At 44.2% G+C, this 57,152-nt stretch overlaps 1 protein-coding gene across 1 annotated transcript; it reads left to right on the forward strand.

Annotated features, from left to right (window-relative positions):
- Positions 1-481: 481 nt before the first annotated feature.
- Positions 482-31,018, forward strand: LOC149429182 (phospholipase A2 inhibitor gamma subunit B-like). The gene is made up of 6 exons (XM_089666632.1): positions 482-621; positions 7,061-7,180; positions 9,619-9,654; positions 14,687-14,827; positions 21,647-21,793; positions 29,893-31,018. Exons 1-6 carry the CDS (start codon positions 543-545, stop codon positions 30,057-30,059), a joined length of 690 nt encoding a protein of 229 aa, XP_089522758.1. The 5' UTR covers positions 482-542; the 3' UTR covers positions 30,060-31,018.
- The last annotated feature ends 26,134 nt before the right edge of the window (positions 31,019-57,152 follow it).

Below are 57,152 nucleotides of genomic sequence, written 5' to 3' on the forward strand. Positions count from 1 at the left end.
TATCAGTGGGAAAAATGGTGCTCTATTGTTGGTATTTAGGGAAGGAATAATGCTCCATCACTGGTGTCAGTGGATGGAATGTTGCCTCAAGGGCCGGATAAAGGCCAGCAAAGGGCCACATCCACAATTTGGAAACCACTGTTATAAAGCATTGTGCAAACTGTTGGTGATATATAAATCCTGTATAATAATAATAAAGTGGCTACAATTCCCAGTGAAGGGAGGGAGCTGGTTGCCTCCTCTGGACCAAAACTGGTGGAGTTTGTGATACAATCACTTTATGGATGTGAATCTTTTTTTCAGCCTATTTAATTTAGGAACAAAGTCACAGTAATAGCTCATCGTAGGGGGATTTTCCATAGCTGAGTGATGGGTGAACACGTTTGTACAAGAAATGTCACCAAACACCTCACACCCCACAATGACTGAACTGGTTTAACTATTATTAGGCTGTCAAATCACACCCTCGGAGTGCCGTGATTCCACTGACACTGCAGTCAGGAATGAATTCAGTAGATCGTTAAACTCTGCCACTCTCATCCATGGAGCCAGCACGGAGTGCTTGGGCCACCACGCCAGCCTCCTGTCTGGTCTACGTCTTGGCCTTCTTCATCGCTGGAGGTGAGTGTCCCCCTTCTCCATCTCTCCGTAGAGTCCAGAAATTCCCACCTTTAGGTCTGATCTTCACTGATCAATGATGGAGACCAGAGGCGTCTTTCCAGAAAAGTGTAGGTTTTATGGCCAACAAATTGCAGCTCAGATTTTTGTAATATTATCAGGTTTGGTTGTATGGTGTGTTTTTTGGAAGCATGACTGCATGAAATTTTGATACTATTTGGTGGTCTTCACTCAGCTGCTAATTATGTTTCGATATGATGGCTATAGGATGCTTCTATTACATTGGCATAACTTCGTTGCCGTTAGAGTTGACCTACAGAGTTATGGATATATTTCATTATGCATGGGTTTGAACATTATAATTAGGTGGCATCCTATTTTTATGAAGTAATCAATGCTTTAATGCTTTGTGTATAATAAAATTTGAGAAGATTATTTTATATATACAATGTTGCACTGATATGGATGGTAGGTGCCCTAAAAACCCCAATATTTTTGGCAATTAATTGTAGATGGGGTAACAAAAAATATGTGATACGCTGATACTGAAAGCAGGATTTTATTTTTCTACAGAAATTCCCTGCAAACTTTTTAATGGACTATCCGAACATTATTGGGTGGTTGGCAAATGATTCCGCAGAGGGGTCGATTTAGACATCAAGTATTCAATGATCATGGGCAAACCTCAGAAATCTGTCCTGCCAAGGATTTGGAGTGGAGGTTGTATTTCACTCTGCTGATTGATACCAGGGGCGGACTGACAACTCATGGGGCCCCCGGGCAATAGGGGATCATGGGGCCCCTGTGTCCTTGCCCAAACTCAAAAAAGCCTATGAAAAAGGTACCAGGGGCATCTCATGGGGCCCCCTACTGACCCCGGGCCCTCGGGCAGTGCCCGAGTTTCCAAATGGTCAGTCTGCCCCTGATTGATACTTTAATGAATCTCTTTATCTAGTTTATCCGAGGTGCACAAGTATCTCAATTCTGCTCATCACTAATGTCAAGCAATCTAGGTGTTGAGGATTTGTTCCCCCAGCCTCTGTGAAGAAACTTCGTTGTATTTCACTCTGCTGATTGATACCAGGGGCAGACTGACAACTCATGGGGCCCCCGGGCAATAGGGGATCATGGGGCCCCTGTGTCCTTGCCCAAACTCAAAAAAGCCTATGAAAAAGGTACCAGGGGCATCTCATGGGGCCCCCTACTGACCCCGGGCCCTCGGGCAGTGCCCGAGTTTCCAAATGGTCAGTCTGCCCCTGATTGATACTTTAATGAATCTCTTTATCTAGTTTATCCGAGGTGCACAAGTATCTCAATTCTGCTCATCACTAATGTCAAGCAATCTAGGTGTTGAGGATTTGTTCCCCCAGCCTCTGTGAAGAAACTTCCAGAATTTAGGGTGGGAAATTCTAATGCCTAGTCTGAATATTTGGCATGCGCTGGCCAATCCCTAGGGAGATGTGCCCAGTAGGTGGTGAGAGAGGTGGTAAATTGTTTGCAGTTCTGGTCAGACTGTCTTTCCCTGAGAGGAAACTGATTTTGGAGCTTGAAGGGGCTGTTTGCCCCTGGAGCACTACTGGATTGGCTGCTGGACCTACGGACGGAGCCTATGGACTTGTCCTACTCCGGAATCTGTGAATAAAGTCCCTGTGCTCCAGTTTATTCATGGTCCTCAACCATGGATGTGTGGACTGTTCCAGGTGTCTACTTGTGCTACAAATTAACCTTTTGGTCCCTAGCTGTAACGACTTGGACTGTTCCAGTCTGCTTATGTGTGCTACCAATTTACCTTGTGGCCCCCAGCTGCAAGGACTTAGACTGTTTCAATCTGTCATTGTCTGTGCTGAACTTTGTCTCATGGTCCCCAGCTGTGAAAGACTGTGTTGCAGATGCTTAGAGAGAGAAGTGTCCTCTGAAGAACTGTGCTCAAGCGTTTTAGGGTATCCCATTCCCCATTGTTCTCCTCCTGTTACAAGATTCTTAAACAATAAATACCTAAAAGACATCCTGACACTGTTTATTGAGCAGGAGTGAAGGGACTGTTGCTGTGTGCCTGGCTGCCTCTGCATTGCTTTGAGAAAGAACCTGTTAAATCTACAGCAGCCCCTTCTGGGGTAGAGCTACACCCACGGTCCTAGGCACCTTTCCAGAAGGGAAAAAACACCACCCACTATCAATAGGGTACCTCTCTCTTGGGATAGAACTCCTGACCCCGATGGAGAGAGCTTCTCTACACTAAGGACAGACAGCCTGTCCTCTTGGAACAGGACACTTCCCCCCTAGGGAAAAAGCATCGTCCCACCACTAACAGATCACCTACCAACTAGAAACAGAATCCCTAGGGACAGGTCACCTGCCATCTAGGGACAGAGCATCTCCCCACTAGAGACAAAGAGCCTCCTAAAGAGCCTCTCTAATGGGGACAGAAAGCCTTCCCACTAGGGACAGAGGATCTCCCCACTAGAGACACAGAGCCTCCTAAAGAGCTTCTCTAACGCATTTGCACATCAGTACTGACCAGTATTCCGGTGTTTTTCTTTCAGGTTTTCTCCATCGCTGAGCTAATGTGACCCCAGCATTGATGGAGAGGGGCGGGGGAGGGTCAAAATAGGATGCTGTGCAGGCAGCTGACATCCTCCTTATAAACTGATGATGTCATTGATTGTCAGGACGCCAGCGGCTAGAAGGTTGCAATGGCGCACAATGAAGACCTGTGGCTTTGTGTAACTAAAAGGCCGGCTTGTTCCACCCGCTGGCTTGTATACAAGTTTTGGACAATGTTTAGCCATTTTGCCAAGGCACCCCTGAAGAGACCTCAAGGCACCCCAAGGTGCCTGGGCACCCTGGTTGAGAAAGACTGCTGTAGGGACAGAGAGCCTCCCCACCAGGGACAGAGAGTCTCCCCACTAGGGACAGAGAGTCTCCCCAATAGGGACAGAGCATCTACTCTCTAGAAACTGAGAGCCCCCTACTAAGGACAGAGCATCTACCCTTTAAAGACTAAGAGCCCCCCACTAGGGACAGAGAACCATCCTGTCAGGGACAGAGAGTCTCCCCACTAGGGACAGAGCATCTACCCTCTAGAGACTGAGAGCCCTCTTCTAGGGACAGAGCATCTACCCTCTAGAAACTGAGAGCCCCCTACTAGGGACAGAGAGCCTCCCCACCAGGGACAGAGAGTCTCCCCACTAGGGACAGAGCATCTACCCTCTAGAGACTGAGAGCCCCCTACTAGGGACAGAGCATCTACCCTCTAGAGACTGAGAGCCCCCTACTAGGGACAGAGAGCCTCCCCACCAGAGACAGAGATTTTTCCCACTAGGGACAAAGCATCTACCCTCTAGAGACTGAGAGGCCCCACTAGGGACAGAGAGTCTCCCTGCCAGGGACAGAGAGTCTCCCCACTAGGGACAGAGCATCTACCCTCTAGAGACTGAGAGCCCCCTACTAGGGACAGAGAGTCTCTCCACTAGGGACAGAGCATCTACCCTCCAGAGACTGAGAACCCCCCACTAGGGATAGAGAGACTCTCCACTATTGACAGAGGATCTCCCCTTTAGAGACTGAGAGCCCCCCACTAGGGACAGAGAGCCTCCCCACCAGAGATAGAGAGTTTTCCCACTAGGGACAAAGCATCTACCCTCTAGAGACTGAGAGGCCCCACTAGGGACAGAGTATCTCTCCCCCTAGAGACAAAGAGCTCCTAAGGAGCCTCTCTAATAGGGACAGAATACCTCCACACTAGGAACAGAGAGCCTCCACACTGTGCACCTTCCCATTAGAGACTCCTACCTTTACTGCCATTTGGCAATTCTTTTCTATCAATGGGAAAGAGTGCCCACAGTCCTGTTTATAAAAGAGAGGGAGACAACCTCCCTGTACATTCACCTGGCATTTAGCGAACTCAATTAAATAATATACACTTTATTAGGTGCACCTGTTCAATCACTTGGTAACACAAATTGCTAATCAGCCAATCACATGACAGCAGCTCAATGCATTTAGGCATCTAGACATGGTGAAGATGACTTACTGAAGTTCAAACTGATCATCTGAATGGGAAAGAAAGAGGATTTAAGTGACTTTGAATGTGGCATGGTTGTTGATGCCAGATGGGCTGGTCTTAGTATTTCAAAAACTGTTGATCTACTGGGATTTTCCCGCACAACCATCTCTAGGGTTTACAGAGAATGGTCCAAAAAAGAGAAAATATCCAGTGAGCAGCAGGTGTGTGGACAAAAATGCCGTGATGATGTCAGAGGTCAGAGGAGAATGGGCAGACTAGTTCAGCTGCGACATTCAGATTATAGGGTCAGAACTTGGCATAAACAACATGAAAGCATGGATCCATCCTACATTGTATAAATGGTTCAGGATGGTGGTGTCATGGTGTGGTGGATCCATCCTGCCTTGTATCAATGGTTCAGGATGGTGTTGTCATGGTGTGGAAGATCCATCTGCTTTGTATCAATGGTTCAGGCTGGTGGTGTCATGGTGTGGTGGATCCATCCTGCCTTGTATCAACGGTTCAGGCTGGTGGTGGTGGTATCATGGTGTGGTGGATCCATCTTGCCTTGTATCAACGGTTCAGGCTGGTGGTGGTGGTGGTGTTATGGTGTGGTGGATCCATCCTGCCATGTATTAACGGTTCAGGTTGGTGGTGTCATGGTGTGGTGGATCCATCCTGCCTTGTATCAATGGGTCAGGCTGGTGGTGTCACAGTGTGGTGGATCCATCCTGCCTTGTATCAATGGTTCAATATGGTGGTGTCATGGTGTGGTGGATCCATCCTGCCTTGTATCAATGGTTTGGGCTGGAGGTGGTGATCTACACTGTAAGCAAGTGATCTACACTCTTGACTGCGGTCTGTACATTCTGAAGCCTCATGTTTTACATGCTTGGTTGGGTTAAGTGGTCAGAAAGTAGGTCTCACTTACCAAGTAAGGCTGCAGGGAAGACACTTTTCATAAGCAGTCTGTGGCCTGTATAACTGTTATTTAATTGTAGTTACCCCCTAAGGAGTGGCTGTGGGACTGATGGTGGTGTTATTAATCTCGATGGTGAAGTTGGGGGGAGGGGGCACGGGCTGGGGGGAATAGTATGAGCTCAGTTTTGGAAAGGTTGAGTTTGAGGAAGTGGAGTGACATCCAATACGATATGTCACTTAGTAGGCTTGTGATGCGATTGGAGACTGAGGGGGTGTGGTGAGGGGTAGAGAGATAGATTTGTTTGTCGTCGGCATAGAGATGGTAGTTGAAGCCGTGGGAGTTTATCAATTGGCCAAGGGAGGAGGTGTAGATGGAGAAGAGGAGGGGTCCGAGGACAGAACCTTGAGGGACCCCAAGAGAGAGGGGGAGAGAGGGGGAGGTGGCAGCATTATAGGAAACACTGAAGAAGCGCTGCGATAGATAGGAGGAGAGCCAGGAGAGGGCGGAGTCTCTGAGGCCAAGAGAGTGGAGTTTTTTGAGGAGGAGGGGATGGTCAACCGTGCCTTGAAGAGTATCCCAAAGCAAGGGATTCCAGAACAGTCCTTAGCACTGTCCCAGGGAGAACTTGCTGGGTATTGCACCTGGAAGCTCTCTTCCATGTACCCCCCTGGGGGGGTGTAGAGGTGCTCACTCTGTCCCTTGTATCCTGCGGTTTTGCATAGGACTGCTTGTTCAGAACTTTTATCTGTCCTAGTCTTCCATGCTGAACAGGGTACCCTCTGGATAGGACTTGGGTGGTGCGATTCCCTCTGTATAAACCTCTCCTTCCTTCTGCCTCAGCTCTAGCCTGGAGGCAGAGCCCCCCTTTCCCCGAGTCCCCTCCCAGTCCTCACCATCCTCAACACCCCATCTTCCGCCCAATCACCCAACTCCCCTGCTGGCAAGGCTGTCTAATATTTATGGGCCTAGCTGCCATTCTGCCAGGCCCCCCTGCCTGGGATTGGTCAGACTCCCATGAACATGCAGATCTTGGTCTCCACCCCTTTGCCCACTGGCTTCTAGAATCTTCTGGAAGACTACAGAACCAGGGGGGAGGTAACAGAGTCCTGACCTGTAGAGCCCTCCAGCCTGGCCTAAAGTAACACAATCAGACACACTCACTTCACTACTGTGAGCCAAGCTAAATTTAACTCACTAGCACCCCTAGAGGGCGCTACATATTTATTTGCCTGTTCTTTTGTAAGCTCACATGATCTGGGCCCTCCTAATCGTCTTACATTTAATTGTATTGGAACTGTACTGTCTGCCTTTATTTTGTAAAGCGCTGCACAGACTGTTGGCGTTACATAAATCCTGTATAATAAAAATAATAAAATTAATAATAATAATAATAAAATAAATAAATAATAATAATTAAAAATAATAATAATAATGAAAATAATAATAATAAAAAGTTTTCTTTATCAATGTAAGTTTTTATGGATGATATTGATCTGGGGGTTTCCATTTTTCAGGTAATGCATTGAAGTGCTTTGAATGTAAAGATCTCTCTGGAAAGCCCTGCGTGGGGGAATCTGTGCTCTGTCTGAATGGATCCAATGTGTGTATCTCCAGCCTGGTCCAGTACCGGATAGGTGAGTCCTGACCATCTTGCCTGTGACAGTTTCATGTTCTTTGTTCTAACTTGCTGTCCATGATGAAATAGCTGGCATGGTAACGCACGTGGTCAGAATAGCACCAGTTGCACAGCTCCCGATGTACACGCAGGACGATGTCTTTTGGCAAAATGACTTACGAATGTTGATGTCTCTAAACTTTTTGTTACCACCTCGAATATATCTTAAATTGTTTTCATTGCTAAGTATTGTGAGACTGCTTGCTACAGTATTAGAGGAACTTGGGTGTCACCCAAACTTGCAGGTTGAGGGGCTCTGGGATGTGTATCTCTTTAGAAGTTGGACTTTTCTCAAACATTGGTAAATCCTGGTATGGGTTTTGGAGCCCGGAGGCTTTGTAGAGTACTGGCTAGGGTAGGATGAAGCTTCCAACCCTGGGTCCAAGTTTTAATGGCAACCAGCGTCCTGATTGTGCAGGTGTGCACAACCGTTTTATTGTAGGGGCTGACTATGATTTAGGGCCCCACCCAGGAGACAGGCGGCTCAGAGGTCAGGGTATGGGAAAGTGCACAAGGAGCTGAGAGGGAGACACAAGAGGAGTCTGGGTTTTATGAGAAGGTCTGGAGGTCTAGACAAGGGACCTAAAGTGTGAGGTCAGAGCAGCAATGCTGCAAGAGTAAGCCAGAAATATTGGCATTGTGGTATAGCATTAGAGAAGGAACGCTGAAACCTTCTGCCGGGGCGACACTTTTCTATTTTGCAACTTAATCTTTTCTCAATAAAATGGGCAAAAAAAGCCTTTTTGGCAACTGTACTGTATTCTTAAGCACTACACCTGAGCCAAACCCCACAGTCAGCCCATCAGACATTTTCAGGCCCCTTAAACAGCTTCAGGCCTGGGCCCCCTGGGCCTGACTACCAACATTCCCCAGGCCTCCCCCACTGGCCATCCCACCAAATTCACCCACTGGCCATCCCACTTCAGTACTTCAGTGCACTCACTTTTATTTTAACATTCTTATGACTTATTATATCCTCCATCCCATGTCCTCCTCCATTTCCATCTCCTCCTCCTCCAGTCCCATCTCCTCCATCCCATATCCTCCTCTACCAGTCTCGACTCCCCTATCCTATGTCCTCCTCCTCGTCCATCTCATGTCCTCCTCCTCCTGCTGTCCCATCTCCTACATCCTATCTCCTCCTCCTCCATCCCTTGTTCTCCTACAGTCCCATCTCCTCCTCCACCTCCAGTTCCATCTCATCCATCCTATGTCCTCCTCCTCCTCTAGTCGCATGTCCTCCATCCCTTGTCCTCCCTCTCCGATCCAATCCCCTCCATCACATGTCCCCCTCCTCCAGTTTCATCTCCACCAAACCATGTCCTGCTCCTCCTCCAGTCCAATCTCCTCCATACCATCTTCTTCTCATATCATGTCCTCCATCCCATGTCCTCCTCTTCCAGTCTCGTCTCCCCCATCCTATGTCCTCCTTCTCCTTCATCTCATGTCCTCCTCCTCCTCCTGCAGTCCCATCTCCTATATCCTATCTCCTCCTCCTCCATACCTTGTCCTCCTCCTACAGTTCCATCTCCTCCATACTATGTCTTCCTCCTCCAGTTCCATCTCCTCCATCCCTTGTCCTCCCTCTCCGGTCCAATGGTCCAATCCCCTCCATCCCATGTCCTCCTCCTCCAGTTCCATCTCCACCAAACCATGTCCTGTACCTCCTCCAGTCCAATCTCCTCCATAACATCTTCTTCTCATATCATGTCCTCCATCCCATGGACTCCTCTTCCAGTCTCGTCTCTCCCATCCTATGTCCTCCTCCTCCTCCTCCATCCATTGTCCTCCTCCTACAGTCCCATCTCCTCCTCCACCTCCAGTTCCATCTCCTCCATCCTAGGTCCTCCTCCTCCAGTCCCATCTCCTCCATCCCTTGTCCTCCCTCTCCGGTCCAATCCCCTCCATCCAATGTCTTCCTCCACCTCCACCATCCAGTCCCATCTCCACCAAACCATGTCCTGCTCCTCCTCCAGTCCAATCTCCTCCATACCATCTTCTTCTCATATTATGTCCTCCATCCCATGTCCACCATCCCATGTCCTCCTCTGCCTCCATCCCATGTCCTCCTCCTCCTCCAGTCATATCCCCCCCCCATCCCATGTCCTCCTCTTCCAGTCTCATCCCCCTTCATTAGTAGGCATGTAACAGGACCACAGACTTGCTGTACTCCAGAGATAGGTGGATGAGGGAGGGTTAGAATATTTGTCTGCATTCCTGGAGGAAACCCACACAAATACAGAACAAACATACAAACTCCATGCAAACAAAGCCCTGGTAAAAATCAGAACTCAGCTCTGCAAGGCTACAGAGGCACAATATTAGTAACAGAGAAACTCTACTCTGGAGCAACGTGCTGGAAATATTTATTTTATTTTATTTTATTACCTTCAACAGATCCCTCATATCCTGGAAGTCAGAATCTTGGTGGGGGTAAGTGAACAGTAAAATCACTAAATTTTTACATGTCATATAGGATCTTTGTGTTGAATGAGGACTGCAGTCAGGTCATGTATATGGAATGTGATAAAGAGCAGCAATCCAATATCTGTATGTATGAAACATCCCACATGGAAGAAAAATATATTTGAAATATATTTTAAAACTATTCTTCCCAAATATATTACCATATATTTGAAATACTACAATTTTAGCCATATTCAATATATTTCAATATATATATATATATACACACACACACTGCATGTTGAAATGCGTTTTTATTACAAAATATATGAAAACATTTTTAAAAATACATTTCAAATATACTGTATGTCTTTAGAAATACAAATCTGCATTGTTGGAAGGCATTTACAAATATTTGTAAAAATATATGTTAAAATTACTTTTTTATATGTTAAACATAAATCTGAAGAATATATTTGAAAAAATATATATTTTTAAAAATATATTTTTTTAAAAATATATTCTTCAGATTTTTTTTAACATATAAAAAAAGTCATTTTAACATATATATTTGTAAATGCCTTCCAAAAATGTAGATTTGCATTTTTAAAGACATACAGTATATTTGAAATGTAGTTTTAAAAATATTTTTATTTTATTTTGTAATAATAACACATTTCAACATGCAGTGTATATATATATATATATATAAATATATTTTTAAATATATTGAATTATTAAATTATTTCATATGAAAATAAAGACATACAGTATATTTGAAATGTATTTTTAAAGAATAGTTTTTAGATATTCTGTAATAAAAATGCATTTCAACATGCAGTATATATATATATATATATATATATATATATATATTTGTAAATATATTGAATATGAGAATAAAGACATACAGTATATTTGAAATGTATTTTTGAAAAATATTTTTGATATATTTTGTAATAAAACACATTTCAACATGCAGTGTGTATATATATATATATATATATACATATATATATATATTTGTAAATATATTGAATTATTGAATATGAGAATAAAGACATACAGTATATTTGAAATGTACTTTTAAAAATATTTTTTATATATTTTGTAATAAAAACACATTTCAACATGCAGTATATATATATATATATATATATAGAGAGAGAGAGGGAGAGAGAGAGAGAGCGAGAGAGAGAGAGAGAGAGAGAAATATATATTGAAATATATTTTTAAATATATTGAATTATTGAATATGAGAATAAAGACATACAGTATATTTGAAATGTATTTTTAAAAATATTTTTCATATATTTTGTAATAAAAACACATTTCAACATGCAGTGTATATATATATATTGCATATATTGAAATATATTTTTAAATATATTGAATTAAATATATTTTTCTTCCATGTGGGATATTAATACATTTGGGGCTGAGGTGAGGTATGGCTGTACTTTTTGAGTTCATGAAGCTAATTTTCAAACATAACTCTTGTGTATATGTTTTATTTTCCTGCGCAGTGTCGCCATTGCACTGTTCACATTCATCCTGTCTGCAGTGCGCACTGTAACTGTAGATAAGGACTAAGATCACAGAAGGCATTTTGTACTGTCAGTCATATTATTGTGTTGAGTAGGGAGCCATCTTTTAGTTGTTCGCTGAAATTGCAGCCTATTTTTATTCTTTTTAAACAAGAACAGCAAGTGCATTGTATTTGTTAATAAAGTTTATCCTCACATTACCGCAGAGCCGTTTTTAGCTTCCAGCAGAACCCCAGTGAAGGTCTCCTCCTTTTCCCTTTGATACATATTTGATACATACTGTATGAGTCTATTTATGGTTTGTTAAAGCTAAGATATATCTGGATTGCAAGGTTATATATGATGAGTTCTGTCTGCAATAAATGTGTTTATTGTTAGCATATGAAAGAGACATCAATGAAAGCATATTGTAACCTCAGTTTATGTGATTGCTTTGCAATTTTACAGGACTATTCACAGAGGTAAATTCAGTTTTGGAATGAAACACATCGCTGCTTCTGTCAGCTGGTAGGACAGCGTACATGTTCTTCTTTTATGTGTTTTTCTCCGCTTCCTTATTGCTAGGATCCATAAATGATGATCTCTGTGCTGCAATACATTCACTTAATCACTGGAGATCACAAACTGCTGCATGTAGACTGCGCCCACTCAGGTTTAGCTACTCTGTAGAGAGCATACCTCCATCATGGACCAAAGTTGAGAACAAGAATGGCATGAGAGATCCCTATAGGTATGCATTCTGTATGATGGGCAGAGACTATGCAGGGGACACCTCCTTAAAGTGAGTGCAGTGCAGCAAGTAAATCATCCCGGCACTGAACGTTAGAAGGGCTCTCCTCTCCTGGCCTGATGCATCTTCTACTTTGATTGGCCGTACCTCCCCAGCTAAGTGTCCTAGTTGTTATGTAGTGGTCACTTCAGGCCAGGGGCGGACTGACAACTCATGGGGCCCCCGGGCAATAGGGGATCATGGGGTCCCTGTGTCCTTGCCCAAACTCAAAAAAGCGTATGAAAAAGGTACCAGGGGCATCTCATGGGGCCCCCTACTGACCCCGGGCCCTTGGGCAGTGCCCGAGTTTCCAAATGGTCAGTTCACCCCTGCTTCAGGCTACCCTGCCTCCTCTGCCCCTCATTGGTTTCATTGCTGTGGAACTCTAATTGAACGCCACAAGCCCAGAGCTTTGGCCTTGTGATGGCACTATACTTTCTAACTCCCTACTAGTCATAGCTCACTTGTCCTTGCCCGTCAACCGGTCTTGGATTTCCCTGTTGCTTAGATCTGCCTTGAACTTGGATTGCCACCAGCCTTGACCTCGGACTGTTTACTGGATTAGAATTGCCCAATACCTGCCCTGAACTGTTTTCTGGATTATGCTACCAGCTACTACCTTTCCAGACCACCATAAGTGTCAGGGCTCTGTCCACAGAGGAGGTACTTGGGGACCTGGCATTCCTGCCAGTGCCTTGCATGGCCGCAGAAAAGCACGCTGGTGAAAATCTATGCGCACGGACGTGAGCCGGAACATGCATGCGCACTCGCACATAGTTATGCAAGCATTAGCCAAGTTTGGCGCCAGATGGCCTTTATAAGGAAGCCCATCACTCCCTCAAATTGCTGGTTGATCTCTGGCTCCCCAGTTCCTTTGTCCATGCTACTGTGATCTGCTGTTACCGATTTGGCTTGTTCTTGGACCTGTCTTCTCTGCCTGACTCCTGATCTGACCCAGCTAATGGATATTCGTACCTGCTCTCCTGATCTGACCCAGCTAATAGATATTTGCACCTACTCTCCTGATCTGACCCGGCTTGGCTAATAGATATTCTCACCTGCTCTCCTGATCTGACCCGGCTTGGCTAATAGATATTCGCACCTGCTCTCCTGATCTGACCTGGCTTGGCTAATAAATATCCATAGCTGCTCTCCCCCGACTAATAGATATTTGCACCTGCTCTCCTGATCTGACCCAGCTTGGCTAATAGATATTCTCACCTGCTCTCCTGTGTATGACCCCGGCTATCCTATTGACTATGTCTGCTCCAATCTCCACCCGGCATCTGACCTTGGCTTTGAACCGACTACTCTGTGGTTCTCTGCTACCCTGAAGGCCTGCATACCTCTCACGGGTGCCACCTGTCTGCAGACACCATTCCACTGCATCAGCTGTGCTCCTGGGTATACCTCTGACAAGCACTTCTACAGGTGACCTGTGCTACTTTGGGCCGACTCCTTCTGTCCCATATCCAGGGGAGTCTGGAACTTAGCCTCAAGGGAAGCCCTCTCTCCATTGGCCTCTAACACCAGGTATGTGATAATAAGCCTCTTCCCCTTTGACCATGACCCTCGCTTGACAAGCCAACCTTTCCTTTTATCTTCACTTAGTCCCGATGCCATCTGGCCAGGAACTATTGCATTGTGTTTTAAGACTTAGGGGCAGCCAAGTACTTGTAGGCCTGCCAGTTATGTTATCACGTACCTGGTTATGGAGGCCAATTGAGAGAGGGCTTCCCTTGCGGCTATGTTCCGGACTCCCCTGAGAGTGGAACAGCGGGAGTCAGGCCCAAAGTTGCACAGGTCGCCTGTAGGAGTGCAGGTTGGTGGTCCACTCAGAAGCACAGCTGGTGCACATAGATAGGTCTGCAGACAGGAGGCACCTGTGATTGGTATGCAAGCCTTTCCAGGATTTAGATGTTTACTGGGTAGTTAATTCAAGCCAAGGTCAGGTACCAGGTGGGAATCAGAGAAGACATAGTCAGATGGGATAGCCGAGGTCATACACAGAGAAGCGAGAGAGAGAATAAGCCAAGCCAAGGTCAGATCAGGGGTTAAGCAGAGTAGACAGGTCCAGGAGCAAGCCGAGTCGGTAACAGGAAATCACAGGTCACAATCACAGGAAACAGGAACAAGGCAAAGGGAGCCAGAGATCATCCAGCAACTTGAGGAAGTGATGAGCCTCCTTATAAAGGCCATCTGGCACCAAACTGAGGCTGATGTGTGCTTCTGCGGCCATGCAGAGTACTGGCAGAAATGCCAGATCTTCCAGAACTTCTGTCGTGGACAGGACCCTGACATATGGTTCCTGAATCAGGCACTGGGCTGAAAAGTACACAAAAGGCTTTCAATCAAACATGTATGTGGAGTAGACCTCTTCTATAAAGTGCAGACTGCAGACAGGATGAAAGTAAGCAGAACAATGTTTCCACAGTCTAGGTGTGATATACACAAAGAAAGTCAGAAGGAAGGAAGATGTTATAAAACAAAGTAGTCCCTGTACGATATAAAGGGGGTAATATGTTTTAAAGGTTCAAGTATTCTTTAAAAAAAAAAAAAAACTTGAAAATGAATCGCATTAAGCTTTGCTGTATTTTGTTAGACTTTGCTGTCAAATTTCTTCTCAATTTTGTAAGTTAAAAAAAAACTTAATTTGGTAGATTTGTGTCGAGGAAAACAGCAGTCAGTAAATATTCCTTGTTGTGTTCCTTCAACTCAACTGCCTATATTTCTACATTTTCAGTGCCTACCTGGATGTTTCTGAGGGCCTGCGGGAGCTCAGATCAATGTTCAAATGTCATTACACTGAGGACCCCATACACCAAAATGGTGACCAGCAACCAGTGCTGCATGAGTGACAACTGCTTACCTTCAAACCCCTCAGGTGAGGTCAGCCAATGACCAGCATTAGTACACAAAACTTGTTAACTGCACTTCCACTATCAGTCTATCAAAGCCCATTGTATGCACACTTCCACTCTTGCAGTTCTAGTACATCCCCAGGATCCCACAAAACAATGCATGAACCTCTTTATTGTGTAGAGCAGGGGTGTCAAATTGGCGGCCCTCCAGCTGCTGAGAAACTACAAGTCCCATCATGCCTTTGGGAGTCATGCTTGTAATTGTCAATCTTGCAGGGCCTCATGGGCCTCGTAGTTTGGCAACAGCTGGAGGGCCGCCAGTTTGGAACCTGTGGTGTAGAGCTACCCCTGTGAGGGTAGCTGTGTTGTGGAAACTCCTAAGCTCCGCACAGCCAGGCAACCAGCATTTTCCACACTCTTATCCAAAGTCAATGAACAGCCAGCGAGCTTGGTTTTGTTATTTTATTGGGGGAAAATAACTTGGATAGGGATTATGGGATGTTCAGGTTGGCTTGAATCAAGGAAGGGGGGACAACTTCCTTCCTATGTACAGAAACAGATCCTGGACTGTTCTTTTCCTTGAAAGCCATCAGTCTTCGTGGATCAGTAGCAGCACAGTGGCTAAATGGTTAGCACTTCCACTTGGTAGTACTAGGGTCATTGGTTTGAATCCCAGCCCTGGCACCACCTGCCTGGAGTTTGCATGTTCTCCCTATGCCTGCATGAGTTTCTGCCCAGATTCCAAAGACATGCTGGTAGGTTACTTGGCTCTTAGCTAAATTGGCCCTAGTATGTATGAATGTGAGTTAAGGACCGTAGATTGTACACCCCTTGAGGGTTAGGGACTGATGTGACTGTATAATATATATGTAAAGCACTTCATAAAATTGATGCCACTATATAAGTACCTGAAATAAATAAATAAGTAGCAACAGCCCTTTACAATTGAAGATGTTGCAGCCCCTCAAACTCAGCTTAGTTTCTTGTAACTACATGCAGAGATGTCTCCTCTCCCCCTATAGAGCTGCTTCCAGGTCCAAAGCCTGAAGATACCACCAGCCCTTCTAGCTGTTCTGAAGATCTCCCAGGACAAGGACGAAGGTTTGAGCCCAACACTGTCTTTTGAAAGCTTGCTACAGTACATGTGGCAGCCTTCCCCCTTGGGGATCCCAGGGTGTGCTGTCCTCTATGCTCCCACTGCTCCAGGTCTTGATCCCAACGTTTGGTTGAGGTTATTGCTGCCAAAGGAGGGTCAACCAGTTATTAAGTCCAAAGGTTCACATACTTTTTCCTCCCTGCACTGTGAATGTTTACATATTATGTGCAATTAAACAATGGCAACATCTAATGTTTGTGTAGTATTATGTTCAGCAGACTGTGTTCTTCTATTGTTGTGACTTAGATGACGTTCAGAGCACATTTTATGCCCAATTCATGCAAAACTCCACGTAATCCCAAGGGGTTCACATACTTTTTCTTGCAACTGTATGCTCAGACACTGGTAGCTGATCTTAGCAGTCATTTGAACAAGATATCCTAAAGGTCTGACTAAACTGGAACTGCTTTGTATGCAGGAATGGGTCGTGCACAGGGGCGGACTGACAACTCATGGGGCCCCCGGGCAATAGGGGATCATGGGGCCCCTGTGTCCTTGCCCAAACTCAAAAAAGCCTACGAAAAAGGTACCAGGGGCATCTCATGGGGCCCTCTACCGACCCTGGGCCCTCGGGGAGTGCCCGAGTTCCAAATGGTCAGTCCGCCCCTGGTCGTGCACTTGCTGCAATACACTCACGTAATCGATGGAGATCACAAACTGCTGCGGGTTGACTGTTCCCACATAAGTCTATAGTCCAAGACTGAGAACAAGGATAGCATGAGGGATCCCTATAGGTATGTTCTGGAGGATGAGTAAAGCCTATGCAGTGGATGCCTGCATCTAGCAGTTTGTGATCTTCAGTGATTAAGTGAGTGCAGTGCACCACAAAAATCATCATGACTCGTGACACTGAGGATATTATAGCAAGCAGGTATGTGGAGTAGACGTCAACTCTAAACTGAATTTCTGGCACATCCCCCACTATCCCACAATGCAATGCAGGCGCCCACTTATTGGTTAAATACTATATTTACGCTCTGGAACTGGCAGACTTGTCACAGTTGACGTGGAACAATCATTTAGGCAAGATATCCAAAAGGTCAGGGGCGGACTGACAACTCATGGGGCCCCTGGGCAATAGGGGATCATGGGGCCCCTGTGTCCTTGCCGAAACTCAAAAAAGCCTATGAAAAAGGTACCAGGGGCATCTCATGGGGCCCCCTACTGACCTCGGGCCCTCGGGCAGTGCCCGAGTTTCCAAATGGTCAGCCCGCTCCTGAGTCTACCTGACCCGGAACTGTTTTGTATGTAGGAATGGATGGCACACTTTCTATGCACAAAGCAGTCACAGAATACCAGGAATACCAGGGACACATCTGTTACAACCCACATAGGCCATGGGATGGCACTGTTGGTTATGTGTTAGAGAAGACACTGGTAGCTTGTGATGAGGCAGAATTCTGTTTTACTTGTGTTGCTTAAGTTGCAAACATACAGAGCACATTTCAGCAATGTATAACAGCAGACATCTTACTTCCAGTAGAGAGAGAGAGGAAGAGAGAGAACCAACAAGTTTTACACATATGCACAACTGGTAACCTTAGTGTACAGTGCCATCTACTGGTCAAGTGATATTAACATACAATACTATATATAGTACATTATAGTACATGCTGTTGCATTCCCAACAGGCACAAATCACGTTGCTGATAATCAACACAAAACTTTTCACACTACCACTTGCCTCCCAGTATAATCTACCTGAATGCTCAATATTGCTACCCCTGCACAGTCTCCACACCCCTGACCTCGATCTTTGGTTATGATTATTTTGATGCTAAGGCTCGCCAGGCACAAACTAGGGGGACGGAGATTAAATAGGTGTACATCCAATTTTTCAGCAAAAAATTGGGTTGATATTACTACCTATAAAGAAAGTTGTAAGGACCTGGATGACCTGCTTGTGGCACTGTGCTTCCCAGACCGGAAGGTTGTGGTTGTCCACCAGCAGGGGTCTCCCAGCAGATCCCAATAAAGGCAGTCTACGGGTTACCAACAAGATGGGTTCTGTAGGTTTGTTCTTAACCCCTTGGCGCCGGCGCCTCGCGGCCCTTTAAGGGTTTCAGAAGCCGGGAAGCAGGATGGGGTTTAGAGTCATGTGACCTGGAACATGATCTGGAAAGGTCCTGATCGAAAGAGGAGATCGGGACCTTTCCGTGAGTACCACACGTGTACTGGGAGCACTCTCAGCACATATGTCTTTTTCTAATAGAACGCAAATGTGCGGCCGCTCGGCATCTAGGCCCAGACGCCGGGAGGCCACACATTTGCGTTTGGCTGGCGCCAAGAGGTTAAGTTGAATTTGTATGTAAGTTGAAAAAGGTACTTTTTTTAAGTGTAACTCCAGTCAAAAAAATATTAAATATTAGTTTTGGATAGCATAGGAAAGGGAAAGTTTGCTTTGCTGTCTGTACCCCGGTTCAGAAGATTACCCCTCACTTTCTGTCCCTTTGACAATTGGATTTTGAAAATTTTGGGTTGTCGTGGAAACAAGGATTGGTGATAGAGCTTCAGCGGAGACTCCTTTTTCCCATGATAACTCTTACAGGAGTGAATTGCCCTTCCTAGGGATAGATTTCCTCTCACTTCCTGTTGTGTCAAAGAGAGGAACTGAGAATCATCTATCTAATGAGGATACAGAAAGCAGTAAAAACCTTGCAGTGGCCAAAAATAAAAGAAATTTAAAATGCAACTTGAACAGATGTTTGTCTTAACATATCATTTATTATTACCTTTTACATTCAGGACCAAGCAGCATAAATTACAAAAAAAGCTTTATTGACCAACTATAAACAGTACAGTGAGTTACAGGTGGAAACAAGGGCATGCTCCCAGTAGTAGCGGGCACAGAGTAATGGCCTCAGACAGTGCCCACAATGCACAAGTTCTTCCAGCCTGGAGGATAACAAACATAGCCGGGATTGTTATAATAAACCGCATCTCACCAGTTCCAGAAGTTCTAGCCGCTTCTGGTCATATAGGGATGTAGGATTGATGACAGGTCTGTCGGACAGTAGGTGGCAGCATGCGGTGAGCAGCAAGATGGACACTTGGGACCAGCGTGGAGCGCAAGTGACCGGAAGTGACGTCACGCTGCCTCCGCTCGTAAGTCGAATGTTCGTAACTCGGGGACTGCCTGTAATCAGTTTCCACCTGGTGCTGGCTGCTGGGATGGTATTTAATCCCTCCTCTAGTAGTGCCTGTTGCTACAGTGTTTGGCTTTGCTGCCAGATACTGCTTGCCATTTATCCTATTCCTGCTCTTCATCTTACCTTGTACCTACAGTATACCCCGAACCGTGCTGCCTTGTTTCTACGCCCCTTGTTCTTGATCCCGGTTTTGGTTCCGACCTTCCTATATGTTCCCTGCACCTCTAGTTTTACCTTGTTTTCCTGTATTCTCCATTTGTAAATATTGTATATAGACAGTTCACTTGTTTCCTGGTTGCTCGTGTTTGCATGGATTTTGGTTTCACTGTAAATAAATCTTACTTTAAATATATATCTAATGTATTTTTGCTTTAAAAAAAATATTTTAATATTAATTTTAAATAATTTACTTTTTACTTCGTTTTTAATTTTTAATTTATTTTTAATTTCACACTATTGATACTGTGTTCAAATTTTCTATGGTTTAGAAGTATCTTCTCATAAGTTAAGTAGGAGTCCTCCATCCCTTGTCCTCCTCCAGTCCCATCGCCTCCATCCCTTGTCCTTCTCCTCCAGTCCCATCTCCTCCATCCCTTGTCCTCTGTCTCCAGTCCCATCTCTTTCATCCATTGTCCTCTGCCTCCAGTCCCATCTCCTCCATCCATTGTCCTCTGCCTCCAGTCCCATCTCCTCCATCCATTGTCCTCTGCCTCCAGTCCCATCTCCTTCATCCTATGTCCTCCTAATCCTCCAGTCCCATCTCCACCAAACCATGTCCTGTTCCTCCTCCAGTCCAATATCCTCCATACCATGTTCTCCTTCATATCATGTCCTCCATCCCAAGTACTTCTCCTCCATCCCATGTCCTTCTCCATCAGTCTCATCTCCCCCATCTCATGTCCTCCTCTTCCAGTCTCATCTCCCCATCCAGGGCAACCATCAGAAATTTTGAGGCCATCCCACCGAATCCGCCAACTGGCCATCCCACTGAGTCCTTCAGTGCACCCATTTTTATTTTAACACTCTTACAACATCCTCCATCCCATGTCCTCCCCCTCCTGCAGTCCCATCTCCTCCTCTTCCAGTCCCATCTCCTCCATCCCATGTTCTCCTCCTCCCCCATCCCATGTCCTCTTCCTCCTCCAGTCCCATCTCCTCCATCCTATGTCCTCCTCCTCCAGTCCCATCTCCTCCATCCTATGTCCTTTTTCTTCAGTCCCATGTCCTCCTCCTCCAGTCCCATATCCTCTTCCTCCTCTAGTCCCATCTCCTCCATCCTATGTCCTCCTCCAGTCCCATCTCCTCCATCCTGTGTCCTTCTCCTCCAGTCCCATGTTCTCCTCCTCCATTCTCATATCCTCTTCCTCCTCTAATTCCATCTCCTCCATCCTATGCCCTCCTCCTCCAGTCCCATCTCCTCCTCCAGTCCCATTCCCTCCATCCCATCTCCTACTCCTCCTCCATTTCATGTCCTCCTCCAGTCCAATCTCCTCCAAACCATGTCCTCTTCTTCCTCCAGTCCAGACTTCTCCATACCATGTCCTCCTCCATTCTATGTTCCTCATACCATGTCCTCCTCCTCCAGTCACATCCCTCCTATCCCATGTCCTCCTCTTGCATTCCATGTCCACCATCCAATGCCCTCTTCTTCCAGTCTCATCTCCCCCATCCCATGTCCTCCTCTTCCAATGTCATCTTCCCCATCACATGTCCTCCTGCTCATATATACTGATCATATACAATATACTGATCCTATATACTGCTTATACATCCTCCTCCATCAGCTGCTCCTGATTAAATATCAGAGTTACTTTTTAATATTTCTGTTGATATATCTGATACACTGACAGCCCCGAAACCTGTAGATGAATGTATAGTGGAATCTGTGGACTCCCTTGTGATAATGAGGAAGCACCCGATTCCTCCTCCTCTCTCCGCCCAGCTATCAGCATCTTGTGTAGACATGGGGGAGAACCCTGGTGAAGATTGTGGTCTCCCTTAGGATCCAGACCAATGACGGGCCAGTCTATTTTAGGGTGCATGGACACGTCGGGCAGAGGTTCGGCCAGAACTGGACCATTAAATTACTGCCTGGGACCAAGAACAAGATCGAGGTCACGCTGAGCGCAGGAAGTAGCAGAGCTGTATGTTCCACTGTGTGGATGCTGAGAGCTATCACTGCAGGGTAGGAAGGCCCTGGTTGGGGCCCGGGCCCTTCAGGATGCCCAAACCCCCGACTTCTGTATGGGCTGTTCCCCCCTGATGGCAGCCCTAGAGCAGGTGTTTGCCGTTTTCTTTTAAACTTATTCAAATGATGTTGAAGATGTTTTCTATGTACTCAAAGGTTTTTGACCTTTATTTGAAAAAAAAAAAGGAGGTATTTGTTTTTGTGATGGTTTGAGGGATGTGCATTTACTTTTGGACTTTTGAAGTACTATAACACACAAGTTGAGATTTGGCACTGGAAGACACTGATTAGCATTGGTTATGATCGAGATAAAGTTCACATTTCTTTCTTTTTCTTTCTTCATTATTAGTAACCACTGAACAACTTGAGAACGGCCTGACCTGTATGGGATGCTTCAACGTTATGGCAGATTCATGCCAGGAACAGAAGCCCGTAAAATGCCGTGGAAGCGAGCAACAGTGCTTCACCTACTCCAACAAACATCTGGAGGGCGGTGGTGAGTACAAGGGAGATTTATATTAAAACAGTCGTCGACAGCAATTCTCAACCACCTTAACACAAGGGAACTTCGTGAAACAGGTCTCTTGTCTCTGGGAACCCTTGCTAATAATTTCTATATCTACTGCTCCCTGTATATTAGTGTAACGGTCAGTGAGAATAATGCTCTTCACATCTGAGGTCACTGGGAAGAATCCCCGTCTTACAGATAGCTAAAAATGTCAAAGGTGTCATATGGAATGTATCTAAGAAGGAGAAATTGCTCATTGTATTAAGAACCCCTAGCAACATCTAGAGCAGGGTTTCTCATCCAGGGTGGACACTAAGATTTCTCCAGTGGCTGCTAGCCGTTCCGTGAGCATTGAGCAGTTTCTGCCTCTCAGATAAGTTCCCTCTGACACCAATGATCTTTTTAGCTATCTGTAAAGGGGTAATTCTTCCCAATGACCACAAGTGTAAGGAGCATTCTTCCCACCGACCATCACACTGATGTATCAGGAGTTGTAGTTCTTGCAATTTGTAGCAGGGGTTCCCTGAGACCAGAGAGTTATTTCAAGGGTTCCATTGTGTTGAATAGGTTGAAAAAGGTTGCAGTGGTCTCCAAAGTGTAGCCCAGATGTGGCTCTTTGCTTGCCTTTATCTGGTCTTTTGTATGTCAATGATATTTATTAAATTTTAACATAAAAAGTATATATGCATCAGGAATGCCCACGCAAGGGCTAGCAATGGCACATATTGGGAAAGTAAACATATAGATAAACTAAAGACAATAAACCAAAACAGCAAAGGTCAGGTGTAAACTGACACCACAATAATAACGTATTACACTACATAACCGCAGGCAATAGGCAACTAAGAGGGTCCCTTCTGCAACAGCGGGACGCCTACAGGGTCCATCCAGAGACATGTAAGTCCTCCGCCTGCAGCTCAGACAAAATCAGGTAAAGAAGAGAGTGAATTGAAAAAAGGGAAGAATTAGGGTGCAAAAAGAAGTGAATGAAAGAAAAATACGCACAGAAACCAGAACAAGAAAGGAGAAACAGAAACAGGAACTAAGGAGCATCAGGACCACCTGTCAGATCAAGCCCAAACTAGCCAGGTAGAAGTGTGGGAAAAGCGTAAATCAGCCACGGTTCCCATATTTTGAGAAACTTATGCTGAGAATCATTGCGGATACTCGAAATCTGTTCATTGAGCATCAGAGCATTCCTACACTTTCGCACCTCCTGAAGGGGGATTCACGTTCTTTTCCAGGCTTGGGCTATCGTTCTATTGGCCGACAAAAACAGATAGGGGGCCAACTTCTGCTGGTGGGCAAACAAGCCCGGTATAGGGCAATGAAGCAAGGCAAACTTGGCCTCCCTGCTTATGGTTAGGTGAAACAGGGTATAGAGAAGGCCAAATACACGGGACCAAAATCGGACCGAGGACTATAGGCCATACATATAAACATAATGTCTGAAACATTAAGTCCAGCCAAGAACATCAGGCCTCCCTTGACCCAGGGAAGGCTCCATCAGGGCTAACCGGTTTAAGGAGCCCATGCCAAATGGAATTCATACAGAGGCAACAATGAACTGTATCAACCCAGGGTCTCAGGAGGTCTTGTACAGGGACTGGGTCACATGCAGACAGTGACCAAAGTGTGGCCAGTCCGAAAACATAAAGTAGGCCTCCAGTAGTGGGAAGAGGTGGGTGCATAGGCAAAACAAGGTCTAGGTATAAGATCATAACACAACAGTAAAATGGCCTGTCAGCCTAAACTCATGATCCCAGCAATGTGCTCCAGTGTGGAAGTGTGTCAGAGGTAGCCTGTCATTGGTATCAGCCCGGAGAGGAGTGCGCAGGACTGGAATGCAGAGGGATCTGAGGGAGGGATCACTTCTGGCTGGATACCTTCTCCCAGAGGTGCCCAAGTTTAGAAGAAGCCAATTGAGATCCAAAAGAGCGCACTGGGCTCTGTGTAACACCTCCCGGTGGTAAAAAGATGTAGGGATTCCAGAATGGATTGTGCTTCCTCCGGAGTGGTGATAGAGTGGCTGCAGCCTTGGCAATCAAAGGAGAGTCGAAAGGGGAAACCCCACAAATACTTGATGTGCCAATTCACCAAGACGGAAGTGAAAAGCTTCAGCTGGTGGCATTTCTGAAGAGTGATCTGGGAAAGCTCAGAGAAAAGCTGATAGCAATGTCCCTGAAAACTGAGCTCTGGCTTATTTCTGACCACCATGAGTAGCATCTCCTTGGTGCTGTAATATATGAATTTGATGGTGATGTCCCTTGGGGGCCCGTCAGGCATTTATGGTCCCACAGATCGGTGTATAAGATCGAACTCGAGCCGGTCTATGGGGATAGCATGAACCAGCTCCTGAAATACTGTAAGGCTGTGGCAGTAGAGGTGAGGTCTGTGACGGTTTCCGGGGTACCTCTCAGGTGTAAACTGCTGCAGCGAGAACGGTTCTCAAAGTCCTCAAGCCGTAGTAACGTATCTGCCAGCTCCTTCTTAAGGTCAGCCAAAGCTTGCTCATGATTTTCAATTACTGTAACTGTGGTGTCCATCTTGTCCTCAAGGTAATTCGTGTGGTTCCCTAGCTCCTGGATCTCCCTGGTGATAAACTCTGCAAGCCTGGAGGTAGCGGTGGATAATTCATTCTGTAGCATGGTTCTGAAGCGGCTCAGAAGCTCAGCATCCTTCAGGGCTGGAGGGGGAGGTGGCAGAGGGGTTTCCATCACATTGTCTGCTTCAGAAGTAAGGTCAGGGCCCCCCGCGAGCAGCGGCAGCAGCAGCTCCAAACTTGAGGCCAGGGCTTCAGGGGAGTCCGCCGGCTTGTAGGCCACAGACTCTGGCACAGCCTGCCTAACGCTGGAGACTCCTGTTTTTTTCCCCATCTGTGCAGGTGGGCACCAGTAACCAGGGGAAGGGTAGGGAAAGGGTGTAATGTCCCCCAGGAGACTGTCGGAAAGGCCGATGTGTCCAGTGTGTGAGGAGTGTGATTACCAAGCGGTCATCTTGGATCGCTTCTCATGAGCACCCCCCTTTATCTGGTCTTTTGAACACTATTCCTCCCATTGACACCAACGATAAGGCACCATTCCTTTCACTGACAGCAATGATGGGGCACTATTCCTTCTACTGACACCAACAGTGAGGCATCATTCCTTCCACTGACACCAATGATGGGGCACTATTCCTCCTACTGACACCAGCAATGAGGCACCGTTCCTTCCACTGACACCAACAATGAGACATCATTCCTTCCACGGACAACAATAATGGAGAACAATTCCTTCCACTGACATCAACGATGGAGCACTATTCCTTCCACTGACACCAATGATGGGGCACTATTCCTCCAGCTAACACCAATGATGGGGAACTATTCTTCCCACTGATACCAACAACTGCCACTATTCCTCCCACCATTACCAATGATGGGACATTATTTCTCCTTCAGACCTTATATGCTATATAATTTTCGTACTCCCACAGACAACCAAGCCTATGGCCTGGGCAGAATGTTCAAGCATTTGTGGTAGTGAGCCCTTGTAGATCGCCAACTCGGGGTTCCCAAGGGACCGGAGTCTAAGCCCCTGCCTGCTTCTTCACCAGAGCCCCTGGTGCTGGGGATAGACTTGCAGCAAGCTAGAACCAGGTTGCGGCCCCCAGGTATGCCCAGCTGAGAATGTTGAGACTGCTCGCGTGAGCAGAGTACAATAGCAGGAGACAACAAGAAATCCGATAGACAAGCCGAGGTCAGGATGGGCGGAAAACAAGCAGAGTCGGTGGACGAAGCCGGGGTCAGTACTTGGGTAGTCAGACACAGGATACAGGAGTAGCAACAAATAGGAGCTCAGAGAACTAAGAAGTTGCTCAGGCAAAGTGGGCTAGACTGAGCATGTCTTATATAGACAAGCAAACTAGGAGGTGGGCCAGGAAGTGATGGAAGGGAAGGAAATAAAACCCAGAGAATAGCAGACGATGCCCATAGGTAGCACAGACAAACCACACATGTGAAAGGAATCAGGAAAAGCACTGCAGTGAGGTAAGAATACACAAACAAGAAATTGCAGGATAACTTGTGTAATTTACCTTCCTTTTGTCCCCAGTCACCCCCTCTAGATGAGTCTGTAAAGGGCCTACATGCTCATACCGGACCTTTCTACTATTCATATATTGAAGAATTTTTTGGGGTTGGTCCTGCTATCTTTTGCAATCTGTTGTTCGTTTTCAATTTTTGCAACCTTGATTTCCTTTTTGCATATTCTGTTATATTCTTTGTAAAGTGTAAACGATGATCGCGTTCCTTCATTTTTATATTTTATAAAAGCTCTTTTCTTATTATCTATAGCTTTTTTAACCAAACCTAAGCCACATAGGTTTGATTTTTAGCCTTTTATACTTGTTGCCCATGGGAATATATTTTTTAGTGTGTTCACATACAGTCTTTTTGAAGAACTCCCATTTCTGTGTTGTGTTCATCGATGCCAATATTCCCTCCCAGTCTAAGTCTTGGAGAGCAGCTCTCAGCCTTGGAAAATTAGATCTCCTAAAGTTAAGTGTTTTTATTTTTCCCCGTATGTGCTTGATGTTTACAGCTAACAATAAATTAAACATGTTATGGTCACTGCTACCTAGACGTTCTTTTATATGGACATTCGTAATAAGGTCTGCATAGTTTGAGATGACCAGGTCCAGCAGAGCATCATTCCTAGTTGGGGCCTCTATGAACTGTACCATAAAATTGTCCTGTAGTAGGTTTATAAATTTTTGCCCTTTAACTGTTTCTGCAGTACCATTACTCCAGTCAATTTCCAGGTAGTTAAAACCACCCATTATTATCACTGTGCCAGCCATTGCAGCCTTTTCTATCTGTGCAAGGAGCTGAGTCTCCACCTCCTCATTAACACTAGGAGGCCTATAACAAACTCCAAGGATTACCTGTGTAGTACGCACCCCCATGTGCAGTTCCACCCATAATGCTTCATCCTCATCACACTCTCCATCAACTAGGTCCTCTTTCACACTCGCTCTGAGATCACTTCTCACATAGAGACCTACACCACCACCTTTCCTATTTCCCCCGTCTCTCCGAAAGAGAACATAGCCAGGAATATTAATGGACCAGTCATGTGAAGAATGAAGCCAAGATTCAGCAATACCAATTAAATTATAGTTCCCTTCATGCACCAAACCTTCCAACTCACCTATTGTGCTGGGCAGACTTCTGGCATTGGTGAACCAACACTTTAATCCATTGACATCTTGTGCGCACGTATTTTGCATATTTTTTATATTCATACAAATGGCACCAATTCCAATGGTTGTTTGTAACATGAGAACCTTCTTATCATCTGCCATAACCCTCCTCCCATCTTTCCCCATTCCAACCACCAGTAGGTATTGACCCCTGTCTGATCTGTCTACCCCGTTACAATCTAATTCTCCCTCCCCCCGCCATCCTAGTTTAAATACTCCTCCAGCCTTCCCATAAACCTCTCCCCTAGCACAGCAGACCCCCTTCCATTTAGGTGAAAACCATCTTTAGCATATAGGTTGCACCCCAATGAAAAGTCAGCTCAGTGCTCTAGAAACCAAAATCCTTCCCTTTTACACCAGGTCTTTAGCCATGCATTGAGTTCTCTCATTTCCCCCTGTCTTTCCTGAGTTGCACATGGTACCCACAGGTAACGCCCACATGTGATGCCTCCATGATTAAAAGAACTGAAATCCAATGAATGAAAGGTGCCGGGCCAGGGATAATCAGGCTGGAGAGGAAAGGGTAGATGTTGCTGGATGTCCTCCAGCCAGGAAATGGGGCAGAGTTCTCTCTGACTTGTTACAGCTTCTAATGCACATTGTGAGAAGCTCACAGTGTGCAGTGAAATCAGAGCAAGCCATTTCAGTCCAGGAGGGGAGCCGGTACAACTCTGCAAGACTGAAGGGAGAGTTCAGATTTGAGTGTCTTGCATGCCTTTTACAAGTGCCTGAAAATCCCTGGAAAAGCTGCAATGTGAATAAACCCCATTTATTTGTGTAAAATAAACATTACATGGATTTACTATCGTTTATTTGAAACTTTTTCTTTCAAATGTATCTATTTCAGTTGGATGATATAAAATGTTATAAAATATATAGAATTCCAATTGGATGATATAAAATTTTATCAAATGTATCAAATTCCAGTTGAATGATATAAAATGATGTATTTAATTCCAGTTGAATGATATGAAATGATAACAAATGTATTTAATTCCAGTTGAATGATATAAAATGAAATCAAATGTATTTAATTCCAGTTGAATGATATAAAATGAAATCAAATGTATTTAATTCCAGTTGAATGATATCAAATGTGTTTAATTCCAGTTGAATGATATAAAATAATATCAAATGTATTTAATTCCAGTTGAATGATATAAAATGATATCAAATGTATTTAATTTCAACTGAATGATATCAAATATATTTAATTCCATTTGAATGATATAAAATGATATCAAATTTAATTAATTTCAACTGAATGATATCAAATGTATTTAATTCCAGTTGAATGATATACAAATGATATCAAATGTATTTAATTCCAGTTGAATGATATAAAATGATATCAAATGTATTTAATTCCAGTTGAATGATATAAAATGAAATCAAATGTATTTAATTCCAGTTAAATGATATAAAATATCAAATTTAATTAATTTCAACTGAATGATATCAAATGTATTTAATTCAAGTTGAATGATATAAAAATGATATCAAATGTATTTAATTCCAGTTGAATGATATAAAATGATATCAAATGTATTTAATTCCAGTTGAATGATATAAAATGATATCAAATGTATTTAATTCCAGTTGAATGATATAAAATGAAATCAAATGTATTTAATTCCAGTTGAATGATATAAAATGATATCAAATGTATTTAATTCCAGTTGAATGATATAAAATGATATCAAATGTATTTAATTCCAGTTGAATGATATAAAATGAAATCAAATGTATTTAATTCCAGTTGAATGATATAAAATGATATCAAATTTAATTAATTTCAACTGAATGATATCAAATGTATTTAATTCCAGTTGAATGATATAAAAATGATATCAAATGTATTTAATTCCAGTTGAATGATATAAAATGATATCAAATGTATTTAATTCCAGTTGAATGATATAAAATGATATCAAATGTATTTAATTCCAGTTGAATGATATAAAATGAAATCAAATGTATTTAATTCCAGTTGAATGATATAAAATGATATCAAATGTATTTAATTCCAGTTGAATGATATCAAATGTATTTAATTCCAGATGAATGATATCAAATGTATTTAATTCCAGTTGAATGATATGAAATGATATCAAATGTATTTAATTCCAGTTGAATGATATAAAAATGATATCAAATGTATTTAATTCCAGTTGAATGATATAAAATGAAATCAAATGTATTTAATTCCAGTTGAATGATATAAAATGAAATCAAATGTATTTAATTCCAGTTGAATGATATAAAATGAAATCAAATGTATTTAATTCCAGTTGAATGATATAAAATGATATCAAATGTATTTAATTCCATTTGAATGATATCAAATGATTTAATTCCAGTTGAATGATTTCAAATGATATCAAATGTATTTAATTCCAGTTGAATGATATGAAATGATAACAAATGTATTTAATTCCAGTTGAATGATATAAAATTATATCAAATGTATTTAATTCCAGTTGAATGATATAAAATGATATCAAATGTATTTAATTTCAACTGAATGATATCAAATATATTTAATTCCAGTTGAATGATATAAAATGATATCAAATGTATTTAATTCCAGTTGAATGATATAAAATGATATCAAATGTATTTAATTTCAGCTGAATGATATCAAATGTATTTAATTTCAGCTGAATGATATCAAATGTATTTAATTCCAGTTGAATGATAAAAAATGATATCAAATGTATTTAATTCCAGTTGAATGATACAGTATAAAATGTATTAAATTATATAAAATGGATCTAATATCTGCTGAATGATATAAATGTTATTACATCAAAATTTTGAATTGCTGCTATGTCTCTCCGCAGGCCCCATCGCCATGGCGGGATGTGCAACAAAGACGGCCTGTGACCTGGATCTCGGCAACGATGGGATAAAGACGCAGTGTTATGAGGGATGTTCCCATAATCATAGTTCTCAGATCACATCCTCGCTATTCCTCGCTGCCTTCCTCATGGTTATTTACCTGTGTTGAGCCCCCTAAAGCCTTTGCCATGTTATAATTACTTTGTCCTCACCTCCATATACAATTCATCTGACCATGGAATGGATTGATAAAAAAAACAAAAATTCTCATTCCTGGATTTTGCCCCATTCATTAGCTGGTGGAATGACAACCATTGTAATTTAAAGTGTATGTATAGGTAGAACAAGAGGCACGTGCCTTACTTGAATCTTGGGGGTTTATTTATTTTTTCCTTAAATGTGCTGAGACATTGGCACAGCCAATAATAATAATCCCCATAATGTGTTTAATAAGTGTATTTCTTCTGATCGTCAGCTCCATCTAGTGGTCATAATATGGTATTTTCCTTAACCACTTGCCGTCCGGCCGCTGTTTATAAACGGCAGGACGGTGGCACTCCAGGGGTGGGTTTCCGTTCATAAACGGCACCCGCCATTTCTAGCTGTGCGCGCTCCCTGGGAGCGCACAGCACCACGATCCGGTGCCCACTGTGTCCTCCGGACACAGTGAAACACCGATCGTCGGACGGGACCTCTGTACGAGGTCCCGATCATGTGATCACTGATTGGCCAATCAGTGATCACATGCAAAGTAGTAAGCAAGATGTCACTCTGTATCATCTTCCCAAATTCTTATGTTTAACCACCCTGTGCCTGTTAAGGGGTACAGGGTGTGGATGTGAATGTCTATTGTGTATTGGTGTGTTGTCCTTTGTTCCCTGCCATGTGGCTGTCCATTGTCCTTGCCATGTGCTGCATGCCATTGTTCTGTGTCTTGGTTGGGTGGGGGGGGTGTTTCCTGTAGCCCTTCCCAGTCATGGGGCAGGCTGATGATGTATTTCCTGTAGCCCTTCCCACTGATGGGGAGGGCTGATGATGTGTTTCCTGTTCCTGGTTGTGTTTCCCCGCCCTGTGTATATAACTTGTTGTTTGTGTAAAAATAAAGGAGTTGACTTCCTGTTTTAAGAAGAGTCGGGTGCTGTCTATTTCCTGAGGGATTTCAAGGGTGTGGTCCATGCATAGTGTTTGGACAGGGAAGCTGCAGTATAACGGAGATACCCAAGTGCGGTCTGGGGTCCAGTTCCGTTACATTGGTGGCAGCGGTGGGATGGTCCGCGAATGGTGTTTGGACAGGAAAGCTGCAGTATAACGGAGATACCCAAGTGCGGTCTGGGGTCTGGTTCCGTTACATTGGTGGCAGCGGTGGGATGGTCGATGAATGGTGTTTGGACAGGGAAGCTGCAGTATAACGGAGATACCCAAGTGTGGTCTGGGGTCCGGTTTCGTCACAGTGCCGGCGTTGAAATAGCCCTTCCTGGCTCAGTATGCACACATGGGAAGGAAGAAAGACCAAACCCCACACTCCAAATACAGCCCAAGTGTCAGGTAAGTGAAGATAGCTTCAGCTTGGCTCCATACAGTCCACACTGCCAGTGCGTTTAGCCCAAACCACAGAGCTTAGCCATGACTAAGCCCTATGGGCATGGCGAAATGTGTCGGTAACATGCCTAGATGGAGCGGGGTTAAAGCTGCTTTCACTTGCCTGACAGTCAGGCTCTGTTTGGAGTGCAACGTTTAGTCTTTTTTCATTTCCAAGGTAATATCTGGGTTTGAGTGAACAAAAGTGAATTTATATCCTTTGCTGCTATCAAGGAATATACACAATATTGCCAAAAGTATTGTCCCCGCCCTCCAAATCATGTGATTCAGGTGTTCCAATCCCTTCCATGGACACAGGTGTATACAATCAAGCCCCTAGGCATGCAGACTACTTCTACAAACATTGGTGAAAGAATGGGTCGCTCTCAGGAGCTCAGTGACTCCAAGCGTGGTCCCTTGATAGGTGGTCACCTGGGCAATAAGTCCATCCGTGACATTTCCTGGCTACTAAATATTCCACGCTCAACTGTTAGTGGGATTATAACAAAGTGGAAGCAACTGGGAACAACAGCCACTCAGCCACCAAGTGGTAGGCCACGTCACATGACAGGGCGGGGTCAGCGCATGCTGAAACGCACAGTGCGCAGAAGTCACCAACTGTCTGCAGAGTCAATAGCTAAAGACCTCCAAACTTGGTGTGGCCTTCAGATGAGCCCAACAACAGTGCGTAGAGAGCTTCATGGAATGGGTTTCCATGGCCGAGCAGCTGCATCCAAGCCTTCCATCACCAAGTGCAATGCAAAGCGTCGGATGCCATGGTGTAAAGCACGCCGCCACTGGACTCTAGAGCAGTGGGGGCGTGTTCTCTGGAGTGACCAATCACGCTTCTCTGTCTGGCAATCTGATGGATGTGTCTGGGTTTGGCGGGTGCCAGGAGAACGGTACTTACCTGACTGCATTGTGCCAAGTGTAAAGTTTGGTGGAGGGGGGGATTATGGTGTGGGGTTGTTTTTCAGGGGTTGGGCTTGGCCCCCTAGTTCCAGTGAAGGGAACTCTTATGGCGACATTTTGGACAATTGCATGCTCCCAACTTTGTGGGGAGAGTTTGGGGATGGCCTCTTCCTGTTCCAACATGACTGCACACCAGTGCACAAAGCAAGGTCCATAAAGACATGGAGGAGCCAGTTTGGGGTGGAGGAACTTGACTGTCCTGCACAGAGTCCTGACCTCAACCCCATAGAACACCTTTGGGATGAATTAGAGCGTAGACTGCGAGCCAGGCCTCCTCCCCCGACATCAGTGCCTGACCTGACAAATGTGCTTCTGGAAGAATGGTCCAACCTTCCCATAGACACCCTCCTAAACCTTGTGGACGGCCTTCCCAGAAGAGTTGGAGCTGTTATAGCTGGTAGGCCACGTCACATGACAGGGCGGGGTCAGCGCATGCTGAAACGCACAGTGCGCAGAAGTCACCAACTGTCTGCAGAGTCAATAGCTAAAGACCTCCAAACTTGGTGTGGCCTTCAGATGAGCCCAACAACAGTGCGTAGAGAGCTTCATGGAATGGGTTTCCATGGCCGAGCAGCTGCATCCAAGCCTTCCATCACCAAGTGCAATGCAAAGTGCGACGGATGCCGTGGTATAAAGCACGCCGCCACTGGACTCTGGAGTCACCAATCACGCTTCTCTGTCTGGCAATCTGATGGATGTGTCTGGGTTTGCCAGGAGAACGGTACTTGCCAGACTGCATTGATATCAACAATGGGACATTATTCCTCCTATTGGAATCGATGATGGGGCACTGATACATTTTCTACTCCCACCAGCTACAGGCCGGCCCCCCTTAAGCCTGAAGAAAAGTAAACTGTCCAGTAAAGCCTAGCCAAAAAACTCCCAGAGATGGCACCCCCCCCTCACCCATCCTGTCTTGTTGCTAGGCTGTCGCTAGGACATTCTCAGCAGATTCAAACACCATCAATTGCTCTCTCTCTCTCTACCCTCTAGTAGTATCTTGAAGCTCAATGATACCGCAATGGAGAAAATAGTGAACTACATATGTGTAAAGGTTTGAGAGCTCACTCCTGTGGTGGTGGGGGTGAGAAGTAATGTCTGGGAGCGGCTTAGCAACATCCTAGCAACAGGGCAGAATGGGATCCCCCACCACTACAGGAGCTAATACTACTACAGTGGAAAGAGAGCTTGTGAGGAGATTTGAATTGGCTGGGAATGTCTTAGCAACATCCTAGCAACAGGGTAGGATGGGATCACCCCCACCACCACAGGAGGTACTACTACTACTACTACAATGGAAAGAGAGCTAGTGAGGAGATTTGAATTGGCTGGGAATGTCTTAGCAACATCCTAGCAACAAGGCAAGATGGGATGATGCCAAAAAATGAATGAGCATTTTTCATTTTTGGTCAAAGCTGCTCAGTATGTTTTTATCTACAGACTCCCGTTATCTGTGTAGGCCATAAGGGTCCATTCATACCAGGTACAGTGGGATGATTTTTTTTAATGCATTCCCACTGCATATACAGTCCAAAATCCCAAGTGTAGCACTGCCCCCTTAGGAATTGCTGAGCTTTGAGTTCCCCTATAGTCCCGCATAGCCAGGCAACATGTATTTTCTTCAGACCTTGCACATAGGAGACAGTAAACAGTTTGTTCTTTTGTATTAGGCGGTATTGAACTTGGATGGGGTTGAGGGATGCATGGGATGCCCAAGGAAAAGAAAACTGAGGACAACTCCTTATCAACTATGTACATGTCCAAAGACAGAAAATTATTTTCCTGGAGAGCTCCCCAGCCTCTCCTGTAGTACCACCCCAGACCTCAGATGAATCCCCTCAGCTGTACTGGGTGAATTCTTGGCCAAGGGGACCTGAAATTTGTCTCTTTAAATCACATAGTCCCAGATGGGGGCTAGTCAGGTTTCCCACCTGAGTGCCCTTTCCCTTATCCAGCCCAGAGGGTGTAGGACTACTCACTCTCCCTCTCCTTCGAGCTTACTGGGTTGGTGGCTGCCTTCAGGCCTTACTCTGGGCTGGCTCCTTCCCTGCTGCACAGGTGGTCCTCTCTCATGGGACTGCTGAGCTTGAAAGATCCTCCTTTCAACTTCAGCCTGCAGGTAGGCCCCTTCTCACTGGGCCCCCTCCCAGCCTCTCACTCCATCTTCCACCTGAAAGCTCCTCCTGCTGAGCAGGCTCAGTCATACTTAAGGGCTGTCCTGACCCCAGGCCAAGCCTCCTGCCTGGGGATTGGTCAAGATCCCTTACGTATGTAGATAAGCCCCTCCTCAGCTCCACCCACTGCCTTCTAGAAACTTCTCAAGTCTCTAGAGCAGGGGGAGGTATCAGGGAACTGATCTGCAGAGCCCTCAGCCATGACCTAAGATGACCTGGCTGACTCACACCCAGGCTGACTCATGCTACTCAGCCTTCCTCTCTAAAAAAAAAAAAAAAAAAACTAGCTAGCTCCCCCTGGCTAACTGGAGGGGTGCTACACTTGTTATCTAATGAGCATAGTTCATACCATTACAATGCAGTTAAAAATAGTTCAGGAAGCTGCAAGTGCGCATAAACGCATGTAAACGTGTGTAAATGCAACACAGTGCACATAAAGGCCTAAAGAAGAAAGAATAAGGATGCAAGCAGACAAGCCCCTAAAAAAGCGCCACAAACGCACAAATGTAAACGTGCATAAAAATAAGCATCAATGCGCACTCAGAAATGCATGCTTTCTGCTGTGAAGGAGCCCTATAGGTGAACTAACCCTTCAAAGTGGTTGTAAACCTCAGACATGAAATATGACAAATCATATCCCTCTATAGTGTGTACTTGTCTCAGTCCAGAGCACTAAGTGTTATTTCTGTCTGCTGCCTCCTTCCCTTATCAGCATGAGTCTCTTCTGACAAGTTTTCCTGACACCAAGAGAAAAATGGTGACAAGGGAGGGAGCTCCAACACACAGCCTGTGATTGACAGCCTCAGCTCTGTTCCTGTGTGCTGTGTGGAAGGGGGGCGTGTCTCTTCCCTCCAATCGGCTCTCAGAGCTTTCCCCACTGAGTGTAATTTCAGCTCCCCGCTCTCTGCTTTGTGAACTCTCAGACAAGCTTTATAAATTCTGGACACTGATCTGATGTAGAGAAGAGAAGACAGCAGATAAACAGGTACAACTTATCAGGATTAGTTTATTCTCTGTGTATCACCTGAGGCCAGTCACTTCACTGGGTATATAGAAGGGTTTACAGCCACTTTAATGTCGTACTTGTAAAATGTTCTGCCAGCAAGGAACAAGGATCTCAGTCTTTTATTTCTTTTTGAAACTGTCCAATACAATAGATGTGAGCAAAAGTATTTTCCAAATAAAAGTTACAAAATATAATAAAAATGCTACGTGAAAATGTTGGTCCGTCCTTCAGTGGTAGCTCTGCTTCAATTTGGTACTGAAAAGGTCGCTCCATCCGAACTGATGTTCCTGTTGTTAAGAAGCCATAAGGACCAAAGCGCACGTATTCCCGTGCGTTTCCACGCGTTCCTATGCGTTCCCGTGCATTCCCATGTTGTCCGGTTTTGACAGCCCATTGATTTGAATGGGCTGCAAAATGCACTGTAACACAGAAAAAGTACCACAAACCTTTTTTTTTTTTTCACCATGTGATTTGGTGGCCACAAATGCGCTGCATTTGCGACACCGTTAACCACTTCAAGTCCGGACCAGGGGTGGACTGACCATTTGGAAACTTGGGCTCTGCCCGAGGGCCCGGGGTCAGTAGGGGGCCCCATGAGATGCCCCTGGTACCTTTTTCATAGGCTTTTTTGAGTTTGGGCAAGGACACAGGGGCCCTATGATCCCCTATTGCCCGGGGGCCCCATGAGTTGTCAGTCCGCCCCTGGTCCGGACACTTTTACCCCCTTCCTGTCCAGGCCAGTTTTCAGCTTTCAGCGCTATCACACTTTGAATGACAGTTGCGCGGTCATGCAACACTGTACCCATATGAATTGTTTTGAGACAGATAAAGCTTTATTTTGGTGGTATTTACTCACCACTGGGATTTTTATTTTTTTTGCTATATAAATGAAAAAGTGTTTTTCTTATAAAATTTTGCAAATAAATAATATTTCATCGTAAATCTTGGTCAAAATTTATTCCCTTATCTTTTTAGTAAAAAAAAAAATAACACAAATTAGTTTATAACCAAAAAGTATAATTTGTAAACTTTTTTTTTACATTTTTATTTTTTTTTTATATTAATATTTATGGTTTTTGTTTTTTTTTTACATACTTTCACCCTAGCAGTACAGTGTCACTGTACTACTTGTGGGGGGTGATGAAGAGTTTTTTTTTTTTTTGTACACTGATTGCTTTTACACCCATAAAGGCTGTAACAGCAATCATTTCTCCTCTCTGGCAGCATTCCTGCAGCCATTGAGTAATACTGTGTGAGCTGTGATTGGTCACAGATTGTCACATGGTACAAGGCTGTTGTGAATAGCCCTGTACCATGTGATCTCTGTGATCATTCACAGATTTCACACGTAGTAAGCAATGATGTCAGAATTGACATCTTGCTTACTACTCTTCAGTGATCACATGATCGGAACCTCGCCCAGAGGTCCCGTATGATGATCCAGAGGACACAGCGGACACCGGATCACGGTGCTACGCGTTCCCAGGGGGCGCGCACAAGCAGGGGGCGGGGAGGCCGTTTATAAATGGCCACCCGACCCTGCACTGCCACCGTATATACAACAGCCGGACGGGAGGTGATTAACAATTCATGGCATTTCTCGGTCTGAGTTTACTGGTGGTGACAACAGTGGGTCACGCCTGTGTAATGTGTGTTGAAATGGCCACATAGGGATCCTTTAGGAAGTCTGTGTGTCACAATGCAGGAGAACAAATGGGAGACCATGGCAGAAGGTTGTCACCCTATAACAGGAAGTGCCTGAACAAGGACCATCATGGCACCAAGTATTATTTTAATGAAAGCCATAGATTCAAATTTATTGACCATAACGTTTGAAATTACTTTTTTATAAATATTAGTGTTTGGGTTTACTTAGACTTTGTTAGACTTAGGTCTCTAAGACTATCAGGTGGTGACATCTATGAATCTGGGTTTTCCATTTATTTTGTACAGAGATTGCAGCAGGAAAAGGGAGACTTCATGGCAGTGGGTAACAGAGTTGAGAACCCCAGTGAACAATGTTGATGGTGAGGCCTTCAAAATGGAGGAACTCATTAGGAAGCACGTTTGTTATGGTTCCCTGATACATTTGGTGCTCTGACAAGGTGCTTTAGCATCCAAGGTGAAATAGTATAGGTTGCGGACCTTTTTGTGCCCCCCGTCTTTCGAAAGCGCCAAATGCTCACTTCTCTACTGCCTACAACTCATCTTAACTCTAAATACATCGTCATATCATAATGTTGTGCAGATTTTACTTTGCTTTATTTTTTTTATTTTAGTAAAATGTTCATACCTCAGAGTAGTGCCCCTTTGGTGGCCATGTTAAGTCTTGAGTGTCATTTAGTTTTTCTTCTCTAAACGTCCCCATCTCCTTCAAAGTTGCAGGTATGAAAGACAGGGATGGAGCCTTGGGGATTGTAGACAGTAGTATTAAGCAAACGAGTACTGAAGGTGGTTAGTGTCTAGGACCATGTGGGAATTCCAGAACCTGCATCTTCAAAATTGTGACCACCTTGTATGGGTTTTCCTCCTCAGGGATCCTCTCCTCTTGGTGGGTCATGTCAGGAGCACTCTGCAAGAGAGAGAACTGTGGAATGGGCACAGCACTGTATATAACCAACCTGTTAGGACCTGAACCTGTAATCTCTGCTGTGTCTGGTAGCATCTCTTCTTTCTGAGCCACCCAAGATGCTGGACAGCTCCCTGGACAATTCTTTGGACAATCTTGTCTTGAACTTTGTTTCTGATTAACTCTTTTGTCTTCCCATGAACTTCCTATTTAACCAATGCATTTGCACTTCCCGGTTTCCAAATTATTGTGCTCTCTCCAGCTGATATATTGCTCTTCTCATTCCTGCTGCCATCTATATCTTTGCTACCACTCGTTACTGACCCTTGGCTTGTTTCTTAACTGCCCTTTCCCTTGATCCCAACCTGAAACCACTTGTTACCCATGTTTGGCTGGTTCCTTGACTACACTTCTAGTTGATCCCTACCTGCTATATCTGTTACTGAACTCCAGCTTGCTCACCTTCTGGAGGGGCGATCTTGAGGACTGTGACCCTTTACTAACATGCAGCAAAACCCATCTCCACCATCAGGAGCTCTGGTAAATACGGGGTTAATGCTTAGATCCCACATCGTGGGTGAGCCCCCATTATCTGCCAGGGTGACCTGCTTGTATACTTATCCTTGTGGCCAGTGGGAGCCTCTCTACTTTTATAGCTAGCCTGACCGCTGACCGTGACACAACCGTATCTGATGGAACCATGAAATGGTGAACCTTTGCAAGTTGTTGCTTTGAACTACTAAATACTTTGCTGTATGAACTGTTGTGAAGCCCAAGTAATGGAAAGTTCTAGTAAGAAGAATACTGATCCTTGTCATTCCAGTGGCCTATACCTGGGAAACAAGACAAGTATGGCAGGGGATTGGTGGTGGTCAGGAAATGGAGTATTGCCTCGCTGAGCCATGGTGGCAGGTCTCCTGTCTGAGCCACCACCATGACAACATTATATCTGGGCAATGTGGGTAGTCACCCTCCAACAGACGTAGCCTGCAACCACTCTACTGGGGTACCAGAAAACTCTGTTGTATAGTAGTTATGCAGCTCCCTTGCCAATAGGTATTTTGTCCTTGGAGAGTGAGCTAATCCCTCCTGTCCAGGGGCGGGAAATAGGAAATAATGGGGCCCCTGTGTCCTCACCCACACTCAAACCACACACAAAAAAGCCTATGAAAGGTACCAGGGGCATCTCATGGGGCCCCCTACTGACCCCGGGCCCTCGGGCAGTGCCCGAGTGGCTAAATGGTCAGTCTGCCCCTGCTCCCGTCCATGCAGACCCTGTGACAAAGGAACCTGCGTATCAACCAAGGGCCGCTACTACCCAACTTTCTAAAAAAGAAAGAGGAGCGCCTTTTAGCACAATGTACTGTATATAACAAACCCCCTTCCTCCGACAGGCCTATATTTTATGGATAAATTGATTGGTTAAACCAGCAAGTGGTTTTTTTTACCATATTTTTATATTATAATGTTTCCGGATGTGGTTTTGTTAACTGATTTCACCATGAAATTACCAATTTAGCCTTCAAAAAATATGTCAGCAAAATTAATCATGCCTTGGTTGACAGACTCCGTAAGCACTTAGAAATAAATATCTTTCCTAAAGAGAAAAAAATCACAATTAAAAATAAATACAATATTTAAAAAGAAAACATTTTTAATTGTATCATTTCTTTTCTATTTGTTTAAAAGATTATGGTTCCTTTGTTCCTCAGTATCTAGCGTCATGTTCTTAGCTGATACCGTTCCGTTTTTTTGGGAGAAGAATCATCAGGAGCCATTTAAAATAGGACTCCAACCAATACCCCATAAATTATATGTTCAGTTAGTCTAGGGCAGCCTTTCTAAACCTTTCGTACCATGAAGGAGGATTTGAAATAACTATCTGGTCTCAGGGAACCCCTACTATTGATTACTGTTTACAGTACGTTAGCGTGATGGTCATTAGGAAGAAAGTTCCTTTCATTTGTGGTCAGTGGGAAGAATCTCCCTTATATTGGAGGTCAGTGGGAAGAATGACCTTTTCATTGGTGGTCAGTGGGAAGAATGCTCCTTACATTGGTGGTCAGTGGGCAGAATGCTCCTTACATTGGTGGTCAGTGGGCAGAATGCTCCTTACATTGGTGGTCAGTGGGAAGAATGTCCCTTACATTGGTGATCAGTGGGAAGAATGTCCCTTACATTGGTGATCAGTGGGAAGAATGTCCCTTACATTGGTGGTCAGTGGGCAGAATGCTCCTTACATTGGTGGTCAGTGGGCAGAATGCTCCTTACATTGGGGGTCAGTGGGAAGAATGCCCCTTACATTGGTGGTCAGTGGGAAGAATGCTCCTTACATTGGTGGTCAGTGGGCAGAATGCTCCTTACATTGGTGGTCAGTGGGCAGAATGCCCCTTACCTTGGTGGTCAGTGGGAAGAATGTCCCTTACATTGGGGGTCAGTGGGAAGAATAACCCTTACATTGGGGGTCAGTGGGGAGAATGCTCCATACATTGGTGGTCAGTAGGAAGAATGCTCCTTACATTGGTGGTCAGTAGGCAGAATGCTCCTTACATTGGTGGTGAGTGGGAAGAATGCTACTTACATTGGTGGTCAGTGGAAAGAATGTCCCTTACATTGGTGGTGAGTGGGAAGAATGCTACTTACATTGGTGGTCAGTGGAAAGAATGTCCCTTTCATTGGGGGTCATTGGGGAGAATGCTCCTTACATTGGTGGTCAGTAGGAAGAATGCTCCTTACATTGGTGGTCAGTGGGCAGAATGCTCCTTACATTGGTTGCCAGTGGGCAGAATGCTCCTTACATTGGTGGTCAGTGGGCAGAATGCTCCTTACATTGGGGGTCAGTGGGAAGAATGCCCCTTACATTGGTGGTCAGTGGGCAGAATGCTCCTTACATTGGTGGTCAGTGGGCAGAATGATCCTTACATTGGTGGTCAGTGGGAAGAATGTCCCTTACATTGGGGGTCAGTGGGAAGAATGACCCTTTCATTGGGGGTCATTGGGGAGAATGCTCCATACATTGGTGGTCAGTAGGAAGAATGCTCCTTACATTGGTGGTCAGTGGGCAGAATGCTCCTTACATTGGTGGTGAGTGGAAAGAATGTCCCTTACATTGGTAGTCAGTGGGAAGAATGTCCCTTACATTGATTATCATTGGGAAGAATGCTTCTTTCATTGGTGGTCAGTAGGAAGAATGCTCCTTACATTGGTGGTCAGTGGGAAGAATGCCCCTTGCATTGGTGGTCAGTGGGAAGACCCCTTACATTGGTAATCAATGGGAAGAATGCACTTGACATTGGTGGTCAGTGGGAAGAATGTCCCTTATATTGATGATCATTGGGAAGAAGGACCCTTTCATTGGTGGTCAGTGAGAAGAATGTCCCTTACATTGGTGATCAGTGGGAAGAATGCCCCTTACATTGGTGGTCAGTGGGAAGAATGTTCCTTACATTGGGGGTCAGTGGGAAGAATGTCCCTTACATTGGTGATCAGTGGGAAGAATGCCACTTACATTGGTGATCAGTGGGAAGAATGCCACTTACATTGGCGATCAGTGGGAAGAATGTCCCTTACATTGGGGGTCAGTGGGAAGAATGTCCCTTACATTGGTGATCAGTGGGAAGAATGCCACTTACATTGGTGATCATTGGGAAGAATGTCCCTTACATTGGTGATCAGTGGGAAGAATGCCACTTACATTGGTGATCATTGGGAAGAATGCCACTTACATTGGTGATCAGTGGGCAGAATGCTCCTTACACTGGTGGTCAATGGGAAGAATGCTCCTTACACAGGTATGTAAAAAGGTAATTGGTGTTAGTGGTTACTCATCTGAGAGGCAAACATTGATCATTGCTTAAGGAACCCCTAGCAGCCTCTGATGGAACCCTTGGATTCTATGGAATCCTGGCTGAGAAAGGCTGGTCCAGAGGCATATAATAGAGAAGAATACTTCAGCACGACTGGCAAAGAAGAAAGGGTTTTGGGGGCCAGTCATGCAGCAGCGAGGAAGCCTATGGGACCAAGGAAAGAGCTAAAGAGCCTTAGACCTATACGTGAAGGAAGGGGGATTTAAAGCCCTTGTACTCTTACAAACCACCAAAAACCACCTTCATTGGCCTCCCCATTGACCAAAATCTTATATTTTGGCCTGAATTTTTAGCAAAATTTCTGCAAAACAAAAAAATTAATTGTGTTCCCTCCTAATGTTGAATTTTCAAAACAAATGCAAAAAATTCAGAGGTTGGATGAAAGTTCAGTAGAAACCTTTTGGTAATTCTTTCTCTTTTTGTTTGTTAGGACAAAAAGAAGGACAAATGAGGAGAAAAGAGGGAGAATGGAATTTGGTTTCTAAAGGGAGTCATTTGGGAGCTATGGAATGCATTATTGTGTCAAGGCATATTTTGTAGGAGCCTGTGTGGCCCTTGCGTGGTTTTTGGATTTTCAAAGCTCTGCACAGTCCTATATGCACTGCATTTTTTTACAGTATCAGCGCACGTACATCTGTCTGTTTACTGGAAGTCTGTAGACCTCTTCACAAGTTGGAGCAAGTTTTATTACCACTTTAAAGAGGAGTGCCGGATTTTTGGATGAAGGCTGTGAGGTTAGGTTCTAAACTCTCTCATTAAATGTTTCCACGCGTTCCTGTCCTTGCTACTACGGTCTTAGGAGCCGGGGAAGACTGGACTGGGGGTCAGGGGGACATTTGCCCCTTTGGCCACAACTAATAAGATACGTTGAACTGGTAGACCTAAAAGGAGATTCCTAATTCATATATTGACCAGAACCTCAGTCAATAACGCGAGCTGAGTGATATATATCGATCTGCTTCCCCATTCAGACCTGAGATCACAGTGTCTGCCAGAGGAAGTCTCCCAGCACCAGGGGCGGACTGACAACTCATGGGGCCCCAGGGCAATAGGGGATCATGGGACCCCTGTGTCCTTGCCCAAACTCAAAATAGCCTATGAAAAAGGTACTAAGGGCATCTCATGGGACCCTCTACTGACCCCGGGCCCTCGGGCAGTGCCCGAGTTTCCAAATGGTCAGTCCGCCCCTGGGCTGCCCTGACTTTGCTCTATGAAGTCATGTGATGAAACGCAATGTGATGAGAGCCACAAAGAGAACTGATACGGGACGATGTGAATCCAAACCCGCTTCTCTCTGGTGCTCCATCAGTCCCAGGCACTTTGACGTCATCACAATGCAGGGTCAGCAGTCCTGCATTGTAAGCGAGGACACCAAGGGCTCGCCCACAACCAAGAGCATCAAAGGGAAGGAGAAAGCACCGGCTCCTGGAATAGCGAAGAACAACCCACGTGGAAGAAAAATATATTTGAAATATATTTAAAAAATATTCTTCCCAAATATATTGACATATATTTGAAATACTAAAATTTTGGACGTATTCAATATATTTCAATATATATATATATATATATATATATATATATATATATACTGCATGTTGCAATGCATTTTTTATATATTACAAAATATATGAAAAATATTTTTTAAAATATATATTTTTTAAATATATTCTTTAGATTTTTTTTTTTCATATAAAAAAGTCATATTACAAAATATTTACTCTGCTCCATGTCTTTACTAAAAAAAATCCCAAATTAATTGGTTTACATGAAAGTAAACAAATGGCGGTATATATACTGGAATTTTTTTTCTTTTTTACTAGTAATGGCGGTGTTCAGTGACTTATAGTGGGACGGCGGCAGACATTCTGACACTGGGGGGGGGGGGGGGGGAAACCGACTTGGTGTCCCTGGAATGCATTTACAAGTGTATGTAAAAATATATGTTAAAATGACTTTTTTATATGTTAAAAAAAATCTGAAGATTATCTTTAAAAAATATGTATTTTTAAAAGTATTCTTCAGATTTTTTTTTAAGTATACAAAAGTCATTTTAATATATAATTTTACATATATTTGTAAATGCATTCCAAAAATGTAGATTTGTATTTTTAAAGACATGCAGTGTATTTGAAAATGTATTTTTAAAAATATTTGTCATATATTTTGTAATAAAAAAAAAACGCATTTCAACATGCAGTGTATATATATATACAGTATATATATATATATATATATATATATATATATATAAAAATATATTTTGACATATATTGAATATGGGCAAAATTGTAGCATTTCAAATATATGGCAATATATTTGGGAAGAGTACTTTTAAAATATATTTCAAATATATTTTTCTTCCATGTGGGTATCCACCCAGCTCAGAGTGGGAGGGATGAGGACTGTTACCCCTGTCTGGCTCTGCTCATGTAGTGTAATCAATGCACCAGCAGAGTGAGGGATGGGTGTTTTCTACTTAAAGCTCACATCCATACACCAAGGTCAGACCCGGCGGGGATCTGCGTCAGTTTTCTATACGGAAAACTGCCGCATTCCCTCTGCTAATAAGGAGCAGACCCTTCGCTAGTTTCTGTTGTACTCTGGAATGGAAACTGGCGTGGGTGGCCCAGATAGACCTGAAACAGGTCAACCTACTGAGTTAATGTGGCACATGCCACTCCTGACAGGAAACTAATGTGATTGCGATTGTGACTGTAAAGCCTCAGATTATAAAATCAATTCCGTTTAAAACTGAAATGAAAGACAAAACATTTGTGTATAGATATAAAAAAAAAATAAATACATTTTTCCTCTTTTTATAAATGATCGCATATTTTCTGTTCTCAGATGGGGGAGGAGAAACAGCAGCACACTGATCTTACCAGTGAATAGCTGGGCTAGGAGGGTGTGTCAGGACAAGTCTGATCATTGGAGGAAAGCAGGCTGAGTTCCCAGTACAGCTAGAGAACTGACCACGCTGTGCTTTTATGTCTAGTGTGGTCAGTTTTTAATAGAAAAGCAGAGGGACTGGCAGGAACACCAAGGATTTCACACAAAGGAAGCAATACAAATAGAACAGGAGACTTCTTCATACACTGTAAGTACATGGTGCAGCTGGCACAGAGCAGGAAAAGGAAATGTTGGCTTTACATATTCTTTAATTCATTCTCAGGAATGTGTGTATATAGCTGGATGTGGACAGATCTTGCTTTTCCAAGTTTTTTGTAACACACATCCCATCAGCTGTTCATTTTTATTTGGGTTAAAAAAAAAAACATTTTAATGCTGGGAAAATAAAATTGGGAAAATTTACATTTACTACAATAAAATTACCCAAAATCACATCTAAAAAAAAGATTGATCTAGATGCTCCAAGACCGGGGTAGGCAACCTTCTGAGCGCGGTGAGCCAAAAAACGTTCCCGAAGAAATCGAGAGTGCCAGTTATATACAAAATGTCAATCATTGAGCTTTCAGGGATGGTAAATGGTAACTTACCCCTTCTCCAGAACACACGTGCTGTGAGGTAAGTATGGTACTTGTGCAAAAGGTACAGTTGGAAATGAAGTGTGAGGTGACAGTGGTCACCTTAATAAAGTTCTCTCAGATCACTCCAATTCCTTCACATTCACGCCTGTGATCACCCCAATTCCTGCACCTTCACACCTCAGATCACCCCAATTCCTGCACCTTTACACCTCAGATCACCCCAATTCCTGCACCTTTACACCTCAGATCACCCCAATTCATGCACCTTTACACCTCAGATCACCCCAATTCATGCACCTTCACCCATTAGATCACCCCAATTCCTGCACCTTTACACCTCAGATCACCCCAATTCCTGCACCTTTACACCTCAGATCACCCCAATTCCTGCACCTTCACCCATTAGATCACCCCAATTCCTGCACCTTTACACCTCAGATCACCCCAATTCCTGCACCTTTACACCTCAGTCCACACCAATTCCTGTACCTTCACACCTCAGATCACCCCAATTCCTGCACCTTCACCCCTCAGTCCACACCAATTCCTATACCTTCACACCACAGTTTGCTCTAATTCCTGCATCTTCACCCCTCAGATCACCCCAATTCCTGCACCTTCACCCCTCAGTCCACACCAATTCCTGCACCTTCACACCTCAGATCACCGCAATTCTTGTACCTTTAGGCCTCAGATCGGCCCCAATTCCTGTACCTCCAGACCTCAGCTCATCCTCAGTTCCTGCACCTCCAGACCTCAGATCATCCCCAATTCTTGTACCTCCAAGCCTCAGATCAGCCTCGATTCGTGCACATTCACACCTCAGATCACCCCAATTTCTGCACCTTCACCCCTCAGATCACCCCAATTCCTGCACCTTCACATCTCAGATCACCTCAATTCCTGCACCTTCACACCTCAGATCACCCCAATTCCTGCACCTTCACACCTCAGATCACCTCAATTTCTGCACCTTTGCACCTCAGATTCCCCCAATTCCTGCACCTACACACCTCAGATCACCCCAATTCCTGCACCTTTACACCTCAGATCACTCCAATTTCTGCACCTTTACACTTCAGATCACTCCAATTCCTGCAACTACACACCTCAGATCACCCCAATTCCTGCACCTTTACACCTCAGATCACACCAATTCCAGCACCTGTACACCTCAGATCACCCCAATTCCTGCACCTTCACCCCTCAGATCACCCCAATTCGTATACCTTTAGGCCTCAGATCGGTCCCAATTCCTGAACCCCCAGAACTCTAATCACAATTTCTGTACTTTCACACCTCAGATCACCCCAATTCTTGTACCTCCAGACCTCAGCTCATCCTCAGTTCCTGCACCTCCAGACCTCAGATCATCCCCAATTCTTGTACCTCCAAGCCTTAGATCAGCCCCGATTCGTGCATATTCACACCTCAAATCACCCCAATTCCTGCACATTTACACCTCAGATCACCCCAATTCCTGCACCTTCACACCTCAGGTCAGTCCCAATCTTTGCACCTTCACACCTCAGGTCAGTCCCAATCTTTGCACCTTCACACCTCAGGTCAGTCCCAATCTTTGCATCTTCACACCTCAGGTTAGTCCCAATCTCTGCACCTTTACACCTCACGTCAGTCCCAATCTCTACACCTTCACACCTCAGGTTACCCCAATTCCTGCATTTTTACAACCCAGATCAGCCCCAATTCCTGTTCCTTCAGACCCCAATTCCAGCATTTTCACACCTCAGATCCAGTAAATACCTGCCACTTTACACTTCTGATCATCTCCAATTCCTGCACCTTCACCCTTCAGCTCACCCCAATTCCTGCACCTCCAAGCCTCAGATCAGCCCCAATTCCTGCACCTTCACACCTCAGATCACCCCAATTCCTGCATTTAACAACCTAGATCAGCCCCAATTCCTGTTCATTCAGGCCTCAGATTAGTCCAGGTTCCTGCATTTTCCCCCCTCAGATCACGCAAATACCTGCACCTTTACACCTCTGATCATCTCCAATTCCTGCACCCTTACAGCTCATATCACCCCAATTACTGCACCTTCACACTTCTGCTCACCCCAAATCCTGCACTTTCACAGCTCAGATCACCTCCATTCCTGCACCTTAAGTGTGATCACCTAATTAATGCACTTTCACACCTCCGCCCACCCCAATTCCTGCCCTTGTTGCTCATAAAAGATTATTGTGAAAGGGGTTAATAGCCATTTGAAGATAAATCTCTCTGGCTATATCCCCTCCAAGCTGAACCAGGCCTATGGATTCTGAGGGAGAGAAATATTCGAAGGGGAGGGCAGGTACACTGATAGTAAAAATCCTGGCCATGAGCCGGCTCAGGCCAAAAAAGAGTGCTGTACCGCAGAGGAGGAAAAATACTGAATATAATTACCCTTTCAAGAGTGGGGGTGAGCCCGGGCCCCATCCACGGTGCTTCTTCTGTATGCAGCCACTGGCCAGCTTTATTGTTTGGGAGGTGGATCTCCCAGGACTCCCCTTGGGTGCCATCCTTGGCGCTGTTGCATGCCACCTCCGGCACTAGTGCCCGAGGTTGCCTACCCCTTGTCTTCTGAACACCTTCCAACTTACCTTTCTGAAAATTTGAAAGAATACCAGCTAAACATTTCCATATACACAATTAAAATCCATTTACAAATTGTATTATCGGTAATATTTTTAAAGTGCAGCTTGCGGTATCTAACGATTTCAAATTTTACTGCGCTGGTGCTCCCCAGAGTAATGGCCATCATCTAGGACGAAGCATCACTTCTTAATGGCCATCTGCATTTCCTTCATTATGTCCTGGATGGCTTTATTCATAATTCTGAAGACTTTCTCCTGGAGGTCATGCGAAGGCCCATTAGGCACTGACAGACAGGTAAAATTATACTGCACAGTTATGGGCCGGCACTGTTCAGTGGTGCTTGGCCTTGGCGCATGTGGCCTGTTGGGTTTTGTGCCATTTTTAGTTGGTCTTCTTGTGGTTTTGATCATCTTATCACCTTTGCTACAATGAGATACAGTTTTCTTCTCAAAACCAGCACTGGCATTTGTTATATGAGTGGACCTTCCTAAGGGATTAGCAGTAGGTAGGAGTCTGGTGGGAGCTCTACTTTTTACAGCTAGAGTCATTTTAATGGTAGCTGGTGTGGATTTAGTGGTACATGTAGTTTTAATAGTAGTTGGTGTCGTTTTAGTGGTAGGTGTGGTTACAGTAGTCATCAATGTTGTATTGGTTGTTGTAGTTTTAGTAGTAGTTGGTGTCGTTTTAGTGGTAGGTGTGGTTACAGTAGTCATCAATGTTGTATTGGTTGTTGTAGTTTTAGTAGTAGTTGGTGTCATTTTAGTGGTAGGTGTGGTTACAGTAGTCATCGATGTTGTATTGGTTGTTGTAGTTTTAGTAGTAGTTGGTGTCGTTTTAGTGGTAGGTGTGGTTACAGTAGTCATCGATGTTGTATTGGTTGTCATAGTTTTAGTAGTAGTTGGTGTCGTTTTAGTGGTAGGTGTGGTTACAGTAGTCATCGATGTTGTAGTTTTAGTAGTAGTTGGTGTTGTTTTAGTGGTAGGTGTGGTTACAGTAGTGATCGATGTTGTATTGGTTGTTGTAGTTTTAGTAGTAGTTGGTGTCCTTTTAGTGGTAGGTGTGGTTACAGTAGTCATTGATGTTGTATTGGTTGTTGTAGTTTTAGTAGTAGCTGGTGTCCTTTTAGTGGTAGGTGTGGTTACAGTAGTCATCGATGTTGTATTGGTTGTTGTAGTTTTAGTAGTAGTTGGTGTCCTTTTAGTGGTAGGTGTGGCTACAGTAGTCACTGATGTTGTATTGGTTGTTGCAGTTTTAGTAGTAGTTGGTGTCGTTTTAGTGGTAGGTGTGGCTACAGTAGTCACTGATGTTGTATTGGTTGTTGCAGTTTTAGTAGTAGTTGGTGTCGTTTTAGTGGTAGGTGTGGCTACAGTAGTCACTGATGTTGTATTGGTTGTTGTAGTTTTAGTAGTAGTTGGTGTTGTTTTAGTGGTAGGTGTGGTTACAGTAGTCATCGATGTTGTAGTTTTAGTAGTAGTTGGTCTCCTTGTAGTGGTAGGTGTGGTTACAGTAGTCATCGATGTTGTATTGGTTGTTGTAGTTTTAGTAGTAGTTGGTGTTGTTTTAGTGGTAGGAGTGGTTACAGTAGTCATCGATGTTGTAGTTTTACTAGTAGTTGGTGTTGTTTTAGTGGTAGGTGTGGTTACAGTAGTCATCGATGTTGTAGTTTTAGTAGTAGTTGGTGTCATTTTAGTGGTAGGCGTGGTTATAGTAGTCATTGATGTTGTATTGGTTGTTGTAGTTTTAGTAGTAGTTGGTGTTGTTTTAGTGGTAGGCGTGGTTATAGTAGTCATTGATGTTGTATTGGTTGTTGTAGTTTTAGTAGTAGTTGGTGTTGTTTTAGTGGTAGGTGTGGTTACAGTAGTCATTGATGTTGTATTGGTTGTTGTAGTTTTAGTAGTAGTTGGTGTCCTTTTAGTGGTAGGTGTGGTTACAGTAGTCATTGATGTTGTATTGGTTGTTTTAGTTTTGATAGAAGTTGGTATCGCTTTAGTTGTAGGTCTGGTTGTCCCAGTTGGTGTAGTTTTTTTATTTTTTTTAGCAGTAGGTGTATTTTTAGTGTTTTTTGTAGACTTGGTTGTTTGACTGACCCAATTTTTTCCCTTTTTTTCACTCTTCCTGAGCATTGCATTAGGTAACCGAAATTTATTGTGCAGTATTTGAGCTTTCTCTGCTTTAGCGGTTACTGGTTGGTGGTGGTATATTTGTGACTTCTCCACAGACAAGAAGAGCTTTTTCAGCATCTCCAGGTCGCTCAAAGGCTTTGATGTAGTCATATCATCACCAGCAGGTGGATACTTCATCTCCTCATGAGAATGGTGGAAAATATCCTTCAACTTTTCCAATAGCTTCTGACACAAGGAGTCTTGAGTGACTTGTTTATTGGCCAAGGTGGTTGGTGTAATCGGTACGGGAGTTGCATCTTCTGTCGCTAAAATAGAGTAAAAAAATACCAATAGAATAGAAAATGTCCATCACTAGCAAATTTCTGGGGAACTGATTGCGTACTTTTGAGAAAACACGAAACACACAACATCATATTTAGGGTCATTGTTAATGATTGATTTTTAGATACCTCCTCTAGAATTTTAAATGATCATGATCACGATCATACATCTCAATGTTTTCAACAAGGAGGAGCCCTTAAAACACTTTTCAGGTCTTAGGGAACCCCCTACTTGTAATTATCATATCTACAGCTGAAAATTAGTGTGATGGTCATTGGGAAGAATGCTCCTTACATTTATGTTCATTGGCGGAGAACCCACCATTACAGATAGCTCAATGATCATTTGTGTCAGTGGTTACTCATCTGAGACGGTGACGTCACTCATTGCTCAAGGAACCCAATTTCTGGAGGAACCTTAGTTGAGAAAGATGGACTAGAGAATGCAATCAGCATCCTCGTTGTGAAGGCTTATTGCCTGAATTATTTAACTGTAAAGCTGCCTTTTGTTTTTTCCAGGAAACATCTTTTAATCTTTTTAGTGTTCAGTGAAAGCTTACTGACAAGGCTCTGGCCATAAACTTGCACTGAGCTAAAGAAAGGTTCAATAAAGCCCAAAAAGTGTACTGGGAAGAGGACAAGACAGCCAATAAGATCTGAAAATTACAGTCACATGACTGAAAATTAAGAACCTTATCCTTGGGTAAAGCTTTGTGAATCCTGAAGCAGCTGGTGCTCTTCTTCTTTTTCCGGATTGTTGGTGGGCTCTCAATGTCATTACGCAATATGCACAATGCATTAAAAACTATGACGTTAGGGAGGACGTCATATGATTATAGAAGAGGAATTTCTACTTGGAACCAGTTAAGAGGTATCCTGCTGAAAAGTAAACATCATATGTATGTGACAGACCTCACCGGGACAGGGGCTTTTGGAGGGGACTCTAGGCAAGCCTTCTAACAACTGATTATGGTTCATGGAGGAGACCAGGGATTTTCTTTGCTTCTCCCAGTCAGAGCATGGAGGAGAGCCGGGTCCAGAAACCCTTTGACTGGCCGGGAGTATCTACTGGGAATATGCGGCCAGGAGTTCCCCAGAACAGTGGTGCGTCTGCAGGAACAATGTGTCAGACAGATCGTGCAGATGCACCTTCACCAACCAGGGATATAAAAGATATTTCTTAGCTTGCCCCAGCTGGTCCTCGAGAGCTGCATTTCCCCATTTTGCCCCGGCTACTACCAACTTTATATTGTTAACTTTATATATTATTTCCGCCGAAGATTGCCCCTTGGTAACCTAGATCCAAGCTGGATCTGGGGTGGGACATTTAGAAATGAGTAGTGTAATGTACTTCATGTATCCAGAGCTATGGAACTATTTCTGAGTATCCTGGTGGGCACAATCTGGCTCATCAAGACTTATTGTGGACATGTTTTCCAGCACATAGACATGGGAGGTAGGGTTGGGAATTCCTGTAACTAGTAGCCATACTGATATAACTTGTCTCGGTGCCTAGCTGTTAATTAGGTTGCATTCTCATGTTTTTACTGGTTGTACGTCTTATCTATGCTTATATCCCCAAGAGGGGAATGTCCTCCTTGGGGTATAAAGTACTTGTCTGGGTCTTAGTAAACAGTTATTCCTTTGGTTTTACCTCAACATCTTGTGTGTGTACGATGCTTGGGGTAAAGGTCTGTCATATATATATATATATATATATATATATATATATGTATATATATATATATATATATATCTATATATATACACACACGGTTCAAAGAAATTAAAGGAACACTTTTTAATCAGAGTATAGCATCAAGTAAATGACACTCCTGGGATATTGATCTGGTCAGGTAAGTAGCAGAGGGGGTTGTTAATCAGTTTCAGCTGCCTTGGTGTTAATGAAATTAACAACAAGTTCACTTGATGGGCAACAATGAGGCGATCCCCAAAACAGGAATGGTTTTACAGGTGGAGGCCGCTGACATTTTTTTCCCTACTTAACTTTTCTGACTGTTTTTCACTACTTTTGCATTTGGCTAGGGTCAGTGTCACTACTGGTAGCATGAGGCGATACCTGGACCATACAGATGTTGCACAGGTAGTCCAACTCCTCCAGGATGGCACATCAATGCATGCCATTGCCAGAAGGTTTGCTGTGTCCTCCAGAACAGTCTCAAGCGCATGGAGGAGATTCCAGGAGACAGGCAGTTACTGTAGGAGAGCTGGACAGGGCTGTAGAAGGTCCTTAACCCATCAGCAGGACTGGTATCTGCTCCTTTGTGCAAGGAGGAACAGGATGAGCCCTGCCAGATCCCTACAAAATGACCTCCAGCAGACCACTGGTGTGAATGTCTCTGACCAAACAATCAGAAACAGACTTCATGAGGGTGGCCTGAAGGTCTGACTTCCTGCACGGCACCATAGAACTCGATTGGCATTTGCCATTGAACACCAGAATTGGCAGGTCCACCACTGGCGCCCTGTGCTTTTCACAGATGAGAGCAGGTTCCCCCTGAGCACATGTGACAGACGTGAAAGGGTCTGGAGAAGCCGTGGAGGATATTATGCTGCCTGTAACATGGTTAAACATGACAGTTTTGGTGGTGGGTCAGTGATGGCCTGGGGAGGCATATCCATGGAGGGACACACAGACCTCTACAGGCTAGACAATGGCACCCTGACTGCCATTAGGTATGAAATCCTTGAACCCATTGTCAGACCCTACGCTGGTGCAGTGGGTCCTGGGTTCCTCCTGGTGCACAACAATGCCCAGCCTCATGTAGCGAGAGTATGCAGGCAGTTCCTGGAGGATGAAGGAATTGATACCATGGAATGGCCCCCACGCTCTCCTGACCTAAATCCAATAGAACCCCTCTGGGATGTCATGTTTCGGTCCATCCGACGCCGACCAGGTTGCACCTCAGACTGTCCAGGAGCTCATTGATGCCCTGGTCCAGATCTGGGAGGAAATACCCCAGGACACCATTTGTGGTCTCATTAGAAGCCTCCTCTGACATTGTCAGGCTTGCATACAAGCACGTGGGGGCCATACAAACTACTGAGGACCATTCTGAGTTGCTGCAATGACATTTCAGCAAAATGGACTAGCCTGCTGCATAATTTTTTCACTTTGATTTTCGGGGTGTTTTTGAATTCAGTCCTCTGTAGGTCGACCATTTTCATTTCCTCATTCTCTCTAGTTCCTTGGTCTCCTCCTCCCATGCCCGCCTCCAGGACTTCTGCAGGGTGTCACCCATCCTCTGGAACTCCCTTCCCCAACCCATCAGATTATCACCTACTCTCCTCTCCTTTAGGCGTACCCTGAAAACCCATCTCTTCAGGGAAGCCTACCTCACCCCCTGCTAACTTGCTGACCTCCTCCACTCTGCCTACCACTCCATCCCCCACAGCTATCTCCTCCTGTACCACTATCCCGTCCCTTCTAGATTGTAAGCTCCAAGGAGCAGGGCCCTCGATCCCCTCATGTTTTGCATTGTATTGGTATTGTTCTGTCACATGTTCTGTCCCCCTCTGTAATGTACAGCGCTGAGTGAACTATTGGCGCTTTATAAATACTGTATAATAATAATAATAATAGTCTCCATCAAACGATGGGGCGTCCTTACGTTCCTAACACATTATCCCGTCCACGTCAGTATAGAGATCCAGCAGGAGATTTTTCCGCATTAAGATCTGATGGGTTTTCCTTTCTTTTTTTGAGCAGTGTATATATATATATAATTTTTTTTTCTTTCACTTATTTATTTATTTTTTAATTTGACCATTTTACATTCATGTTCGTTAATATAGCAACAAGTTAAAGATCTCAGGCAGTGGAGATGCACTTTAGTATTCTCGCCTTTGGTACCAGAAGACATTATCCTGTCACTGCTTGGTCTGGTTTTAAAACTTCATCCTAGTATCCCCTTTCTGAAAATTGTTTTGTCAGTTCTCCAGCTTCAAGCAATACTAAAGGCTTACATTTTTTTCTCTAGAAATAACTAACATGTCTATACTTACCTGCTCTGTGCAGTGGTTTTGCACAGAGCAGCCCAGATCCTCCTCTTCTCGGGTCCCCCGCAGGCTTTCCTAGCCCCTCCCTTCTGTCAGGTACCCCCAAACCAAGCAGCTTGCTATGGGGGCACCCGCTGCTCCCTGTGTCTATTCACACTTGGAGCCGTGGCTGCACCCTGCCCCCTCTCTCTTCTGCAGTCTCGGCTATCCTGGGACTCCCTCTCCTCATTGGCTGAGACAGCAGCGGGAACCATTCGCTCCCACTGCTGTCAATCACAGCCAGTGAGCCAATGAAGAGAGGGAGTCCCAGGATAGCACATCCCTGGATTGAGAGAAGGCTTAGGTGAGTATTAAGGGGGGCTGGGGGGGCAGCTGCACACAGAATGTTTTTTACCTTCACGCATAGAATACATGAAGGTAAAAAACCTTGAGCCTCTACAACCGCTTTCAGCTGTATAATCCACCTCATCACTACACTTTTCTTTTTAATCTTAGATGCTGACCCCTGGGCATATTATTTAGCCATTGTAATAGGTGACAACTGGTGTTTAACCCCTTGGCACCGGTGCCTCCCGGCCCTTTAAGAGTTTCAGAAGCCGGGACGCGTGTCAGGGTTTTAGGGTCATGTGACTGCCGTGATTCGCTGTCATGGTGGTCACATGATCGGGAAAAGGTCCCGATCGAAAGAGGAGATTGGGACCTTTCCGTGAGTACCGGACGTGTGTGCTGGGAGCACACAGTGCGCGCGTTCTCAGCACATATGTTTTTCCTAAGTACACGCAAATGTGCGGCCGCTCGGCATCAAGGCCCAGACGCTGGGAGACCGCACATTTGCGTGTAGCCGGCGCAAAGAGGTTAAACTAAAATTATTATAATTTACAGGTTTCCTAAAAGTTTTGGTACAAATGTTATCATTAATAAATATATGTAAAGATAAAAATCTAATTCGGTATGGCTCCACAAAGGCGTGAATTTAAAAAAAAGAAATGTTACTTGTTCTATAAAAGACAACAACAACTGCCATTAGGTATGAAATCCTTGAACCCATTCCCTTCAAAATAAAAAAAAAACATCATCTATAAATCATTCCCACAGTTTTGTGCCGGACCTCCCCTTAGGCCAGAAGATATAAGCCCCACAACGATGCTATACATAAATTCGCAAAGCCTGGTGCCAAACTCGTCCCCATTGCTGTGACTGTCAACTGTAGCTAAAATCAACAACAAAATAGTTGTGTTTCAAAATAAAATCAATTGAATCCACAATACAGTTAATTTGGTATTGGGTTTTCATGATATTCACGTTGGTTATATTCACGTTGGTTTTCACGAATGTATTCACGATACACTGGGAATAAATATTGTTGTATGTTACTGATATGCTGGGACATAAATGTTGGGTATGTCCCCAATATGCTAGGATACTGTATAAGTATAGTAAATATAGTCATGGGACCAGTAAGAGCCTCTTCTCTAGTTTCTCAGGGAAGTAATGTAAGGGGACCTACTTACCAATGACTACCAATGTAATGGGACACTACCCTACACCACCAATGTAAGGAGCATTCTTCCTAATGACCACCAATGTAAGAGACATTCTTCCCACTGATCACCAATGTAAGGAGAATTCTTCCCACTGACCACCAATGTAAGGAGCTTTCTTCCCACTGACCACCAATGTAAGGGACATTCTTCCCACTGACCCCCAATGTAAGGGACATTCTTCCCACTGATCACCAATGTAAGGGACATTCTCCCCACTGACCACCAATGTAAGGGGCATTCTTCCCACTGATCACCAATGTAAGCAGCATTCTTCCCACTGACCACCAATGTAAGGGGCATTATTCCCACTGATCACCAATGTAAAGAGCATTGTTCCCACTGACCACCAATGTAAGCAGCATTCTTCCCACTGATCACCAGTGTAAGGAGCATTCTTCCCACTGACCACCAATGTAAGGAGCATTCTTCCCACTGATCACCAATGTAAAGAGCATTCTTCCCACTGACCACCAATGTAAGGAGCATCTTTCCCATTGATCACCAATGTAAGGAGCATTCTTCCCACTGATCACCAATGTAAGGGACATTCTTTCCACTGATCACCAATGTAAGGAGCATTCTTCCCACTGATCACCAATGTAAGGAGCATTCTTCCCACTGATCACCAATGTAAGGGACATTCTTCCCACTGACCACCAATGTAAGGGACATTCTTCCCACTGACCCCCAATGTAAGAGACATTCTTCCCACTGACCCCCAATGTAAGGAGCATTCTTCCCACTGACCACCAATGTAAGGAGCATTCTTCCCACTGATCACCAATGTAAGGAGCATTCTTCCCACTGATCACCAATGTAAGGAGCATTCTTCCCACTGATCACCAATGTAAGGAGCATTCTTCCCACTGATCACCAATGTAAGGGACATTCTTCCCAATTTTTCTTTATTAAAAGTCTTGCAATCAATAAACATAAAATAATATACATAAATAATTATATATATTTACACAAAAACAAAAATAAATATAGCAAAATC

The sequence above is a fragment of the Staurois parvus genome, unplaced genomic scaffold (assembly GCF_062004578.1).
Source record: "Staurois parvus isolate SC_StPar_1 unplaced genomic scaffold, SC_StPar_1.0 ptg002756l, whole genome shotgun sequence".
Classification (NCBI taxonomy): domain Eukaryota; kingdom Metazoa; phylum Chordata; class Amphibia; order Anura; family Ranidae; genus Staurois; species Staurois parvus.

What these genes read in the sequence shown, in the direction of transcription:
- LOC149429182 (XM_089666632.1), top strand. Translation starts at nt 543, where the DNA reads ATGGAGCCAGCACGGAGTGCTTGGGCCACCACGCCAGCCTCCTGTCTG. An exon ending in GGCCTTCTTCATCGCTGGAG is followed by an intron (nt 622 to 7,060) that starts GTGAGTGTCCCC and finishes TCCATTTTTCAG; the next exon opens with GTAATGCATTGAAGTGCTTT. An exon ending in AAGTCAGAATCTTGGTGGGG is followed by an intron (nt 9,655 to 14,686) that starts GTAAGTGAACAG and finishes CTACATTTTCAG; the next exon opens with TGCCTACCTGGATGTTTCTG.